The sequence below is a fragment of the Lynx rufus genome, unplaced genomic scaffold (genome assembly GCF_022079265.1).
Source record: "Lynx rufus isolate CCGP_SWC_20201006 ecotype Redwood Valley unplaced genomic scaffold, mLynRuf1.p SCAF_8, whole genome shotgun sequence".
Classification (NCBI taxonomy): domain Eukaryota; kingdom Metazoa; phylum Chordata; class Mammalia; order Carnivora; family Felidae; genus Lynx; species Lynx rufus.
This window is the reverse complement of record NW_025814896.1, coordinates 52,787,673-52,859,761: the sequence shown is the minus strand read 5'-3', so window position 1 is coordinate 52,859,761 and position 72,089 is coordinate 52,787,673. Positions and strand designations below refer to the sequence as shown.

The window sequence follows — 72,089 nt, the reverse complement described above, 5'->3', positions numbered from 1 at the left end:
TTCTTATTGAACTTATGCAAATAAATATGATTGTAATGGAAGAGAGAACACTCATTGAGATTTTGTGAATTTCAGGGGGTTCATGTAGAGTGAAAAGCTAAATGCTTCAATTTGTTCACAGAGGAATACTTTATCTGATTTTTGTATATCATGGATATCTTAAGAGAAACTTTCCTTAATCTGGAAGCGCAAACATATAGAAAACCAGCATTTAACACAAGAGTCACAAAAACTATAATCTTCCTCAGTTCACTTATTTCCATGTTCTTAATTCTTGTCCAGTTCAAATGCAGCTTTTTAGTCCTGGAAATTCTTACCCATTTTAATTTTTAGGATTTTAAAGATGTCAAATACCTCTATTTGTTTTAAAGGTCCTTTTTATAAATCTCCTTGAAGATGTTCTTTGTAAGAACATCAGAACAATAACTATAAATGACAAAAGACTCAAAAATGGACATGGTTAATCTGAGGGTTCATTATTATGTAGTTGACAAGGTAATCCAGTTATTTCTGTGACACATAATATTTCAATAATCAGTATATCATGATGACCTTATTACCAAAACATATTAAAACTGCAGGAATTGCATTTATACATATGAACAGTTATAGCATTTACCCAGCAACAACCTGAGGTTTACTATTATTTGACAGGGCTTTCCAGAGTAGCAACATACCAAATAAAAGAGGCATAATTGTTCAAAAAGGCTTAATTTACAATTTAAATCTTGGGAAGTTTGTTAAAGCCTTAGAAAGTTATAAAAGACAAGCCTGCTGATCACACATAAAATTCCTTTCCAAAGATTTCCTTTCATGAAACTTCTACAACTTTTCTTTGCATTCAGATTTTGTTCCAAGCCATTTCCACACAACCAGTCTCACTTAGGACAAAATTATTTTCTTTTACCTTCAACAAAAAATGTATTTCCATTCCTTGTATCTTTCTTACAGATCTCCTACTTTTCTACATACAGAGTTGTCTTCCTTATTTCTATCAATCTTAATTACATTTAGCAGAATTTTAACCCTTAGAAATCTTAGTCTCCAGTGAAAGCTAAGTAGTAGCCAATTGTAAACATTTACACCAGAAATCTTTAGATGGTAAATTTATGAATCAGTTAAGCACAAAGTATGTTTCCAATAGACACAAATATCCTTAGTTTCTCTGCAAGAAGTTAAAAGCACAAACCTATGTTTAGTATTCAATGCTTTAGCATTTTATCTCATTAGATATCCAATGAATTCAATCCCATTTGTCATGCAAGCCAAACTTTAAAGTTTCAGGTTACCAAAGACTTTGAAAGCTATCTTAATTACCCGTGAAAACTTTGAGACAGAATTAAGCATCATTTCAAGCCATCTTTTTGCTAACAAATTGCAACAGAGATACACTGTGTGGGACACAACGCAGACACCCCTTTGCCCGCTAAAAGATAATCAAGAGTTATTCTATTATCAAAGACAACTTTGGCCAGAGAATCTAAGGATCTTTATTGGGTACCTATTGCTTTAGCAGCAGATTTTGTAATTATTTTAGAAATTAAGGAGTTCTTGATCATAGCCTCATTTACATTTATCCCTAGTCAGAGAAGTAGGGACCTGCCAAAAGCAGTGAATTCTGAATCACAAAAGCCTTCTAGGTCCTGTTTAACTCAACAATATAAATTTAGGGGATTCAACTAATGAGATGTCTTATTTTGTTTGTGAAAAGTTAGAGGCACAGTTAGATTTTCTGCTGGCCCAGAATAAAACATTGTCCCCCCTTCCCAACAGCCTGGAGAATATAGACTGAAGACATTACCTTTCCAGGCCAATGCCAGAGGAAAGGAAAAGAAAAGGAGAAAGAGTTTTACATTCAGTTAAAGTATGAAGTCTTGATCTGTTTGTTGTCTTAATGTGCCTCTGTGTCTGCTACTTCTCTTCCTCAGTTTGGTTTAGAGCCTCCAGCATCTGGACTGGACCAGGTGTCAGATGAAGCCATCTTTAGCTGTGTGATGCATAATCAAAACTTAACACATTTTGCAGCACTGTCAGTGTTCAGGAGCAATCAGTAAGGTCCCTCTCAATGGGGCTTGAGGGCTTTCTTCCTCTGACGACATTTTAGAAAACCCAGTCACCCAGGCTCTACACTGTGACCAGCGGTTTCCTCTGAATTAGGATCCAGAAAGCTTCTTTAACCTGTAGGTGACAGGCTGGAGCATAAGACATTAGAGACTTAGAGTAGTTGCCATACTAGCATAGTGCAAAAAGGAATCAGCAGAAGGTTGTAGACTGATAGAATTTCAGGGAGTTTGTAAGGTTTTTGCTAAGGCTCATATAATTTGTCCAATGAAGTGAGTGCCTTAGTCACTGGAGATAGTAGAAAGTACACTCCAAGTGGAAAATGTATTTTTAATGGGTTTCTTTGTGTTTTTTTAATGTTTATTTATTTTTGAGAGAGAGAGAGAGAGAGAAAGCAAGTGGGCAATGGACAGAGAAAGAGGGAAACACAGAATCAGAAGCAGACTCCAGGCTCTAAACTGTCAGCACAGAGCCCAAGGTCGGGCTCAAACCCACAAACCCGTGAGATCATGACCTGAGCCAAAGTCTGATGCTTAACCAACTTAGCCACCCAGGCACTCCTGTTTTTAACTGTTAGGTCATCAGTCTTATGGCAGTGAAAGAGGACTTCAGCTACCTCTATTTTGACCTTAAAGTTTCTAATTAAGTTCTTTCCAGTGTATCTCTTAACTCAGGCAAATGACCCTGAAGGCAAAGCACACCCTGATGGGGACCAAAACTACCCCCTCAAAGAATAAGGACTGTTCTGATCCAGGAAGATACCTCCTCCTCGGCCGCATGATTGACCCCAAGACAACGATGGACCTGACCTTTACTTCCCACCTGCACATATCCTCCAAACTTTGTCCCACACTTTCATACATAAACCTAGAAGTACTTTCAGCATTTAGAGACAGTCTTTGAGATGCTAGTCTGCTGTCTTCCTGGTGTTGGGCTCACTGAAATAAATTCCTTTCTTGTGTCACCACCACTCCTCCCTCTGCCTTTGGATTTTATCATTGGTAAGTGGCAGAGCCTGGTCTGTTTGGGACCCCTGTCTGTTTGGGAGCCAGGTGCTCTTGCACCCTTCCACCCCAGCTACAGAAGGGAAGAGCATTAACCCATCCAGAAAACACACACAATAACAAGAACATGTTATTCTTGTTGAATGAAATCCAGCTGCAAATATTCAAAGAGTCCAGAAGGAGGTCTGAAGCCTTGGGAAACAAACAGAAAGTTTTTCCAGGATTATGGAATGAACAGGTCAGACATTGCCAGTAGACTGTTTTTGTCATTTGATAGAAGTCTCCACATCAATGTCTATTCATAATTTGAGTCATCTTAAATGTACCATGGTGGGCGGAAGAATGTAAATATCAAAAAAAATAGATTCAGGGAGCCAGGAGGAGCCCATTGGCTCTCTTGAACTTCCCATAGCCCTGTTCATTGAATTTACAATTGTTATTTTCCATCTTAGTTTTTCTTTCAAATATAGCCTTCTATTTTTTATTTTTATTTTTATTTTTTTATTTTACAGAGATAGAGTGGAGGGAAAGAGTTACAGGAGAGAGAGAGAGAGAGAGAGAGAGAGAGAGAGAGAGAGAATCTTAAGCAGGCTCCATGCTTAGCTTGGAGCCCGAAGCGGGGTTCGATCCCATAACCCTGGGATCATGACCTGAGCCAAAATCAACAGTCAGATGCTCAAGTGACTGAGACACCCCTGCCTACCCTAGTTTTTCTGATTCAGGAGCACTGTTGACATATCACAAGGACAGCAGAATGGAAAAAGTCTGACAATGAGGGACCACTTTAGTGGAAGCAGAATGGACTTTATATGAACCATAGTCTCACAAATATGATGCAAGCAAGGCTTAGTATTATTTATTTGACAATGCTTTCTATGTAATTTACATATCAAATATGTCTAATTAGTTTGAAAAATCTTTTGGAATATTCCAGGTCAAAAAGCTTTAGTTTAGAATTTGGGGGAAGTTTGTCAAAATATGAAAAGTTTTAAAGCACTTAACTAAATAAGATCATTATAAACTTAATATTTAAAAGATAAAAAAACTTTTATAATCTTATTAAAAGCAGACCAAAAGTCCAAGAAAGTTCTGTCCTTTTAAGAAAGAGATACACATTTTGGGGCGCCTGGGCGGCGCAGTCGGTTAAGCGTCCGACTTCAGCCAGGTAACGATCTCGCGGTGCATGAGTTCGAGCCCCGCGTCAGGCTCTGGGCTGATGCTCAGAGCCTGGAGCCTGTTTCCGATTCTGTGTCTCCCTCTCTCTGCCCCTCCCCCGTTCATGCTCTGTCTCTCTCTGTCCCAAAAATAAATAAACGTTGAAAAAAAAAAATTTTTTTAAAGAAAGAGATACACATTTTAATTTTGCACCAGCTTAATTTTGCCTTTTAAAACTCGTTTTAAAATAAATCTATTTTAATCTTAGCCAACTTGACCACATATGACAATTTTTTTCAAGATTCCTTTTTCACAAAACTTCTACAACTATTTTTTCTACATTCTGATTTTGCCACATGATTTTCCTCCTTAAACCAGCCTTATTTTAAGGCAAAATTACTTTTTTTAACTCAACAAAAAAATGTACCTCTATTTCTCATCCTTTTTTGTAATTACTGAAAACACATCCTACTTTCCTGGCATATGGAGATGTTTTCCTTATTAATTCTAATAGTTTTAATTACATATATTAGAATTCTTAACCCTTAGAAATCTTCATTTCTAGTGAAAACCAAGGAGCAGGTAATCATGAACTATCTATCATACTAGTATTCTTTAAATTTGCAAATTCATAAATACATCTCAAAATTTTTAGAAGCATATGCATTTTTAACTTTCCACTGGAGCATTAATATATCCACATATCTTTAGTTTTTCTGTAATAAGGAGCCAAACATAGTGTTGCAGAACCCTTCCCTAAGGAATGCGGTGGAGGCCTCCTCAAAACAAAAAAGGCAGCGTGGTCCAATCAACTCCTGTATCCAGATATATGTACCTCTGACACAACTCTATAACTTGGACTGTGTCCAATCAAACTATATGTCACCATATATGGGAGACAAAGAAGTAGAAATTGTATAAAAGGCTACACCCTGCTGCACTTGGGGCTGTTTTTGGATACAAACCCACTGAGCCCATGCCGGCACGAAACATAAAGTTGCCTCCTGGAAAGAAAAGCTTTGGTGTCCCAACTCTCTGTGCAAGAATCCTGCTACAATAGGTAAACCTATGTTTAGTAAATATTTTAGTATTTTGTCTCAGTTGGAATTGATTTAGATATTTAAAGGCTATAACTCATCATTTAACTTAACAAAACTTTAAGGTTTTAAGTTAACAAAAAGACTTGAGAAAGCTATTTTAAAATTTTACCCAAAACTTTTTATTTAATCTACTTGTTCTTGGGGTGCCTGGGTGGCTTAGTCAGTTAAGTGTGTAACTTTGGTTCAGGTCATGATCTTGCAGTTTGTCAGTTCCAGCCCTGCATCAGGCTCTGTGCTGACAGCTCAGAGCCTGGAGCTTGCTGCAGATTCTGTGTCTCCCCCTCTGCTCTCTGCCCCCCTCATGCCCTTGCTCTGTCTCTCTCTGACTTTCAATAATAAATAAAAGTTAAAAAAAATTAATCTACTTGCTCTTAACACTTATGTTCTGATTACCTATAAAAACTTTATTAACATTAGACAAAGTCAGTTATTATCCTAAGCCATTATTTTTTTGTTGACAGATCTTATAAGAGATAACATGAATTTAGTTGGCTAGTATACTTAGGTAGAAAAAAGTTTTATATTTAGTGTTGCTAACTCTAAAGTCATGTCTGTATTAATTAAACCATTAACCTTCAACTAGCTTTTATGACAAATATTTTTCCAGATCACATGAACTTGAAAAACATTTGGGTTAGTTTCTACCTGTCTCAATTTTAGAATACCCAGTCCTTACAAGCATTAGATGGAGCTTTTTTACAAATTAATTTTAGTAATACCATCCAGAGGTAGAAACACATTTACAACACACACACACACACACACACACACGTATATTGTATATATATAACATATGTGTATATATATATTTACAACATATATGTGTGTGTGTGTATATATACAATATACGTATGTGTGTGTGTATATATATATATATATATATAGAGAGAGAGAGAGAGAGAGAGAGATGTGAACATCCAGAGACATGCAGAGACCCTGTAGCTTCTGTTTTAAAATTACCACCATGCCTTAAAAAGAAAAAAGTACCACCATGTAATAAGTACAGAATTGACTAGTTATAAAAGTTGGATGTGAGTTTGTTTTCCTGGTAGATGGAATAAGTTAAGGTTATTTATCTGGATGGCTAAAACTTTCTTTTAATATTTGTGAGGAAGACACTTAACAATTTTATTTGTCCTTGACAAGTCAACTTCTAAATGAACTTCTGCCTAATTTTTTTTTCTTGGTAAGATTATCTCCCTGGAATTTGCATTTTATTTTTTTAAGTTTATTTATTTATTTCAAGGGGAGGGGGAGAAGGAGAGAGGACCGGAGTGGTAGAGAGAGAGGGAGAGAGAAAGAGAATAGCAAGCAGGTTTTGCACCATCAGTGCAGAGACAGGTGGGGTTCAAACTCACCAACGATGAGATCATAACCTGAGCCAAAACCAAGAATCAGACACTTAATCAACTCAGCCACCCAGGTGCCCCTGGAATTTGTGTTTTTGTTGGAGAAATGAATAAAGTACTTTACCAAAGATGGCCAAGGGGACTAAAACAAACTCTGGTCTCTAGCTTAGAGACTCCTCTTCTGGGTTCTTCTTGCCCTGTTTGCCATGCGCCCAAAAACCTGCCACAGATATGGAAGCTGACAACTATAAATTACCCTTCCCACTTGCATTCAGGGCTCAGATCTTTAGAGAAAACGGTCTCCTCTAAGTCCACCAGTGTTAAATAAATCTCCAATCCACCAAGATCTCCGAGTGCTGCTTGGTTTTTCTGCCAGCATTCCAGCCTGGTTCCATAACATTTTAAAGAGATGGACTAGATAAGAAGTTTCTGGAGAAGACCAGGTAGAACACAATAAATTTATATTTCAAAGGCACAGGGGGAAAAAATGTAGGCACCTTCTAGAAAGGCCTTTGTTCCCTTAAGGCCAGATTTTTTTTACAATACTTATAAGCCTTTTGAGATAAAGGGGGGAGTTTGGGAGGTTGGTAAAAACGATTGGTGGTCTGTGAATTGTTTCTGAACCTGTTTCTGAATTGTTTCTCTGGCCTGGTAAAAACTGGATTTGTTAAACAAGGATAGCTGTTTTTCATTTCTCAAAGAATTGGTTTGCAACCTAAATCATACCAAAGGATTGACACACCCATTCATCTATGGGAATGTCTTGTTTTCCTCTGGGTACATTTAGCTTAAGGGAGAAGGCCAAGAAAAATTCCTATCAGGCTCTGAATATCACCCTTCAATTTGGCCAAGTTTCTGATCGTAAATAAAGTTAGATACCCCCAGTATGGAAACCTACTTTTCACTGAGGTTTTGTTTTGTTTTGTTTTGTCCAAAATGGGGGTTTAAAGCAGACAGCATGGTTCTGGTATCAACTATAATTTGGCAAGGTTTTTCATTTTTTTTTATTTTTTAAATATTTATTTATTTATTTATTTACTTTTGGTTTTCCCCTGAGCTCTAAGGGAATATTTGATAGCGGTTTCCTGGAGAATCCTATAGAGTCCCATCAACTCTGGGAGGGACCTGTGTGTGAGCCCTCCCTTGAGGGGCACTCAAACTGAAGAATTTGCCTAAGGTCTTTGAGGACAATCTTTTTGCTAATGCTTCATTTTATTACAAATGAAACATCCATCTTAAGACCATGACTTTGATGGTGGACAGCTAGAAAGGTGAAATGTGGGAAGACCAGGTGTTACTTTAGGTCTCTGGCCTTGGAGCCATTGTAACTAGAAAGCCAACCATGTGGCAGGCTTTTGTTTACAATCTTTCCCCTAGGTCCTTTCAAAATACTCAGCTATATCAGTGAATTCGGTTAGGCCTGTGGCCTCTCATCATATTTTGTGCCTTTTTATTAACCCACTTACAAACAGGGCATCTGAGCAGATTTCCTCACCTCTTTTATTATATGGAATCTGGAACTCCGCAGGAAGAGCACCTCCAAGTGAGCACTAAAGTCTGACAACCACTCATCTTTCTTTTGTTTGCATATTTGAGTAATAGACCAATAAGTATGGGAAGGGAAGACTCTAGGAATGTCTTTTAAAAGATTAGCTGCTATTTTTCGAGCCTTCTCTGGTCCAATGTATGGGCATCTTGGAAGCCAAAAAGTCACAAAAAATGGTGGGCATGGGTCAAGCATTTAAAAGTGAATGCTCACCTCAAGAAGACTCCCATGATAGGGTAAGTTGGTCATAGAATGGGTTACATGGATTCTAAGTCACCTGCCAGGCTCAAGAAAATGAGATATGCTGTATAACATACACAACCCCCAAACCCACAGCACATCCCCTTACAGTATTGGTTCAGCTCCAAGAAATCCAAAGACTTAGCTAATGAGATCCTTAAATTCTAGAGTCATGCATGACACTTCAGGCACACCTGTTTATTTTATGTCTAAGAACTACAGTCCTGGAAGTTGCAGATATCCTGCAAGATGGAAAAAATTTACTAAAAATAACCTAGAATTACAGTGGCCATCATGGGGAACATTCCAGTTAGATAAGATTATTCATTTAAAAGGTCGACTTGTGGGGCGCCTGGGTGGCTTGGTCGGTTAAGCGTCCAACTTCGGCTCAGGTCATGATCTCATGGTCCGTGAGTTCGAGCCCCACGTTGGGCTCTGTGCTGACCACTCAGAGCCTGGAGCCTGTTTCAGATTCTGTGTCTCCCTCTCTCTCTGCCACTCCCCTGTTCATGCTCTGTCTCTCTCTGTCTCAAAAATAAATAAATGTAAAAAAAATTAAAAAAAAAAAGAAAAAAAAAGTGGACTTGAAAATAAGCGTTCCCAAATTAAACAAATAGAATGGGATGCATACTTTAATTGGTATGTAGAAGCCTCCAAAAGTCAAGATTCTAAAATAGCCTCATTGAAAAACTCATTACAGAAGGCCGGTGAAAAATTAAAAACCTAAGAGGTACTGTCACCAAACCAATGTGAGTTTACTCCTTGGTGCTTCATAGATACACCAGGTGCAGTCATTACACAAAGTAAACTTTATTTGCAGAAATTAGGAGATCACAGGGAATAACTTCCAAACCTGTGACTCCATGAGCAAGGGTGAATGGCTTTCTTTTATTTAGGGTTAGAGTTAGGATGAATATTTAGATAAGGAAGGCTTATGACTGTGTGTAGAGGCAGCCAGGCCATACATGTGCTTTAAAACATGGATATACATACATTGTATATTATGTAAATGAGGCTTGTGCTCCTCCTTGGGTGGAGAGTTTAGTATTATAATGAGGTGAAGGTAGTTGTCGGTCATTCTAGAAGACACTTCATGGTCCATTTGTACAGATGTGAATTGAGGGTTAGGCTTAAACTGATATGGGTGGTCTAGGCCACCAGTGCTTTTCTTCCAGACAATCACTATTACCTGACGGGTAGCTTTGGTTTCCATCCTGGGATGTTATGCCTGTAGAGACCTTTGAATTAATAGATAAGCTGGATAGAGGAACTTAAGGGAAAAAATGTGGGATAAAGGTTGGCGGGTACAAGAAGCTTGTCAGGAAAGGTCAGGTCTTGGGGTCTAGTTGCTGACAGTACTTAACACAAAAGATTACAGGACTGATGTGCCTCCTTCTGTCCTTTTTTACCTGAGTACTCATGGTCTACAATTTTTCACTCTGAAGAGAAAATGAAGCAGTTACTTTTTAAACTAAAACTTCCTGAGGTTGTAGGGAGTCCTCCTCGGATATCTTGTACTCCTTGGTCAAAGACTGAACTAAGGGCCATAGTTAAAGAATTTCTTAAACCAGGGGAGGTTCCCCAATGGTTTTTTAAAGAGTTTAAATTCTTTATCAGGATCTATGACCCCAGACTAAAAGATAACTTATCAGCTTGTGCACCTATTAGTAGGAGAGGAAGAATGGATGTTGGAAAAAGAATGATATAATCTCTAGGATGATATCTGAGATCCTCAGTCTCCAACATGGTCTTCTTTGGACCAGAGAAAGCTTGCAAAATAGCAGCTAATCTTTTAAAAACCATTCCTAGAGTCTTCCCTGCCCATACTGATTGGTCTAGTACTCAAACATGCAAACAAAAGAAAGATGAGTGGTTGGCGGACCTTAATGCTCACTTGGAGATGCTCTTCCTGCAGTGTTCCAGACAGAAAAATTCCCACAAAAGCATCCAGACACAACATAGGCCAGGGATTAGGGAAAAATGCCCTGTCTTCTTGGGCTTCTTGGGGCTTAACTCAGGAACTTAAACCAGGCCCTAAACTTTTGGCCCTCTAGGAAGAGATGAAGAGCAGTGTTTTTATCCTTCTGAGTCAGATTAACTAACTAGACCAACGACTAGAGATCTAATTCTTATTAATGTTCAGAATTCTCAGGATATTAGGGGTTTTTATAGGAGAACTGAGAAATTCAGGGAAGTTTTATTTCCCCAACATCCACATCATAGGATGTTATTCAGCCACTGAAAAGAATGAGTTTGGGCTGTTTTTAATCAACAAGGTTAGCAGTATTCACATGGCAATTAAACATAGAGTAATGCATAAAATGGGATCTCATTTAAAAAAGTAAACAATAAGCATACAGAGGTACACATTATATAAAAGTGTTTAAGCATGAAGAAAAGACACATATCAGGTTTTTAATTCATTAAGAGGTATGTATATAATAGAAGAATAAAGCACACACACACACACACACACAACTGTATTTTTAAGGGGCACCTGGGTGGCTCATTCGGTTAAGCATCCGATTTCAGCTCAGGTCATGATCTCAAGGTTCATGGGTTAAAGCCTTGCATCCGGCTCTGTGCTGACAGCCCAGAGCCTGGAGCCTGCTTCACAGTCTGTGTCTCCCTCTCTCTCTCTGCCTCTCCCCACTCACACTCTGTCTCTCCTCTCAGAAAATAAACATTAAAAAAAATTTTTAACTGCATTTTTAAAAAGATGCCTATATAAAACTCTATATCATGTATATGTAAAGAAATACATATGCGTATGTAAATATAAATATGGATAGATACATTATATATATGTAATTATAGATACAGAATACTTACATTTGATTGTACATAAGGATATGGAAATGTATGAAGGTGGTGTTATTTTGAGTGATTACCATTTCTTCCTTATGTCATAATATACTACAAATTTTTGAGACAACTACAAACATATATTATTTACTTGCTCAGAAAAACAATCTATTTTTCTCCTAAAAAAAAGTATTTTTTACTTTGAATGCCTTGAGATTGTATACAGACTCTGCACTTCACAACAGGCCCTACTATATCCATTCCCCTCCCCAAATAAATTTACCACCCTGTGCTTGAAGAACCCAAGTTTATTCTTGCTATATACTTTTGTTTATTTTTATCTATGTGATTTCCCAAATTCAGAGAAAGATGTGATCAATTCTACCATGAAACAGAAAATTTCTTAATTTTCACTTTGTAGAATTTAATGCAATGATTTTTAATATTATAAATATTCATGACTGATGTAATTTGTATTAAATATCTCTAGACATTAAATAAGATTGAAATAATGTTTAAAGCACACCATGCTCTTGGATAGAAAGACTCAATTTTGAAATCTGTCTGTCAATTCTCCATAAATTAACCAAAAGTTTGATGCAGTTTTACAATTTTAAATATTATCGCAATTTCTTTTGGGGGGATTCCTTTTCCTTTACATTTCCTTTTTTTTCTGAGAATTTGACCAAAAAAATATTAATAACCCTGTAAGAATAGGTTGGGAAATGCTAAAAAATAAAAGTGATAAGAAAGAGCTAGGTCTAATGAAATAAAATATATCATGATAATATATAAAAAAGTTTCTTCTACAATAAAGAAGAAATATACCTTTAGAATAAAAGAGAAAATTCCAAATTCATGTTGAAATTTAGATAATGATAAAGGTAGCATTTAAACCAGTGGAGAAAAGATACATTTTTCAATAACTATATTCAAATCAGGGGCTCACCCTTGAACCAAATAAAGCTAACATCCTACCACAGTCTTCTTATTAAAGTGAACCAATTCCTAATGATTCCTAATGAGTAAATGACTTAAACATTTTTAAAAAATCAAGGAATTGAAGAGTTAATCTATTTAGAATCTCAGAATAAAGAAGATCTTGCAAAGCATGGCACACAAAACCCAGAAGCCATAAAGGAAAATATTGACAAATTTAAATATGTAAATATTTATATATTTTACTTTCAGGAGAGAAATGTCACAGCTAAAAGACAAATGACAAACTGGGGAAACAATATTGAAATTTATGTGCAGGATATTTGCTCTTTCTTGGATATAAAAGGCTTCTATTCAAATGAGGTATGTTTCTCCTCACAGATTGATAAATATCACAAAGTTAGAGAACACCAAGTGCCAGAAGGGATATGGGGAAGGAGACACATGCTCATCCTAGTCCTGTTTTGGGAGGAAATTTGTGTCTATCAAAAATTTAAATGTACATTCCCCTGCCCTACAATTTGCAGTGCAGATCTGATCATGAAAATTTTCAAAACATATATCCAAAAAAGGCCTCTATAGCCTAGGGGACTGCTTAAATAAACTATGCATCTGTGCAATGGAATAAAGAGTATTTGTGCAAAATAATGGATGGGAATAAATATTTGTAAGCACTCATATCAAAAGATATATGAGCTGTATTAAGTTTTTAAAAGGCAAGGTACTAAGCAGTGTTTTTAAGATGATCTTTTCTGGATAAACCAAATAAACAGAGAAATGATAGATCATATAGAGATGATAGATGATAGAGAGATAGATGTAGACAGACTTACAGACAGACATGCATAACTTTTTAATGGACAGATGCACTAGAAACCATTGACAATTGTTTACCTTCTGAGAAAAGAGCTGAGAGTAGAAACAGAAGGGAGAAAGGCTACTTTCCATCCTATATTGCCTTTGTGCTTTTAAATTTTTTCTTCCTTTTTTTTTTTTTGAACTGCAGGGAAAAGTTTATTAGAGTATGAAATTAGAAAAGAAGTAGGACACCTGGGTGGCTCAGTGGGTCCAGTGTCCCACTTAGGCTCAGATCATGATCTCACAATTCGCGAGTTTGATCCCCACATCCAACTCACTGCTGTCAGTCTGTCAGTGCAGAGCCTGCTTCAGATCCTCTGTCCCCATTCTCTGCCCTTACCCCCTGCTTGCACTCTCCCAAAAATAAATATTAAAAAACAAAAAGTAAGAATGGTAGGAAATCTCTCCTTACAGAGAGGGAACATTCAAAAGTGAATGCCCATTTTTTTTCTTGCTTTCAATTTTCAATTAATGTTAACAAATTTACCAATGTGCCAGTCACTGTTCCAGTGACTGACACAGAGTCAGCAAGTCACAATCCAGCTCTTGAGAAGCTAATCGTCCTATTGGTGAGAGAGAGATAGATGTTCATTAGGAGACTTACTGACAGCATGCTTCATAGATGAAATCACAAAGTGTCATGGGGCCATGGAGGAGGGAGAGATGACCCCATATCCTCCATTTGCCCAGTAAATAACACGTTTAAATCTACTTGTCCTGTGAGAGTTGCTAAAAGTAGCTCCTTTCACTCCATTAGGTGATAAATTATACAGTCACCTGAGGAACTAAACAGACTAAATCAGGAAACACAGGTTAAGGAAGACAACCAAAGAAAGGAAAGTTTCAGCTGGGTCTTAAAGAATGTCTATAGCTTTCTAGGGCTGGCATACAAAATACCATAGACTGAGTGACTCAAACAAGAGAAATTTATTGTCCCACAGTTCTAGAGCTTAGAAATTCAAGATCAAGGTGTCACCAGGTTTGGTTTCTCCTGAGGCCTCTCTCCTTGGCTTGCATGGTTTTTCCTCTGTGTGTGCCTCCACCCTAATCTCCTCTTCTTTAAGGACACAAGTCAGATGGAGTAGAGTCCACCCTAATGACTTCATTTTAACTAAAGGCCCCATTTCCAAATACAGTCACATTCTGAAGTACTGAAAGTTAGGACTTCAACATGTGAATTTGGGGGGCACAATTCAACCCATAACAAGATCCTGGCCAGAAACTAAGTTGGGGGTGGTCCGGACAGATGCAACAGTATCTTGCTAAAGATTGCAATAGAAGCATTGTTTTCTCTTCACCTTTAACAAATGTGTCTGAATTTATTTCTATACTCTCTTTCGAGCTGACTGGTTCTCAGCTGTGCACACCAAGAGCTGAAGGCCAGGCAGTTCTAAGCCACCCAGGAGAGACATTGAGCTCATTTTCCTGCCTGGTTAGGAGAGAGTCCTAACTATAGCATTCCTGGGAAATGTCTCCATGTTGCGACTGTGAGTGTCTAACCAGCCAAGGCTGTTTTGGTTCCAGTTCAACTCTGGAGCCATATCCAGGTGCTTTTGCCCAACCCAGCCTCTGAACTTGGCAATCATGAGTCCCCCTTGAAGGGAAATGAACCTTTTCTAAAATCCCAAGTTTCCTTTAGAACACCTCTAGGATCCACCTCTGCTAACTCCCTCTCTTATACACTGTCCTATAACCTCCTCTCCAAACTAGAACAAATAATAGGTACTGGGGAAGTGCAGATGGGACATAGCCCTGATCTCAGAAGTTTAGTAATTACAGAAGAATCTATTTAGGAAATCCAAGTTGGGGTAACAAGTTTCCTGGGAATGCAACTCCATCTCTCAGAAAAGTTTACTTTTCTCCTCTAGAAAGTGTTTTGGTTTGTTTTGTTTTGTTTTCAAATACAAACTTACTAAAATTATAGTCCTCTCCCTTTCTGAGAGATGAGTTTTACTCAACTATGTTTTTCCTCTTTACCAGTAAGGAAAAATAAAGTCAGCAGGCAGCCCCTGCAGCCCACTCCCTATAGCCTGTGTATCTGTTCACAGGCTCACTTCCACATGCCCTCTACTTCTTCATGATCAGGTAAACAATTTTTTAATCCTTTTGTGGTCGCACACAGTTGAGTTTATTTTCACCAATGATGGAATCGTGTGAAGTCCCGCACGTGTAACCGAGTAGTGAGTCTGGCTTTCCTTGAAAATACTTCTATTGTGGAGAGAAAGAAATGATCCCTGCAGGTATCCAAATGGTAAGTCAATACTCCCAACAGGTGTATCCACTGAAAAGGGGCCAACAGGTAAGGCAGCTGGGATCTGTGACTGGTTCACTCCCCCATGGACACCACAGGTCTTTAACAGCATTAGCCAGAGTACATTGTTGAACCTTGGACTCTAGAACAAGTCTATAAAACTAATGCCTTTGTAGCATTACTCCAAGGCTGAACAAATTCCAGTAAGTAATTATTTGACTGCAGAACAGTTTCTGAGATGCTATTGCTATTGGCGTGCCTGTCCCCTACCAACTATTTTCCAACAGCAGCCAGGGTAAATAAAAACCTGTCTGGTGTAAATCAGAGCCCTGAGTTTAAGCAAGGGAGTCAAGCCCTTCAAAAGGCCATCTTAATTTAGAATAAAACCCATACTCACTTTAGGTCTCAAAGCCTACTTTAGCTGATCCCACCTACCTTTCTGATCTTGCTCCTGGTCAGCACACTTGGAGGCTCAGGCCTTCTATTGGCTCCAAGGGCAGATAAAGCCCTGAGTCTTAGAACCCACAGTTCTGTCTTTCTGGCATTCCCCTGTCAAGGTTTTTCACTGACTTGACCCCTTCAGGCCTGAATTCCAACTCAGAGAGCATCTGTTAGACTCTTGGCTTCTTGGCCATGACCTCTTTGCTTTCCATCACTAACTCTCCTTATTTCTTCATAGCATACCACCTGCTACAATTTTATTCATCATGTTTCTATTATGTGTCTCCCTACACCAGATGAGAAGCTTCATCCCACCACACCAACACTCAGGAAGTGCCTGGCACATGGAAGGTGCTCCGTAACTATCTGCTGGACGATGGATGGATGCATGCATGGACAAATAAAGATCATCTATCTACCTATAGAGTTCAGACAAAAAACTCCATAGTACCCCCCCTCTCTCTCTGCCCCTCCCCTACTCACACTCTCTCTCTCAAAAATAAACATTAAAAAAAAGTTATGTTTACTACTCTAATTTCATAATCTAAAGTCATTCTTTCAAAATGTGGAGAATTGGGGTTGCCTGGGTGCATCATTTGGTTAAGCATTTGACTCTTAATTTTGGCTCAGTCATGATTGTAGGGTCATTAGATCGAGCCCCAAGTTGGGCTCTGAGCTGGGTGTGGAGCCTGCTTGAGATTCTCTTTCCCTCTCCTTCTGCCCCACCCCCACTTGCTTGCTCACTCGTGTGCAGGTATGTGCATGTGCACATTCTCTCTCTCTCTCTCTCTTTCTCTCTCTCTCTCCCTCAAAAAAAATAAAAATAAAAATAAAAACAAAAGTATGGGGAATCCAATAGATCTAATATATCTGTTTCTGTCTATTCAAAGTGAGTATTCTGGCACTGAACTACACTAATCTCCTTTAGAGCTGCAACCTCTCTTTCCTCTGTGGAAAGAACGGTATTGTGGTTAAGAGGCTTCCAACCTTGGCTGACAGGAAATCCCTGACCAACAATGTGACTTTGGGAGGTTATTTAAGCTCTCTAGGACTTAGATTCCTTGTGGGTTCAGCTTTGTCTTTGACCAGCAAAGATGAGGATGGCAGAAAGGATTACTCAAGACTCCATTCAAGACAAGAGAGGTGAGAGGGAGGCTAAGGGAAGTTTCCCCAAGCTTCTCTCAAGCTCCCATATTCATTAAGCATACATTTAGGGAAACAATAAGTCAGTGGTCTATGTGCAAATAAGAACATATTGAAAACGTGCAGAAAAACAAGTTAAAACAAGATAAAATATTCCATGCGATAACATGGTCTAAGGAATTTATGAGCATAGGCAGGACCTAAACCCTCAATATACATTAACTAGAGAAGTGAAGCATGGCCACTGTTTTCAGCAAGGCCAGAAAGCAGTGTTCTGCTTTGCAATGTGTTCCCTATAATCTCCTAACCCAGGACATAGCTCTTTGATTTCCCACATATCCCCCTTTTTTTGGTTGAAGAATATTCTTGTTCATGGGAGCTGAGGAGGGCAATAAGTTGTTGTTGATGACATCTTAAGGAGGCCACTACAGTGTAGATCATTCAAAGGGCTATGAGAAATTTAAAAAAAGATTAACAAGCAGAGAGCTCCAAAAATCCAAATACATAAATCGAGGCCATGGAACCAGTTGGTTGGGTTCAACCATTCCACATTTTCAGATAACTCCTGTTCAACTTGTATCTGTGCTTTCTGTTGAATATCTAATAGTTGTTGGTGCAGCTGGGAAGACAGAGCATTCATCTCAGACTGTAAATTGGTGGAAAAAGATCCTTGTAGGTGTTTTTTTTTACTAAATCCCAGGAGTATAAGACGTATTATATTATAAGGAAGTGACACAAATTTTGTCGTGTTGCTGGTCACATTGTATATTTTGATCAACAAGTGTCTGTTGGTGGTCCCCCATCCGCTCGAGTGCTGTTCTTGCAGCTTGCAGTTTATGCATGATACTGTTATCAATCTGTGTTTGAGTAATCATTGCTTTGGTGATATTAGTCATTAGTGATTGACTACTTTAGCAGTATGGATAGACTGTCAGGGAGACCACTGCAACAGAGGCTGTGGCTAAGATGACAACCAATGAGATAAGGAAGGCAATGAGCCATCCAACAAATCTTTTAGGTCTCCACTTAGAAATGGCTTGGGCTAATTCAATGAAGCCATTGGAAACTTCCCGGGGCCTTGTTAAATTTACTGGCAGCCAAATTTGAGGATGTCTTATTAAGATACACATATGTGAGACAAGAAGTTTGGTATTATAATGGCTGATACAGGCTGTGTACCAAGCCAGAGGAGGTATTTCAAAAACATAATATGGGTTGGCAAATGTTATATTAACAAGCTTAGTGGAAATTATGAAAACATAGGGATGAGATATACAGATCATGATGCTGTCTGAGACATTCTGTGTGAAATTCATATAATAGGTACTGTTATTATTAGCATAATGCCTATGGGAGAGATTATATTAAAAAAGGGGGGGAGGCTGAGACACCATAAGTTGTCTTATACATTGGGCTATGTGAAACTTTGTTTTCAATTCTTAATATTGGCCTTAAAGTCTGCCATCAGTCCAAAGGATGGAAGATTTGCTAGGTTCTGAAAACCTAATAGGTTTGCCTGCTGAGGTTAAGTGTCCTTTAGGACCCCAGTTAATGAGAGTAAGATTTTGAAAAAATTCGTTTTTATTGGCAAGGGAGGTCTGGCAGGGGATGCCAGATAACTGAAGAACTACTAGGGGACCATATCTTGTTTATCTGGCAATGATCAATGGGGGGTGGGCAGGTGGATGAGAATCATTGGTGGAGGTGTACGTAGCAAAAGAAGCTACTGAAATGAATGTCAAATTTGTTTTATTTTATTTATTTATTTTTTATATATATATGAAATTTATTGACAAATTGGTTTCCATACAACACCCAGTGCTCATCCCAAAAGGTGCCCTCCTCAATACCTATCACCCACTCTCCCCTCCCTCCCACCCTCCATCAACCCTCAGTTTGCTCTCAGTTTTTAACAGTCTCTTATGCTTTGGCTCTCTCCCACTCTAACCTCTTTTTTTTTTTTTCCTTCCCCTCCCCCATGGGTTCCTGTTAAGTTTCTCAGGATCCACATAAGAGTGAAACCATATGGTATCTGTCTTTCTCTATATGGCTTATTTCACTTAGCATTACACTCTCCAGTTCCATCCACGTTGCTACAAAAGACCATATTTCATTTTTTCTCATTGCCACGTAGTATTCCATTGTGTATATATACCACAATTTCTTTATCCATTCATCAGTTGATGGACATTTAGGCTCTTTGCATAATTTGGCTATTGTTGAGAGTGCTGCTATGAACATTGGGGTACAAGTGCCCCTATGCATCAGTACTCCTGTATCCCTTGGATAAATTCCTAGCAGTGCTATTGCTGGGTCATAGGGTAGGTCTATTTTTAATTTTCTGAGGAACCTCCACACTGCTTTCCAGAGCGGCTGCACCAATTTGCATTCCCACCAACACTGCAAGAGGGTTCCCGTTTCTCCACATCCTCTCCAGCATCTAGAGTCTCCTGATTTGTTCATTTTGGCCACTCTGACTGGCGTGAGGTGATACCTGAGTGTGGTTTTGATTTGTATTTCCCTGATAAGGAGCGACGCTGAACATCTTTTCATGTGCCTGTTGGCCATCTGGATGTCTTCTTTAGAGAAGTGTCTATTCATGTTTTCTGCCCATTTCTTCACTGGGTTATTTGTTTTTCGGGTGTGGAGTTTGGTGAGCTCTTTATAGATTTTAGATACTAGCCCTTTGTCCGATATGTCATTTGCAAATATCTTTTCCCATTCCGTTGGTTGCCTTTTAGTTTTGTTGGTTGTTTCCTTTGCTGTGCAGAAGCTTTTTATCTTCATAAGGTCCCAGTAATTCACTTTTGCTTTTAATTCCCTTGCCTTTGGGGATGTGTCGAGTAAGAGATTGCTACGGCTGAGGTCAGAGAGGTCTTTTCCTGCCTTCCCCTCTAAGGTTTTGATGGTTTCCTGTCTCACATTTAGGTCCTTTATCCACTTTGAGTTTATTTTTGTAAATGGTGTGAGAAAGTGGTCTAGTTTCAACCTTCTGCATGTTGCTGTCCAGTTCTCCCAGCACCATTTGTTAAAGAGGCTGTCTTTTTTCCATTGGATGTTCTTTCCTGCTTTGTCAAAGATGAGTTGGCCATACGTTTGTGGGTCTAGTTCTGGGGTTTCTATTCTATTCCATTGGTCTGTGTGTCTGTTTTTGTGCCAATACCATGCTGTCTTGATGATGACAGCTTTGTAGTAGAGGCTAAAGTCTGGGATTGTGATGCCTCCTGCTTTGTCTTCTTCTTCAAAATTCCTTTGGCTATTCAGGGCCTTTTGTGGTTCCATATGAATTTTAGGATTGCTTGCTCTAGCTTTGAGAAGAATGCTGTTGCAATTTTGATTGGGATTGCATTGAATGTGTAGATAGCTTTGGGTAGTATTGACATTTTGACAATATTTATTTTTCCAATCCATGAGCAGGGAATGTTTTTCCATTTCTTTAAATCTTCTTCAATTACCTTCATAAGCTTTCTATAGTTTTCAGCATACAGATCCTTTACATCTTTGGTTAGATTTATTCCTAGGTATTTTATGCTTCTTGGTGCAATTGTGAATGGGATCAGTTTCTTTATTTGTCTTTCTGTTGCTTCATTGTTAGTGTATAAGAATGCAACTGATTTCTGTACCTTGATTTTGTATCCTGCAACTTTGCTGAATTCATGTATCAGTTCTAGCAGACTTGTGGTGGAGTCTATCGGATTTTCCATGTATAATATCATGTCATCTGCAAAAAGTGAAAGCTTGACTTCATCTTTGCCAATTTGGATGCCTTTGATTTCCTTTTGTTGTCTGATTGCTGATGCTAGAACTTCCAGCACTATGTTAAACAACAGCGGTGAGAGTGGGCATCCCTGTCGTGTTCCTGATCTCAGGGAAAAAGCTCTCAGTTTTTCCCCATTGAGGATGATGTTAGCTGTGGGCTTTTCATAAATGGCTTTTATGATCTTTAAGTATGTTCCTTCTATCCCGACTTTCTCAAGGGTTTTTATTAAGAAACGGTGCTGGATTTTGTCAAAGGCCTTTTCTGCATCGATTGACAGGATCATATGGTTCTTCTCTTTTTTTTTTTTGTTAATGTGATGTATCACGTTGATTGATTTGCGAATGTTGAACCAGCCCTGCATCCCAGGAATGAATCCCACTTGATCATGGTGAATAATTCTTTTTATATGCTGTTGAATTCGATTTGCTAGTATCTTATTGAGAATTTTTGCATCCATATTCATCAGGGATATTGGCCTGTAGTTCTCTTTTTTTACTGGGTCTCTGTCTGGTTTAGGAATCAAAGTAATACTGGCTTCATAGAATGAGTCTGGAAGTTTTCCTTCCCTTTCTATTTCTTGGAATAGCTTGAGAAGGATAGGTGTTATCTCTGCGTTAAACGTCTGGTAGAACTCCCCTGGGAAGCCATCTGGTCCTGGACTCTTATTTGTTGGGAGATTTTTGATAATTGATTCAATTTCTTCGCTGGTTATGGGTCTGTTCAAGCTTTCTATTTCCTCCTGATTGAGTTTTGGAAGAGTGTGGGTGTTCAGGAATTTGTCCATTTCTTCCAGGTTGTCCAATTTGTTGGCATATAATTTTTCATAGTATTCCCTGATAATTGTTTGTATCTCTGAGGGATTGGTTGTAATAATTCCATTTTCATTCATGATTTTATCTATTTGGGTCATCTCCCTTTTCTTTTTGAGAAGCCTGGCTAGCGGTTTGTCAATTTTGTTTATTTTTTCAAAAAACCAACTCTTGGTTTCGTTGATCTGCTCTACAGTTTTTTTAGATTCTATATTGTTTATTTCTGCTCTGATCTTTATTATTTCTCTTCTTCGGCTGGGTTTAGGCTGCCTTTGCTGTTCTGCTTCTAGTTCCTTTAGGTGTGCTGTTAGATTTTGTATTTGGGATTTTTCTTGTTTCTTGAGATAGGCCTGGATTGCAATGTATTTTCCTCTCAGGACTGCCTTTGCTGCGTCCCAAAGCGTTTGGATTGTTGTATTTTCATTTTTGTTTGTTTCCATATATTTTTTGATTTCTTCTCTAATTGCCTGGTTGACCCACTCATTCGTTAGTAGGGTGTTCTTTAACCTCCATGCTTTTGGAGGTTTTCCAGACTTTTTCCTGTGGTTGATTTCAAGCTTCATAGCATTGTGGTCTGAAAGTATGCATGGTATAATTTCAATTCTTGTAAACTTATGAAGGGCTGTTTTGTGACCCAGTATATGATCTATCTTGGAGAATGTTCCATGTGCACTCGAGAAGAAAGTATATTCTGTTGCTTTGGGATGCAGAGTTCTAAATATATCTGTCAAGTCCATCTGATCCAGTGTCTCATTCAGGGCCCTTGTTTCTTTATTGACCGTGTGTCTAGATGATCTATCCATTTCTGTAAGTGGGGTGTTAAAGTCCCCTGCAATTACCACATTCTTATCAATAAGGTTGCTTCTGTTTATGAGTAATTGTTTTATATATTTGGGGGCTCCGGTATTCGGCGCATAGACATTTATAATTGTTAGCTCTTCCTGATGGATAGACCCTGTAACTATTATATAATGTCCTTCTTCATCTCTTGTTACAGCCTTTAATTTAAAGTCTAGTTTGTCTGATATAAGTATGGCTACTCCAGCTTTCTTCTGGCTTCCAGTAGCATGATAAATAGTTCTCCATCCCCTCACTCTGAATCTAAAGGTGTCCTCAGGTCTAAAATGAGTCTCTTGTAGACAGCAAATAGATGGGTCTTGTTTTTTTATCCATTCTGATACCCTATGTCTTTTGGTTGGCGCATTTAATCCATTTACATTCAGTGTTATTATAGAAAGATACAGGTTTAGAGTCATTGTGATGTCTGTATGTTTTATGCTTGTAGTGATGTCTCTGGTACTTTGTCTCACAGGGTCCCCCTTAGGATCTCTTGTAGGGCTGGTTTAGTGGTGACAAATTCCTTCAGTTTTTGTTTGTTTGGGAAGACCTTTATCTCTCCTTCTATTCTAAATGACAGACTTGCTGGATAAAGGATTCTTGGCTGCATATTTTTGCTGTCTAGCACCCTGAAAATCTCGTGCCAATTCTTTCTGGCCTGCCAAGTTTCAAAAGAGAGATCAGTCACGAGTCTTATAGGTCTCCCTTTATATGTGAGGGCACGTTTACCCCTTGCTGCTTTCAGAATTTTCTCTTTATCCTTGTATTTTGCCAGTTTCACTATGATATGGCGTGCAGAAGATCGATTCAAGTTACGTCTGAAGGGAGTTCTCTGTGCCTCTTGGATTTCAATGCCTTTTTCCTTCCCCAGTTCAGGGAAGTTCTCAGCTATTATTTCTTCAAGTACCCCTTCAGCACCTTTCCCTCTCTCTTCCTCCTCTGGGATACCAATTATGCGTATATTATTTCTTTTTAGTGTATCACTTAGTTCTCTAATTTTCCCCTCATACTCCTGGATTTTTTTATCTCTCTTTTTCTCAGCTTCCTCTTTTTCCATAACTTTATCTTCTAGTTCACCTATTCTCTCCTCTGCCTCTTCCATCCGAGCCGTGGTGGTTTGCATTTTGTTTTCCATTTCCTTTAAAGCGTTTTTCAGCTCCTCGTGACTGTTCCTTAGTCCCTTGATCTCTGTAGCAAGAGATTCTCTGCTGTCCTGTATACTGTTTTTCAAGCCCAGCGATTAATTTTATGACTATTATTCTAAATTCACTTTCTGTTATATTATTTAAATCCTTTTTGATCAGCTCATTAGCTGTTGTTATTTCCTGGAGATTCTTCTGAGGGGAATTCTTCCGCTTGGTCATTTTGGATAGTCCCTGGTGTGGTGAGGACCTGCAGGGCACTTCCCCTGTGCTGTGGTGTATGACTGGAGTTGGTGGGCGGGGCCACAGTCAGTCCTGATGTCTGCCCCCAGCCCACCGCTGGGGCCACAGTCAGACTGGTGTGTGCCTTCTCTTCCCCTCTCCTAGGGGCGGGATTCACTGTGGGGTGGCGTGGCCCATCTGGGCTACTTGCACAATGCCAGGCTTGTGATGCTGGGGATCTGGCGTATTAGCTGGGGTGGGTAGGCAAGGTGCATGGTGGCAGGGGGGGCAGGCTTAGCTCGCTTCTCCTTAGGTGATCCACTTCAGGAGGGGCCCTGTGGCAGCCAGAGGGAGTCAGATCCGCTGCCAGAGGTTTGGCTCCGCAGAAGCACAGAGTTGGGTGTTTGCGAGGAGCGAGCAATTTCCCTGGCAGGAACCGGTTCCCTTTGGGATTTTGGCTGGGGGATGGGCAGGGGAGATGGCGCTGGCGAGCGCCTTTGTTCCCCACCAAACTGAGCTCTGTCGACCGGGGGGCTCCGCAGCTCTCCCTCCCTTTGTCCTCCAGCCTTCCCGCTTTCCGAGCAGAGCTGTTAACTTATGACCTCCCAGACGCTAAGTTGCGCTTGCTGTTGGAACACAGTCCGTCAGGCCCCTCCGCTTTTGCAAGCCAGACTCAGGGACTCTGCTTGGCCGGCGAGCCGCCCCTCCGCCCCGGCCCCCTCCCGCCAGTCCGTGGAGCACACACCGCCTCACCGCCCTTCCTACCCTCTTCCGTGGGCCTCTCGTCTGCGCTGGGGTCTGGCGACTCCGTTCTGGTAATCCTCTGGCGGTTTTCTGGGTTATTTAGGCAGGTGTAGGTGGAATCTAAGTGATCAGCTGGACGCGCGGTGAGCCCAGCGTCCTCCTACGCCACCATCTTCCTCTGGAGACTCAAATTTGTTTTATAGTGTTTGTTTAGGCATGTAGTGAAGATATATCTGTGCTGTGATTTTTAAACATTCAGAAGTGTTCATAGTGTTACACAAATAGGAGGGAAAGGTGACACAAAAGGAACAGAAGTATTCAGCTTTAAGCAATCTCTCCATTCAGTAAGAGGGCCTTTTGGCGGAAGCCAGATGTCTCCAGTCCAAAAAGAATCATTAATGGTTAGTGGTGGGACGCAGAGCCACGACTAACCAGTAATGTAACCAACTTAAAGAAAGGGGGGGAGTCTATGATATTAGCCCAATGAAATGATGAAAAAGCAATAGAGGTCTGGATAAAGAGAAACATTAAGAAAAACATTACCTTAGCCAAGTTTTGAGAAACCACAGCTAAATATGCTAAAAACCTGTTTTCTGGGGTTGGTGGTGCTCCAACATGGTGCATGACTTCAGTGGCATTTTGATTAAGCTTCTTAAGTTGTCCCCAGGTGACATCATTTGCCTTGGTCGTTCATAGGCATGGTCTCCTCTATTGTCCTTGTAAGGATAAATTAGCCATTGGAGAAAGAGAGGTGAAGGGCTGATCCTTCCAACTCATGATACGGTTATAATCAAATGGGCAGGCACCCTGTGTGGTCCTGATGGGAGAAGAACATGTGCATATTGCCTTCCCCGTGTTATCAGTTCATAAGGTTCTTTCCAAGAATTATTGCCTTGTATGTCTTTGAATAAAACCTTGGTTCATGGAGTCGAGCCAGGAGATGGTTTAAAATGCTGTTTGGCAGCTGTGAGTCCTTGGAAAACACAATTTTAAAAAATTAGAGTGTATAAGGCTTTACGTAGTGAATTCCAAGGGGAGGAATTATGTGGGTTTCCCCTTTTTTGTTTATGAAGCATTTCTTTTAAACTGGCATGTGTACATTCTATAATAGCTTGTCCAGTAAGGTCATTTAGTTGTTAGCAAAATTTAGCTCCTTCAACACTGAGAAGTTTTAAATAAGTCATCAAAGACCTGAAAAACACAAAACATAAGCTTTGGTTTTCCTGGCAGACAAAAAAAAGGAAAAAAGAAAACACCTTGTTTACATTTTCTTATTAAGAGCAGATCACAGTCCAAGAAAACTTTGTAATTTGAATAGAGGGGAAAGCAGAATTCCAATTTTATACCAGTGTACTTTTAAAATTCATTCATTCCAACCTTGGTCCATCCTGACCACACATAAAATTTATTTTCAAAGATTTCCTTTCATGAACCTTCTATAACTTTCCTTGCATTCAGATTTTGCCCCACGTCATTTCTCTCCAAACAACCAGTCTCATTTAGGACAAAATTACATTCTTTTACCTTTAGTAAAAAATGTATTTCTTTCCTTATATCTTTCTTACATACCTCGTACTTTCCTACATACAGAGTTGCTTTCCTTATTTCCATCAGTCTTAAGTACACTTAGCAGAATTTTAACTGTTAGAAACCTTAGCCTCCAATGAAAACTTAGTAACCAATTGAGAACCGTTACAACAATTTTTAGTTGGTAAATTTATCAAGTAAGCACAAAGAAGGTTTTCCATAGTAAAATCTTTAAAAAGCATGAAGCATGTTTACCAGACCCAAATAGACTTGGTTGTTCTGCAATAAGCACAAACCTACATCTACTAATCAGTGCCTTAGCTTTTTATCTTATTAGATATCCAAAGAATTCAATCCCATTTATGGTGCAAATAAAACTTTATTTTTTTTCAACGTTTATTTATTTTTGGGACAGAGAGAGACAGAGCATGAACGGGGGAGGGGCAGAGAGAGAGGGAGACACAGAATCGGAAACAGGCTCCAGGCTCTGAGCCATCAGCCCAGAGACTGACGCGGGGCTCAAACTCACGGAGTGCGAGATCGTGACCTGGCTGAAGTCGGACGCTTAACCAACTGCACCACCCAGGCGCCCCGCAAATAAAACTGTAAAGTTTCAGGTTACCAAAGACTTTGAAAGCTATCTCAATTACCCATGAAAAATTTGAGACAGAATTAACTATTATTCTAAGTCATCCTTTCACTAACAAATTACAACAGAGATAACATGAGATTATTTGGCCTTTAGCAAACCAAGATAGAATAAAAAGTTTTTTATTTAATGCTGATAAACAGGTCTGTATCAAACCAACAAACTTAGATTAGCTTAAACATCCAATACATTCTGTATCCACTAAAAAGTTAATTTGTTAGGGGCACCTGGGTGGCTCAGTTGGTTAAGCATCTGACTTCGGCCTAGGTCATGATCTCATCAGTTCCAAGTTTGAGCCCTGTATTGGGCTATGTGCTGACAGCTCAGAGCCTGAAGCCTGCTTCAGATTATGTGCCTCTCTCTCTTTGCTCTTCCCCCACTCACACTCTGTCTCTTTCTCTCAAAAATAAAATAACACATTAAAAGATAATTTGTTGTTCCCATTGTAACTTTTTACCTGGGACACCAGTGGGGGAATCTGAAGTAGGTGGTCCAAGGGGGTGCTCTTTGCTTCATGACATTGAGGATAAGAGGAGGAACATATGGTGCCTGAGGCACTGAGGAGCCAGTATGCAGGGAGCACCCCAGGTGGTACAGAAACAGGACAGGGGGAGGGGAAGGCAGAAGATGTGAGGTGCTAATAGAAGGCAGAGAAAGAGGACTCCTGGTTCTAAACGTTGTCAGCTCAGACAGAGGAGCAGGCACCAGGTTTTTGTTTTGTTTGTTTTCCACCAACTAGTGGAATTAGGCAGTCCATGTCAGGCTCGAGAAGACAGGGGATTTCCTGAAACAAAGGGAGTTTCAGCAGCTGCTTGGGAATATTCTTTAAAGTTGCCATCTTGAGGTAGACTAACCACAGTTGGCTCCAATTATCATAGCCATTAACCTGGGAAATGAATGAGGGACAGGCCCTCACCTTTATTAAAAACAGTAGGAGAAAGTCAGCATCCCCTTCATTATGGATGGCCTGTGTTTCCTCCAGCAACTGTGTTCTATTAGGAGGTGGCATATTTAGATAATTATTATCCAATATATCAGGAGGGAGTTTACTGGTCTTGTTCCTGACCAAACACACTCTGCAAGAGGCCCATGGGTCCAGGTCCTGATTTAGAGCCATGAAGGCCTAGACCTAGGGTACCTCTGTCCATTTGCCCTGTTTAATAAGGTCATGTAGTGTTACAGGAGATCATTTCCTTCCCAAATTTTTCAGTCTGAATTGTTTCCAGTGGGTTAAAAAGGCATCCCAAGGGAGAGTCCTTGGAGACCAAAGACAAGCTTCCATATTCCTCCTCGAGAGAGGCCTTGCTGAGAAGGCCAAGAAGAAACTGCCGTTTCAACCCATGGAAAACACTGGAAAAGCTTTGCAAAGGGGAATTACCCAATTTTGTAATGTAGGTAGTTGGTAGGGGACATTGATAGAAAACAATAAAGACAGAAATCCATCATGATCTAAGTGACATTCCAACACATATAGAAAAGTGAGGTGAGAGCCCCCTAGATATACATTAACTAGGTAAGGAAAGCATGGTCTGCTGTTTTCAGCAAGGCCAGAAAGCAGTGTTCTGCTTTGCAATGTGTTCCCTATGGTTTCCTAACCCAGGACATAGCTATTTGATTCCCCAAAATTCCTTATCTGTAATATAGGAAAAAAATGATACTATCTCTCTGGCATGGCTATGGTAAGAACTTTAAAATTATAGTAACACAAGTAAAGCACTTAGAAATTGAGCCCAATATATTTGAGCCTTTAATAAGTGTTAGCTGCTTATTGTTTGACTTAATTCATTTGGGGGCCCATGGTTTCCTTGCATGGTAATTTCCATAAGAGGGCAAATATTAACATGTAAGCCTTGAAAATATCAGAGAAAGAAAAAATGCAGTTTAAACTGTGAGTAGCAGTGCTTGCTTCGGCAGCACATATACTAAACTGTGAGTAGCATAAACTCATAAGCAAATGTAGCTATCACTTTGTGAAATAAATTAAAACAAACAGATTTTGAAAATGTGCAAGATAACCATGTGTAAGGACATTTTATGATAATAGAATTGTGTAAGGCACCCAGGTAGTTCAATTAAACAAAACAAAAAATGTTTACTTTGCAATTACCAATAAATGGAATCCTAAACAAATTTTAAAGATCCATTGCATTTTTAACCTTTGACTTATATTCTATCAGAGCATTATGAACATCATAAACCAGGAATGGCAAAAGGTTTCATCTTTTAGCCAACTATTATCAATTGGAACTCTTTGAAAAATGTTAAGAAGGATTCTGAGGACACATTTCGGTTCATTGGAAAGAGTTTCCTGATCAATTATTAGCACACACTACAGATATACAGGGATAGTGATGCTGCACATGCCATAGAATTACTCTTCCTTGTAATTCCAAATTTGTAATTCCAAAATAGTTTACCAGTGCCAGAAAATAGACAGCCATATAGCAAACAGTTTGGAACCAAAGGTCTGTCTGTGTCATCAGTGAGATCTGCTGGAGATAATGACCAGGGCTTTCATTGGCTACTTCGTTCACCTCCTCTTTCCATTGTTAAGCAGTTAGATGTAGCCTGATGCTCGACTTACCTTAGCGGGTCCTATATCAAGGGAACTGAGGGACAGGATCAGTGTACATCCTGTCCTTGTTTGTGGCACACATCTGAGGCTTCAGAATCACAAAGAATCCTGCAAGAAAAGCCTAAAATAAGCAGAGTCATCGAGTGTCAACAAATAGAAAGCAACAATCAAGGTCTCATAAAACCACTTGCCTGGAATCTTGTGAGTATTACCCAAAAGTCCTTATATGGAATCACCAGATTAGTTTCCTTCAAGGAGAACATAAGGCAAGGTCAGGAAGATGGAATGAAAGCTGATTACTTTCTACAGCTCATAAAGGAGAAATCTGTTTTTCAAAGATCTGAAGGAGAAAAAAGATACTTTTCTGCCCCTAGTCCCAAATTTCCCAAGGCCTCTGTCCATTGGTCCTATGGTGGCCTTACTGGATTAAAGTATAACTCTTTCCTCAGAATTAACTTAAATTCTCTCTGAGCACACTATTGCCAGGTCTTTCCCCTCCCTGCAGGTGGGAGACACTGCTGGTCTACCTCCACAGAGTAAGGCTCCCAATCTGTGTCTGTCAAATAACAGAGACCATCCTAAAACAGGGTTCAGACGAACCAAGACACTTAGGTCTCAGGTTCTCTGCCAAGGGTGTCATGACTGAGCCAGATTTCCCTGCCTGTTCAATGGACATTGTTTTGAAAAAGTTGAAGGGCACAGTGGGAGCAGATTCAGGAGTCCAGGCAAGCAGCCTACAGGGATGACCATAGGCCTTCTTTGCCTTTCTGTGGCTACAGAAAGAATTCTCTCCTCCTAACTTACTATCTTCAGAAAAGGTTCAGGCTAGGCAACCATAGACATTTAGTTCTGGGAGTGGAAGGACAATGCGCAGGCTCTCTGGAGCCTCAGGCCAGGGAGCTGTGACATTGAGTTGTGACATTCCAAAGCCACAGGAGAAACAGGAGCCTGAGGTAGTGCAGGGCATCTTGCATAACCCACATCTTGCATAAGTGAGGCTCAGAGGTTCTCTGAAAGCTTCACCCTTTACCTCAGTAACAGGTTGTCCCATTACTGAAACCCCCACCCCTTCCCGAGATGCCAGAACTTGGGTGGTGGAGACAGTCCCTGTGTGGCCAGCATGATCAAGTGAGTGAACTGCATCAGGTCAATTCTGTGACATTCCAGAGCTGAAGTTCTCCCCTCAGGTGGGCACTAGTAATGTTAACTACTACCCCCAGTAACCTCCTGAAAGCTGCTCTACAGGGCAGTGTGGGCTCCTGGGCCCTTCACCTTGCCTTGGGGCCCAACAAAGTTGTGTCAGAATGCAGTAAATAGGCGGATGGGGAAGCAAGATACATCCCTGGCCCAAAGGGACACATTCACATTCCACCAAGACAGGGGCCTGGAACTAGGGGCCTGCAGGGGGGCACTCATGGGCTAGTGTCCTGGGCAAGTCCTATCTCATGCATGCCTCCACTGGCTTAGCTGTGATTGAGGTTGGACCCAGAGGGCTTGAAATCAGGAGGAAACTCCCACCTTCACAGTGCACAGGAGAGCTGACCACATGCCAATTCCATTTTCCCACAACGAAATACACAGGCTGGGGCTTTGTCTGTAAGTAGTAGCAATGACGATATGCTGTTGGGGTTAAGGTCGCACAGAAGGCAAGCTGTGATTCAGGAAGAAAAAGATGTGTCTTCCTATTTGATGGGTAGATAAGCACATTTAAAGTCAGTTAATGACAATAACAAAAACCAGGATCCCACTCTGTGCCAGTTATCAGACCAGCACTGTGGAGGTCCTGAGATAAATGGAATGTGGTTCCTGAGATCGAGAAGCTGTTTATAGATTTCCAGGGCACCACTATTTTCCTGTGTCATGGAAATTGTTTTCACCAAACTTATTATGTTTAGATGATCTTTTAAGAAAGAATTTGGTTTTTAAATAAATGTTATTTAATTTTTCAATCAATGTAAGAAGTTTTAAAAGTTTAAAACCCAGGGGAGTCCTTTCTGCTGGTGTACAGAATAATAGTTTCTTCCCTTAAGCCAAAAATAATAGATTAATGAACTGGTTCCAATAACAACACAAACAAAATTGCTTGAAAATCCCGCCAATGCAAAGAAATTCTATTACATACAACAAGCATACTTTTGGGCCAGGAATGTATCTTGCTTCCCCATCCACCTAAATGTGAAGCTGAGCATGAGGAAGAAAAAATGACATTTAAAGGTACCCAGGGGAAAAAAGGCTTGGTGTAGCAGGGCACCGACCACTGCTGGGTGTGGTGGGGAAAATGCCCACCTCCTCGCCTGTGAAGGTCAGAAGCAGGGACCTGAGGGAACTGAAGATAAACAGCCCTGTTGTGAACTTGGATTCTTTAAAATATTCTGAAAAAAAAAGTGTTCTGAAGAAAACTTGTCTCTCTGTACCAGGAGACAGTGAGGAAGCTTGACTATGTTTTCATGGGTTATGGATGGAAAAAAGTGTCCCCTAAAGATTTGTAAGCTTGAGTCTGTGCTACAGATCAAATTCTACAACCCACTGGGCCCAGCAACCCCAAAACAATAAATTAACATAAAAATAAGTCACAAATTAGAAATAGCTCTGGTCCACCTCACAGGGGCACATCCAAACCTCGGACAGACAAGCCCGCAACCAGACCACATAGGACTCTGACATGTGTCCCCACAGAAAACAAACTGACAACTCCAAAATTAAAACCTCATTTATAAAGAACCAGCAGAAAGGGCAAACAGCATATGAAGACTTCTTAGAACTTTAGGTAATATGACTATGAAGCCATCAATATTTTAAAGTTTATATTAGGCATAGCCAGAGACAGAATTGTATGTTTAGAGAAGCAAATACCCTGAACAAGCCGATAGTTATAGAACGTCCTTTTAAAAAACTATACAAAATATTTTTCAAATATATCTTGTATTTGATGTGGTACTGGAACCCATGTGAGGCTGGAACCCACCAACCTTGAGATCACAACCTGAGCCAAAATCAAGGGTCAGATGCTCAACCAACTGAACAACCCAGGTGCCCCTACATGAATTTTTGTTTAAATAGTGTGAAGAACACCTATAAACATTCTCCTAGATTCAACAAGGAATAAGATTTTGCTGCACCTATTCCCCACCATTTTCCTCTATTTACAAATAAATGTATAATATTTTAAAGGAACATCAGAATGTAAACTGAGGTCACTGTGACACTTCACCTCCTACATACTGCAGTTGATATTTCCTAAAAGTAAGGACATTCTCTTCTCTTATTAGAACACCACTAGGCAGGCAATCTATGTTCAGACTTCCCCAACTTGCCCAATAATGTCCTGTAAAGCTGCTTTTTTTCCTGTTAAGAACTCAGTAAACATCCTTGCGTTGCCTTTTGTTATGTCTCTTTTGTCTCTTATAAATCTGGATCAGTACCCCTGGCCCAAACCATTTTGTTCTCTTTTGTTGTCTATTTCCCTGATATTGATTCTTTTGAAAAATTCAAGCCAGTTATTTCACAGAACAGCCCACATTCTGGTTGCATCCAATTAGTTCTTGAAGATGAAATTCAGGTCAGACATTGTTACTAGAAAATGCCCCAGGTGATGCCTCTGATATCTGGCTGCATCGCAGCTGGCACACAATCCAGGTCATTCTGCTATCAGGAATGCTAATTTACACTTGGTGGAGGTCATCACCTCCCCATCTCTTCATTAGAAAGTACATTTTCCCCTCTATAATCTGCTGTGAGTGGATACTTTGTGTGAATATCCTATTTCTCTCAACACTGTATCTAATGGTGGTTAGCATCCCCTGGTGCTGTTTTTATATCTACCGTTCCTTTTACATTTATTAGCTGTATTCATCCACAAAGAAGATCAGCTGAAATGCTTTAAAAGCAGTCACAGAGCCCAGCAGAGCAAACAAAAATGTTGTCTGGAGGATCCTACCTTCAAAATAGAACTAAAGAAGGTCCACATATCAAGTGTTCCTGACCATAAATTGTGCTGAGAAGCCAGAGCAAATGTGCTGAAGTATGAATATGCAGGACTGACCTGCTGAATGAAGAGGCACGAGCTCAGGGGCAACAGGTAGCTCTCTCAACATCTGACCTCCCAGTCTGGGGCCATGAAAACCCTGGAGTCATTTTGATTGAAGATGCAATTTCAGTATACCCACATAAACGAAGTACAGCCACAAGATTTATTATTTAGAGAGTCCAGAAGGGAGGTGATGCAATGAGCCCAGGGAAGGGCTGTCTTCAGTCCCAGGTCACCAGCAAGCAGGAGATCAAGAGCGGGGTAGCAAGCATCTCTTACAAGGTGATCAGGATGGTCGTCACTGACTTTTCGTGGGCCTAACCCTAAGTGGTTATTTTAGAAGATGCCCTGGTAAAAGTCAAGCAGGAACTTATGGTGGGCATCCTAAAATGAATTTCAGACCCTGGGTGTGAGCAAGTTGTCATACTGTGAAATCCCTGGGCAGCAACTCAAAATAGCTGTTTTCACATCACAAGTGACCCCTCAATGCCTAGACTTTAGTCTTTAGGGAAACTCATGGGCACTGTCCAGACAGCAGAGATAATGAAAGCTGCTGACATGGATTGGTCACCCAGCACGTGAAACATATGAGCAAAGCATAAATGCCAAACAACAATATAATTCAACGAACAACAGTTCGAAATCCTGTCAAATCTTTCCCCTCATTTGTTGCAGTCCAGCCAAGAAAATAAATCAAAGCCCTTGGATAAGATAGTTGTACCTGTTGGGCTGTCTGAACTTGTCCAGAATTATTAATACATATGCATCAGGGGGTGGCCTTTATAGGACACACACCTCCTTGCTGGGCCAATAAGTAATCTAAAGCCACATGGTTATCTAAAACCATCTGTATTAAGAAATCACTAAGAAATGCACTAACAAACAAGACTATTAGAGGGCTTAACAGGGAGATTATGGAGCCCTGAGCAGTGACTATGGGGAAGGGTGGTGTGGGAAGGTGACCCTGCAGCTTTGTTCTTGAAGTGGGGAGTGCTATGCCAGGTGCACCTCCAGCCAGGGAAGGGTCCTCTCAACAGAAATTAAAATCACTAACTCCTAGTAGGATGCATGATATGGACCAATCTAACAGGTGTGATGACAGCAAGCAATTGAGTGATGTGTTAAAAGGGCCCCACAAAGTGGTAAGACTGGACACATACCTTGGCTTCCCAAAACTTAAAGGCACAGCAGAGAGCAGCCTGCCTCACAGTCAAGTAGCAAGCAAGGGGGCCTGGGATAAACATAGCTAACTATGCCAAATGGGGATCAACAGCAGGGGATTCTGATAAATAAATTCTGTTCAGTTCACAACCAAGTCCCGAGGAGTATTCACCATCAACTGCCATGTGTTCCTGGATGTCATCTCTGCTACAGGAGAAGGTCACAGAGATAGCATTCAGGATGAGGCTGTGTCCTGGGGTGTCATGGGCTAGGGTTCTATCATGTCCAGAATCCTCAAGTCCCATACTGTTGGTGTGGTCATGTCTCAGATTTCATGCCATTGTGGACATGGGCATTGCCATCTCCAGCATAGCCACAGTCAAAGGGAGCCATGCTATAGTAGAGTGGCTCTCCCAGGGAGCCACTTAGGAGGGGGACTGAGGGGCCAAGAGGTCTAACAGGGTCTCATGGATTTAAAACGCCCTGATTAAGGTTTGCTTGCCCTGCCAGGAGAATTTATCACAAATTCTCAATAAATTTTTGGGGGTCCTCAGAGATGCACCTCACAAATGATTGGGTGGTGCTCTCCTCCAAGGCATGAGTCTCCATCATTGAACAGAACAGCTGGAGGCACATGTATAGCCGTGGTTTTAAGAAAATTTAGTGATATGCGCTTGGCAGTTTGATGTTTGGCCTTGTCTTGCCAGAGATTGGTGTGAACTGCATACACCTATCAGCCAATTAGCATTGAAATTAGGGCAGTGTAATGGCCTGTTCCCAGAGGTGAGGATGCTGATGATCATTTGGGCAGGGCTGGTGGCCTTTAAGCATTTGTGCCATTGGTCCCATTTAAGAGAGAGGGCTTGAATTGCCGGCTAGTATCCACATGTGGCGTCCTTTCAGGTGTAGCCCCTCCAGAACTGACTTCCAACACTAGCCTTCCCCTGACTCTGGGTGCAATTGCAGGCGAGTGGCCAGGCAGTTTCAGCAACTCTCTAGTGTTGCCTCTCTGGGATCCAGGCGAAGCCCCATGACCCAGATGGCATGGCACACGAGACACAGAGTAAGACCAGCAGCAGCAAACATCTGTATGCTATAATTTCATGCCTGTGCACTGACTGCTCCTCGTAGTGATTTACTATGGGACCATTGCGGGTCAGCTGCTTGCTGGTAACCTCCTCCAAAGTGGAATAGGACAAAGTGTTGTGACTGTCACAACACACCATCATCTAACACTCTGGTGTCAGGCATCCTGAGCTCCTTATCGGCTTTTAGGGTCTCACTTCTTGTGGGGAGGTGTGGTTAGGAAAAATGAGCTATCCACTGAAGCCACTAAACTTTGGAATTTCAGCTGGAATTTGCATATCAAGTGGGTAAGTGTGGCCCAGCAGCAGTAGAGGGGGTCTTTGTTTTTCTAATGGGCCAGGACTACCTACAACCAGGGGATCATCACTAACCACCTGTCCCCCATTGGGTCACCAGTGAATATTGGAAAGCAAGATGTTTGACGTTTGAAATCGGGAAGGGGACTCAAAAATGTCGGAAAACATGTAAATAATATCTCCCATAAGGTGAAGGCATTAGATTCGTGTGATAAGAATCAGGCAGCAGGGCCAGACAAGCCCATTGGTGTGAGGAGAGTGGTGGCCATATGGCCAAGAGTTTAAAGTGTCCCTGCAGCAACGAAGTTCATTTAGGAGTCCGTGTGTTGCCCTGTCACTTAAGGAGCAAAGACTTTAAAAGACCACTGTGACATTCAATAATGCTAGAGGATGGTGGTGGTATGGGATGTGAAATTTCCATTGGATGTCCTGCAGGAGGGCCCAGGGCAGTAAAATGAGATCCTTGAACTGAGTCAGTGGTATCAAGAGGGCTGAATGGGGGCAGGACATACTTAGAAAAGAAATATTATCTGCTCTATGAAAGTGTTCCTTGTGGGTGTAGCAAGCAGTAGTCTGGTAAAAGTATCCACACAGGTAATAGTGAAGTGGGTAGTGCCCACTAACAGAGGAAGTGGTCCTATGAAATCAAACTGCCAGTGGCTGAAAAGGCAGTCCCCTCCCTGAACTGAAGCATGACCTGAAAATTTCCAGTGTTTGGCTTGAGAGTATAGTTTGCAATTCAGAACAATGCATTTTGCAAGGGCTGTCAACTGCCCTACAGTGGTCCCAGACCAGTGTGGCAGCAGCTCCCCTGCGACCTGAAGAGACACGGGAAGAGTAAGTAGTGAGGGAGAGGTAACTAAGAAAGGCCAAAATGGTGGAGGTGAGACCTAGAGAATGACGGGGGCGTGGGGGTGGGAGCTTTGGTTTTATGATGGAAAGTGGAGCCTGTAGAGTTGTTGGTAGAGTCAAAAGTTGAAAGCCCCAAATGGTTGGTGACCTGTATTAGGGGAGAGGCATCCACCTTGTGGTTAAGTACAGCCTCTGGTATGGTCATTTGTATGTGCTGAAATGGTAGTCATCTTAACTGTGACTGGTTCAGAAAATGGAAATAAGTCCAGTATGGGTACAGCACAGGCATGGTGGAGAGGAAGATGATAGTAGATGAAAAGGGATTTCCATCAGGGACCAGATTCTCTCTTCCTTGAAGCTGTCTTTGGAATCACTGGTAGAATCATATTTCTCTACATTTGGAAAAAATGCCATTTTTTAAATATCTCATACTTCTACCCAAACCTAGAACAATTTCTAAAAGAACTCAGGCAAAACATACATCCCATTTAGGAAGAAGAGGTAGCACCAACAGGTATGGCAGGCAACACCTGCCAAAGTTGGCTTCACTGGCCTGTCAGGATTTTCTACCATTAGAGTCACTTCTTAAAGTTATGACTATGTCTCCATGGCCCTATTAAAGCCATCCTGCCAGACTGGTAACCTGTTAATTTTGTTTTTAAATAGCATCTACGAATCTACAAATGCTAAAGAAAATATGTGTAGTGGCTCTGGGTGTGCATGACACAGACTACATATCTCTGAAGCATCAAGTTTACTTGAACATTCCGGGTGGAGACAAAATATTGTTAGATGAAACATTAATAGATATATCACAAGGAAGAATAGAAAACTCATTTTAATTTTTTATAAGAATTTATTTTCTAAAGTGATTTTAGGTTCACAGAAAAATCGAGAGGATGGTATAGAGATTCTTCGTATATCCCCTCCCAATGTATGCCTAGCTTCCCCATCATGGATATTTCCCACCAAAGACTGAATTCCAGTTCAAGATTACAATGTAGGAAGATCCTGAACTCAACCTCCTCTCACAAACTCACTAAGTCTATAGCCACATATGGAACAATTTCCTGAATAAAAAACCTAAAGGCTGACTGAGCAACAGCTATGGATTGGGCAAATGGGAAGACCACATTGAAGTAGGTAGAGAGACTGGGACAAAATCTCACCAAAAATCCTACCTTTGGTGCTGCACCTCACAGCTGGGAGGAAAATCAAAACCCACAGTTTCTCCCTGAAGAGCCCACATCGAGCACCCCAACTTTTAAGGCATACACCTGAGAAATGGGTCTCTAAAACATCTAACTTTGAAAAACAAGGAAGGTCATGTCCCAAGACCCATAAGACTATATATAGCAAACTGAGAAACAGCTCTTAAGGGGCTCATGTGCTCAGACTCCCCCACCCCAGGGCTCAACACAGAGGCAGCTGACCACTCCCAGACTTAAAGTGAAGGAGGCTCACCTGTTTAATGACACCAAATAGCAAGTGATGGTGAGGATTGTGCACTGTTGATGGGAAGGTAAATTGGTGCAGCCATTATGAAAACAGTATGGAAATTTCTCACAATATTAAAAATCCATCTACTATATGATCCAACAATTCTACTTTTGTGTATTTAATGAAGAACATGAAAACACTAATTAAAAAAAATACATGCACCCCCATGTTCACTGCAGCATTATTTACAATAGCCAAGATATGGAAACAACCTAAGTGTTCCTCAATGAATAAATTGACAAGGGATTTGTGGTGTACATATACAATGGAATATTATTCAGCCATTAAAAAGGGGGGGGTGCCTGGGCAGCTCAGTAGGTTTAACGTCTGACTTTGGCTCAGGTCAAGATCTAATGGTTCATGAGTTCGAGTCCCACATCGGGCTCACTGCTGTCAGTGTGGAGCCTGCTTCAGATCCTATGTCCCCCCTCTCTGCCCTTCCCCCTCTCACACACATGTGCCCACACATATGTGTTGTCTCTCTCTCTCCCTCTGTGTCAAAAATAATAAACATTAAAAACAAAACATAAACAAAAAAAGAATAAGGGGCACCTGTCTGGCTCAGTTGGTAGAGCATGTGACTCTTGATCACAAGGTTAGGAGTTCAAGCCCCACATTGGGTGTAGAGATTACTTAAAAAAATAATGAGGGGCGCCTGGGTGGCGCAGTCGGTTAAGCGTCCGACTTCAGCCAGGTCACAATCTCGCGGTCCGTGAGTTCGAGCCCCGCGTCAGGCTCTGGGCTGATGGCTCAGAGCCTGGAGCCTGTTTCCGATTCTGTGTCTCCTTCTCTCTCTTCCCCTCCCCCGTTCATGCTCTGTCTCTCTCTGTCCCAAAAATAAATAAATGTTGAAAAAAATAAATAAATAAATAAATAATGAAATATTGCCATTTGCAACCATATGGATGGACCTCAAAGGCATTATTCTAACTGAAATAAATCTGACAGAGAAAGACAAATACTGTATGATCTCTCTTCTATGTGAAATCCAGAAAAAAATATACATGTATTTTTTAAAGTAAGCTCATAGGTACAGAAAACAGATTGGTGGTTGTCAGAGGTGAGGAGAAAGTGTTATGAGAAATGAATGAACTGTTTTGGTTACATAAAATAAATTTTTAAAAAATATCCTCCCCCCAAAAAGAAATAAAATAAAACAGCTATTTTAAAAATACTCCATATCTTCAAAAAGGTAGAGGAAAGTGTGATCATGGTGGCAGAGATATGTAAGATATATAAAAGACCCAATTAAACTTTCAGAGATGAAAAAAAGAAACAACATCAAATATGGACAACACTATGAACAGGATAAGCAACAGACTGGACAGTGCTAAAGAAAAGATTAGTAAACTTGGAGGTGCAACAAAATAGAAATTATTCAAAATGAAACACAGAAGATCAGGGGAAAAATAGAATGAAGCATCATTAAACTATGGGACATTGTGGGGGTGCCTGAGTGGCTCAGTCGGTTAAGCATATGACTTCGGCTCAGGTCATGATCTCACAGCTCATGAGTTCAAGCCCTGCCTCAGGCTCTGTGCTGACAGCACAGAGCCTGGAGCCTTTTTCAGATTCTGTGTCTCCCTACCTCTCTGCCCTTCCCCCACTCACACTCTGTCTCTCCTTCAAAAATAAATAAACATTTAAAAATAAAAATTAAAAAACTGTGGGACATTGTGCAGTCTAACAAATGTGTAGTGTGAGTCTCAAAATGGGAGGAGAAAGATGAGGAATGGAATAAACTTGAAGTAATGACCAAAATTTTCATAATTGAATGAAAAGTATAAACTCACAGATCCAAGAAGCCCAAATAAATCTCAAGCAAAAGAAACATGAGATAAAACACATGAATGCACAATAAAATGAAATTGTTGAGGGCCAGAAACAAAAAGAACATATTAAGAGCCATCCAAGAAACAAGATGCAGTACAGAGAAACAGAGATGAGCCAGAGTACATGGAACAACATCCTGAAAGTACTGAAAGACAAAAACGTGCACCTACAATTCCAGACCCAGCAAAAAGCTTCCAAAAATGAAGTCAAAATAAAAACACTTGTTGACATAGAAAAGCTGAGAGAATTACCAGCAGACCAGTCGAAGAAATGGAGAAACAGAAAAGGAAGTTCTTCTGGTAAACGATAACCGGTCAGAAATGTAGGTCTATACAAAGAATGAGGAGCACTAGAAATGGTAAATATGTGGGTAAATATAAAAGGCATTTCTCATAATTTAAAAAATATTTAAAATAAAGATGTCTGTTGAAAGCAAAAGATAACAACAAGGTATTGTAGAGTCTATAATGTACGTGGAGGTAAATATGAATGGCAACCAAGCACAAAGGCTGAGTGGAAACAAAAGGAAGTATGTGCTATTACCATCTTTATACTATATATGAATTAGTATAATGTTACATAGGGTAGAATGTGATGAATTAAAACATGTATACTGTGAACTCCAGAGCAATCATTTAAAAACAAAAACAACTATATATCACTAATAAGCAGATAAAGAAGATAAAATAAAATTATAAAAAGTATTCTAATTAATCCAAAAGAGGGTAAGACAAGAAAAACAGCAAAGAACAGATGAGACAAATAGAAAACACATAGAAAAGTGGTACATTTAAACTCAACCATATGAATAATCACAGCAAATGAAAATGATCTAAACACACAATTTAAAGGCATAAATAGTCAAAGGCAAGCATTAACCTAACACCAAAACCAGATGAAGACATTTCAATTAAAGAATAACAACTACAGTCTACACAACAATATTCCTTGCAAACATGGATTCAAAAATTCTACCAAATCCAACCCAACAATTGACAAAAATGGTAATATGTCATGACCAAGTAGGGTTTATCCCAAGGATGCAAAGTTGGTTTAACATTTGAAAATCAAACAATGTAGTTCACAATTTTTATAGACTTAAAAAGAAAAATTTGTGTAATGGTCTCAGGAAATGCAGAATAATAATTTGACAAAATTCTATATCCATTTATGCTAAAACTCTCATCAAACTAGGAATAGAAGGGAACTTCATTTTACTAATAAAGGGCATTACAGAAAACCTATAGCTAATGTCATACTTGAAGATGAAAGATGGAATGCTTTACTCCCAAAATTGGGAACAAGACCAGGAGGTTTGTTTTTAACCACTTCTGTTCAACATTTTACTGGAAGTCATAGCTAATGCAATAAGGCAATGGGAAGAAAGGAAGTAATATTGTTTTTCTGAAGGAACCAATAAGTAACCTTGTAGAACTAATTAAGTGAATTTAGCAGGATTGCAGAATACAGATCAATACACAAAAATCAATTGTATTTCTATATACCAAGAACAATCAGAAATTGAATTTTTTAAAATACCACTCATGAATAACACTAAAAAATTTTTTTGAAAAATCCTCCACCAGAGTGTCACATTTGTTACTATTGATGAACCTGCATCAGTACATCATAATCATCCCAAATTCATAGTTTACATTAGGTTTCTCTCTTGGTGCCGTCTGATCTATGGGTTTGGACAAATGTATAATGACATGTGTCCATCATTATAGTATTATACAGAGTATCTAAAGACAGTCTCTGCTGCACTTATTCTTCCCTCCCTCCCTCCAACCCCTGGCAACCACTGATCTTTTTGCTGTCTCCATGGTTTTACCTTTTCCAGAATGGCAGGTGGTTGTAATCATACAGTAATAAAGTCTTTTCAGATTGACTTCTTTCACTTAGTAGTATGCACTTAAGTTTCTGCCATGTCTTTTCATGGCTTAATAGCTCACATCTTTTTAGTTCTGAACAATATTCCACTGCAACTCATTTAATCATTAAGAGAAAAGAAAGTTCTCCAAAATTGTTTCATTTGCTTCAGTATGCTTTAGGGTACACTTCCACCTGTCTCTTCTCCTCCACCCCCAATATTCATCTCCTCTGACTTTAGGGACATTAATTCCTGGAAAAGTACTGTAATTGCTGCTTTAGAAGTGGAGAGCAGTGTCCTAAAAAGGTGGTTGTCACACTTGTTCTAGGCATCCCAGAGCCCTTTCTTCAAAACAAAATGTATCTGGAAACCCAAAATAGAAGATAGGTAAATGCAAACCTGCCCCATCCAAATGGAAGAACAAGACCCAGAGCCCATCTGCTGGAAAACCACAAGCTCCCAAGCCTCCCCTGCAGTCACAGAGGCATCCCAAGTGATCCAGAAGCATCTATTGCTGCCTGAAAATAGCTAGGAGAGAGATGGAGGAGGGACAGACCAGTTGGAATGACAGACCTGGATGTGGTGTGCCATGCCTGCATGAAGACCCCCAAGGTGGAGGACAGGTGAAGGGAAATGCCACAGTCAAGCTCTGTCAAGAGCGCAATTGCATATTCTGCTTGATCACTTTAAATTTTAGGATTGAAGGAAGAGATCTCAGGAAGCAAAAACCTCTTTGTGAATGGAGTGGTCATGATTTTATCTGACTTTCAGCTAAAGAAAATGTTAAATTAGATATGCAGTTAAGTCAGAGGCAACTTGGAGTTATAGCCTGATCCCCTCATGCTACAGATGAGAAAGCAAAACTGAGAATTAAGATTAAAACAGTAGATCACAGAATATCAAGGGCATATGTGTAAATGTTTTCCACTTACAAAGGCTTCTTCAACCTAGTTAATAAGATTCCACTAAATATTTTAAATTACATTTATTCTTTTTAAGTTCTTTGGTTGTCTGACAATAACAAAATAGGAAGAAATCCTAATTACTTCATTAAATCTCACAAATCTAGCAAAATTAAGCTTTGAATTGACTCTTAAATTCTCTTAAACATTTCTCGTAAACAAAGTAAAATTGTCTAAACTTTCAGCCTAAAATCCCAAGTCTAAACATTAAAATAATAACATATTAACTTCTTTTTTTTATTTTTTTTAACATTTTATTTATTTGTGAGAGAGAGAGAGAGTGCAAGCAGAGAGACAGGAAGACACAGAACCCAAAGCACGCTCAAGGCTCTGAGCTGTCAGCACAGAGCCCAACACGGGGCTCGAACTCACAAACTGTGAGATCATGACCCGAGCCAAAGCTGGACACTTAACCGACTGAGCCACCCAGGCACCCCAATAACATTTTAACTTCTAATTGCAAGGCTTATCTGTTGGATATTCCAGTATGTCAAAGTTTCTTCTACATAATAAGTACTTACTAAGTGTGCCAAGATTATTCTTAAACTTAAAACTAGTAATGCTGTGGTTTGATTTAGTGTGCTACATTTCTATAATAGATGTAGGATTTCAAGAAACTGAAATAAGTTATCTGCAAAGGGAACAGCTGTGGCATCCCAAGTCAGTGGGGGTTACTCCCCCAAGCAAACTGAGGTTACCTTCTCAGCTGGCAAATGTTGCTCTTCAGCCAGAGATTTGGGGCAGGGTGTGATACCTGGAGCTGTAGACCCGCAGGGAGACTTTCGTGTAATGCAGACCTGACACACTGAGATCCCTTTCTGCCCCACCCACTCTATGACTCTGGTCAGATCTAGAGCTGTCTAGGTCATACGTGATTTCACCGACCCAATTAGCCCAAGTGCTGATTCTGTTCTTGCCCTCTCTTGTTGCTCAAACTTGACAAGGGCCTGTGAACCCAGTGGCCTTCTGCCCTGGTCCCCTCTTGTCACTCAAGCCTCAGACAAGCCATCTCTGATGAGCTCCTTGAAACCCATGCAGTCTAGCTGATTTCCCAGTGTGCTTTCCTCTGAAATATGTTCCTGTCTTCACCATCCTGATGCTCTAAAACAAAGCTATTGAAAATGCTTTCTGGCTCCACCATGACTTCTCTTACTTAAGTTAACATTAAGCATAGTAATGAATGCCCACCATGTCTCTCCTTTCTTTCTTTCTTTTTTTTACATTTATTTTACTTTTGAGATAGAGAGAGAGAGAGCACAAGTGGGTAGGGGAAGAGAGAGAGGGAGACACAGAATCTGAAGCAGGCTCCAGGCTCTGAACTGTCAGCACAGAGCCCGATGGGGGCTCAAACTCACAGACCGAGAGGTTATGAACTGAGCCAAAGTCAGACCCTTAACTGACTGAGGCACCCAAGTGCCCTTCTCCTAACTTTCTCAGAGAATATTTTCATGACAGGAATGACTGTTCTAAGCTGACACAAGCACACTTTTCTTTTATGCATCTGTCTCATAAGTCTATGTAGAAAGATGTCCCTGGAGGAAATGAAAGATCTTCAGCTGGTGGGAAAATACATACAACCAGAAACCAAGGAAGTGAATGGAATCCTTGTGACCAAGATGATGAGTGAAAATTGGGACAACATCTGGAATTTCCAAGCAAGACCTGATGATCTCCTCATTGCATCCTATGCCAAGGCAGGTAGGTTTGCGAAACTGGAAGTGGGGAGGCCAGCTATAGAGGAGCAGGGGCCTCCTGATTTTAAAAAATGCAGATTTTCTCCAGGCCTGGCCCCAGGAAAAATGAAACCAGACTTGTTTCTGGGCTCCAATCCCCTAGGATCCAAGGTTCTCCTGTTTTCTTAGGTCTCTGATGGAGAAAGAGATTGCCAGAATCCCAAATCTTCAAAGGACTGAATGAATTATTTAAAAGCAGAGTCTGAGAAATTGCACAGAAGTTATCACAGTCATCTTGCCAACCCAGCCACTCCTGGTTCCCATCCACAAGGAAGTCCTGGAGTGACAGCACCACTTGCCCATAAAAAACATCTCTTAGTGGGGGACACTGATGTGGAAATGAGGGCTTTCACCCCAATATGAAATGTTCTGATAGTACTGGGTCCAAACCCCAAGCACAGTGGGAAGAATCTGGAGGAGGGGAGATGATACTTACCAGGACCTCATAAAATGAAGAGGAGGTTGTGACAAAAGTGAAAGTCTGAAAAGGCAAGTGTTCCCAGGCTTGTACAGGGTTGGGAGAATCCTAACTGGGGAAGCTCCAGGAATGATTGATGATCCCCCTGCATTACCTGTGCTTATAATGTCAAGTGACTGAGTGAGGCATGGAAGTTGAAGCTGTAGCCAGTTTGGGAAAGTCCCAGTGACCATTTGACTCACCAAGAGGGACTCTAGGTATTCACAACCAGAAAGAACTCAGGAAATAGTCTGGTCACTACAGTTCTTCAAACCTTCATTAGACTGTTCCTGTCCTCTCTGGCTGGGAATTCCCTCCGTAACCTCACTCTGTTCTCATGATTCAGCATTACTTAAACTAGAGAAGGGTCTTCCTGTCATCAGGGTTCAGTTGTTTCAAGAATCTCCTTCTCTGTCTGATTTGCACAGGACATTTCTCCTGCCCAGAACTGAATTTGAATTTGCATTGCACCTCAGAGCAGAAATGTTTTTCAGCTCACCTTTGAAATTATGCAGTCAGTCCCAAAGCCCCTCATAAGACAGTCCCCAAGTCTCCAGCCTTATTCCCTCACCTTCCCTACCACCTCCTACCCACTGTGAGCCTGCTTTTACTTCCCAGTGAGGAAATGTGACTCTTTATCCTACTCCTGAGGCTCCCTGCCTGGGATGCCCTGGCTTCTTAATGTGAATGCACATTCAGTCCTGCTTGACTCTACACTCCAAAGCCATCTCAGCTGAGCCTTACTGACCTCTTCCACAGCAAGTTGGATCTCCTCCTCTGTAGACCAGTCCTCTAGCCCTTTGCACATCCTTTCTGGCTTTTACTATATACTGTTCATCTTCTAGTTATCTGCGTATATGTCATATGTATCAGTAAGGAGCAGGTTTTGCTAAAAGCCAGAAAGACACAAATACTTCTGATGTAAAGAGGAAAATGGGTATTTGATGGACAATGAGCACAGTCTACCTCTTTGCCTATCTATATGTCTATGTCCATTCCTCTTCTGTGTCTGTTTGGATTCAATTTGGCCAGAAGTGTCAAAAACCCAAAATAACACAAAAGAAAAAGCAGTCTGGAGAATTAGTAGTCAGTTATGAAATGGTGGCTGCCTTGATCATCAAAGACCTGGACTTTTTCTAACTTTCTGCTGCACCATCTCCAGGTGTAGCTTTTGGTTTTATTGTCCAATCTGACTCCTGGAGCTCTAGCTATCACATGCACATTCCAAAAAGCAGCAAGAAGGTAGGAAGGGAGGAGTAAGTTCATGTCCCTTCCCTTTAAAGACAACTTCCCAAAATGACATTGCCACATCATGCAAGAAAAATATTACCTTTGAGGCAAGTAGCTATATGCCCAGCTAAAAATTAAGGATCTATTAATTTGAGAAAGAAAGGAAGAATGGATATAATCTAGGCAAAAAGCAGTCACTGTCCTATCTTATCTCCTCCAAAAAGATTGTAAATGTCATAGGACAGGGAGGGTGGCTAATTCATCTCTGTATGTCCCTACATTCACTTGATTCAGTATTCATTCACTCAGACTACATTTACCAGTTGCAAAGCCCTATGCAAGGCACTGGGAATTAAAGAGAATAAGGTAAGTAAGCTGATTCTGTTTAACACTCAGCAAATGTAAATTTTGCTGAATACATAAATAATCAAGGAAATGAATTGAACTGTGCAGTGAGTGGATGGAATTGACAATCAGTATTGCCTCTAGGCACCACCTGGACACAGGAGATTGTGGACATGATCCAAAATGACGGAGATGTGCAGAAGTGCCAACGGGCCAACACCTTTGACCGGCATCCTTTCATTGAGTGGACTCTACCTCCACCCTTCAACTCAGGTAAGTGCCCAAATAAGGCCTATGATGTTGTAGCTAAGACCCATGACTACTGTGTTAGGTGAGTTTGCATCTGAGAATAGAATTATTTCTACAATCAACCTTGTGGAAAATATTTCAAGGTTACTGGGGAAAAGGTTACAATCAAAGTACTCACTTCAATTGGGAAATAATACTCTTAAATTCTTCTTCTAAAATATATGATTGGGGAGGAGCCAAGATGGCAGAACAGCATGGAAGTTTTATTTTGCACCTCATGTCCATGAAATACAGCCAGATCAACACTAAACCATCCTGAACACCTAGAAAACTTATTTGAGAATTAACACAACAATCTGCACAACCTGAACCAGAGAACTCAGCAGGTATATGGTGTGGAGAGGTGAACTGGGGAGAGAGAAGCCATGTAGAGCAGGGAGCTGTTTTTGCTTGAGGAGAGAGGACAGAAATGGGGGGAGAGTACAGGAAAGGCACCCCCCCCCAAGCAGCTGGAGAGAAAGTGGAAAAGTGGAAACAGCTGCAGGAACTGAACTAAAAAGGGAGAAAGGAGAAAGGAGAGGGTTTAAATTCCATTGAGACTCTATAAACAGGGGGAGTGCAGGGTCTGAAACTCTGCAGCTCAATACCTGGCAGTGCTTTGGTGGGAAGGGCAAATTCCCAGGAGCAGAGTGAGGTCTGGGGATCCTCATGAGGAAAAGTGGTTCCCCTGCTGGAAATCATTTGGTAGAGGCTGTGTGGCCACCTGGTCCCAGCAGACCCTAGAGAACAACCACATTTGCTGCTGCTGGAACAAGGTCATTAAGGGTGAAGCCTGGTGCCAGATGTGTGTTGTGACTTTCCATAATCCCTGAAATGCTGCTGCTACATGATCATGTGAACTTTTTCTGGGGAAGGCTGACACCCAGCCCCAGTCTCTGGGCACTGGCAGCAGCTCAGTCCCACAAAGCTGCCATTGCAGCAGCTCGGTCCCTCATTCCTGGGTGCAGCCAGCACCCGGCCATTGCTTGGTGAGACCCTCCTCCAGAGGGTCAAAGCTGCAGTCCCTCAGAAGCAAGGGGTCAGGAAACACAGCCACATCTGAGATAGAACTCAGGAGAGAGGTGCCAGATGGCAACCTGATGGCGTGGTCACAGACAGTGTAAAAGCAGCCAGAGACAAAGGATGGGTGCACAATTGCTGATTGGGGAGAACAGAGTACTGATACTAGAGACTAGGTAACTGGGTGGCATCATTTTCACCCCTCCCGTGCATGCGTGTACACATCTACAAGTGCCACAACAATCCACCCCAGTAAGCTAAGCAGCACCACCTACTGGAGAATGGAGCCATTACACTAAGCCTAGCACAATTGGGCCAATCTCGCTCTTCAGGAACACCACAACTCTCTCTGCCTGCTTAGTTTACGGACTATAAAGTGCTTCATAGTTTGACATCTAGGAGAAAATGATGTAATTTCAGTCGTATTTCGGTCGTTCACTGGTCCATCTATTCAATTTTCTTTTTTTTTCCTTTTTCCTTTCTTTTCTTTTTCTTGTAAACAGAAAGAGAAAAAAATTATTTTTATTTTCCATTTTTATTAAAAATATTTTTCTTTAACTTTTTCTACTATATATTTTTATTTTTGTAAAATTTTTCAAATTCTATTCCATCATTTCATTTTATTTCATTCTACTCATTTTTTCAAATTTTCAAATGTTTTTCTTTTTTTTCCCCCCTCTCTTTTCTCTAATCTATCAAGCTTCTTTCAACAACCAGACCAAAACACACCTAGGGCCTAACATCATTTATTTGATTTGTGTGTCTGTGTGTGTGTGTGTGTGTGTGTGTGTTGTTCTTAATTTTTTTAACTAAAAAAATTTTTACCTTATTAATTCCTTTTCTTCCTTCAAAACGATGAAACAAGGGAATTCACCCCAAAAGAAAGAGCAGGAAGAAATGACAGCCAGGAACTTAATCAACACAGATACAAGCAAGATGTCTGAACCAGAATTTAGAATCATGATAACAAGAATACTAGCTGGGGTCAAAAATAGATTAGAATCCCTTTCTGTGGAGATAAAAGAAGTAGAAGCTAGTCAAGATGAAATAAAATGCTATAACTGAGCTGCAATGTCGAATGGATGCCACGGTGGCAAGAATGGGTAAGGCAGAACAGTGAATCAGTGATATAGAGGACAAACATGGAGAATAATGAAGCAGAAAAAAAGAGGGAGACTAAGGCAAAAGGTCACGATTTAAGAATTAGAGAAATCAGTGACTCATTAAAAAGGAAAAACATCAGAATCATAGTCCCAGAAGATGAAGAGACAGAAAAAGGGGTAGAAGGGTTATGTGAGCAAATCATAGCAAAAAAAACTTTTCAAAAAAAAAGAAAAACTTTCCTAACCCGGGAAAGACACAGACATCAAAATCCAGGAAGCACAGAGGACTCCCATAAGATTCAAAAAGAATGAAATCCATTTGCAACTAAATGGATGGAACTAGAGGGTATAATGCTAAGCAAAATTAGTCAGTCAGAGAAAGATAAAGATCATATGACTTCACTAATGTGAGGACTTTAAGATACAAAACAGATAAACATAAGGGAAGGGAAGCAAAAATAATATAAAAACAGGGAGGGGGACAAAACATAAGAGACTCTTAAATGTGGAGAACAAACAGAGGGTTACCAGATGGGAGGGGGATTGGGCTAAATGGGTAAAGGGCATTAAAGAATCTACTCCTGAGATCATTGATGCACTATATGCTAACTAACTTGGATGTAAATTTTTAAAAAGAAATTAAAAAAATAGAAATTTTGTTAACAGAAAATCTAAAAATAAAATAAAATAAAATAAAATATGCAATTGGGTAACATCAGACAGCTTACTTCCTACTGGTGATTGGGAATTCAAGAGTGATCATTAATGTATAACACAGAGAAGGCAGGGTGAGGACTCCTAGCATCCAGTGATTAAGAACCATTTTCCTCTGTGATTGTGCTCCTTTGGCATAGAGGATTATCTTCAAATATATTTCATCTATAACCAGTCAACCACAGAATCCAACAAAATTATATATAGCATCATTATCATTAACAAACAATTACACTTCACACCAAAGATACTAAGAAACAGCACACATACACAGATATCAAATGTAGGATTTAAGAAACAAAACAGATGAACATAGGGGAAGGGAAAAAAAGAAAGGGAAACAAACCATATGAGACTCAACCATAGAGAACAAACTGAGGGTTGGTGGAGGTGAGGTGGGTGGGAGATGGGCTAAATGGGTGATGGATATTAAAGAGGGCACTTGCTGTGTTGAGCACTGGGTGTTATATGTAAGTGATAAATCACTAAATTCCACTCCCGAAACCATTATACTCTATATGTTAACTAACTAGAATGTAAGTAAAAGTTTGAAAAAAAAAACACAAAATTAAACTTAAAAATTAAAAAAAAAAAAAAGGAAACAACACACAGTCACAGACAGCACCCTTGAAGAGCTTGAAATCAGTTAAGAATAAAGGACATGTTTTTATAAAGTAAATAGTGGCAAATACTAGCTTTTGTAATAGATGACAACCCAATGATGAAAAGCCATAGACTTTGGAATCAAATAATCCAGCTTCAAATGTTTATCTGGGTGACATTGAGCAAATTATTAACTCTCAAGCCCAAGTTATTTTTTTATTTTTAAAATAATACCTATTGAAAACCCATTATTGATTGGGTCAACTATTCTAGCACCATTAGTTGAAAAAATATATCTTTTTTTCCCATTGAATAACCTTGGCCTCTTTTCCAAAATCAACTAACCATATATGTATAGGTATATTCTAGATTTTCTATTCTGTTCCTCTCCATTTTGTGTCTATCTCTATGCCAACACTACACCTTCTGCTTGCTGTAGCTTTATAAGCTTTGAAATTAGGTATTATAAATTCAGATTTCTTCTTTTTCAAAGTTGCTTTAGCTATTTTAGGATCTTTGTAAATTCTAGAATCAGGCTGTTAGTTTCTAGGAAAAAAATATATTCCAATATTTGGTTGGGATTGCATTGAATCTATTGATCTGTTTGGGAAGAAGTATTATCCTAACAAAATCAGGATTTCTGATCTGGGAATGTGGTTCATCTCAATTATTTAGGCTTTGTTTAGTTTCCCTTGCTGGTGTCTGGTACCTTCTATCACTTATGTCTGGCACATCTTCAATCAAATTTAACCCTAAAAATGTTTATTTAATGCTATTATAAATGGCATTTTTCTATTTTAATCTTTATTTGTTGCTGGTATACTGAAATATAATTGCTATTTGTATTGGACCTTGTATCCTGCATCCTAGCTTATTGACTCTAGTAACTTTTTTGTATATTCTATTGGGTTTTCTACATGAACCATCATGTGTTCTGTGAATAATGAATATTTTTCTTCTTCCTTTCCAGTCTGGATATCTGTTATTTTCTTGTCCTTGCTTTATTGCATTCCCTGGAGCCTCCAGTGCAATGTCAAACAGAAATCATGAAAACAAACATCCTTGTCTTCTTCCTGATCTTAAGGGAAAAGCATCCAGGTCTTACCATCAAGTATGATGCTAGCTAAAGCTTTTTTGTAGATATTCTTTATCAGGGCAAAGAAGCTCCCTTCAATTCTTTATTTTCTCAGAGTCTTTAATCATAAATCACTGTTGAATTTTGTCAGTGTTCTTTGAGCTGGGGATTTAATCCATTCATTTTCAGCCATTCTCTGTTTATGACTATACATTTTTCTCGATTGCTATTTTAAATATATTTGGTTTTGATATGTAGTGTTTTCTTTACATTTCATTTTACCACATTTTTCAGAATTCCTGTAATTTTACACCAGAGACATTTAGTAGATGTTTTTAATTTCCAGATGGAAGGGTGTTTTTTTTGGGGGGGGGTGCTTTGTATTTAATTACTAGTTTTATTGCACTTGTGATCAAAGAGTGTTGTTTGTAGTATTCCACCTTTTTGAAAATTATTCATTTGTACTATATTATCAATTTTTATGAATATTCTGTGTGCACTTGAGAAAATACATTCTCTATTATCCAGATCTAATATATTCTGTATGTTGCTTAAATCTTATATATGCTTTTTCTTTTTGTCCACTTGACTTGTCATGTACTAAGAATTAAACATCCTATTATTAGTGTATTTCTATTTTTCCTTACATCTACTGTGGTTTCTGTTTTATATAAGTGGTTATTCTGTTATTTGGTACATAAATATTCATGATTTTTCTATTATATTATTATAATGGAGACTTTAGCATTATAAAGTTCTTTTAAGTTTTATTTATTTATGCTGAGACAGAGAGAGAGCACACACAAGTACATGCACAAGGAAGGGCAGAGAGAGAGGGACAGAGAGAATCCCAAGGAGGCTCTGCACTGTTAACACAGAGCTTGATGCAGGGCTCAATCCCATGAACCATGAGATCATGACCTAAGCCAAAATTAAGAGTCAGACCCTTAACTGACCAAGCCACCCAGGCACCTCTAGAGTTCCTTTCTTCTCTTATATAATGCTTTTGGGGTTGAATACTACTTTATCTGATAATATCATAATCCTCGCTTTTTTGTAGTTTCCATTTGCATTTTGTATATCTATCTACCCTTTTATTTTTACTCTTTCTTGTGTTTTAGGTGTGTCTTCTATGCTGCATATGATTGGGTTTTCTCTTATGAGCCAATTTGAACCTATTTTTATTCACTTAAGTAACCTCTATATCCAACATGGGGCTCAAACTCACAACCCCAAGATCAAGAGTCATGTGCTGTTCCAACTGAGCCAGCCAAGCACCCCTTGAATCATCTATTTATAATAGATGATTTAATCCCACTCACATTTATTGATATGACTGATATGTTTGTTCACAATTATGTCATATATCATATGTCATATGTCAAACTAACATGAGTTTACTCCTTAGTGAGTCACAGATAAAAACTACACCAGGTAGAGCTGTCACACAAAGGAAACTTTATTTGCGGCAAATAAGGAGATAATGGGGAATAATTTCCAAAGCCATGACTCTCACAACAAGGGTAAATGGGTTCATTTTATTTAGGGTTAGGATAAATATTCAGAAAGGGGAGTTTTGTCATGTATGTTAAGGGGGAGGCATAACGTCATGCATGCGCCTTAAGGAAACATGCCTATACATACATTGCATGTTATGTTAATGAGGCCTGTGCTCCTCCTTGGGAGGAGATTTTAATATTATAATGAAGTAAAGGTAACTGTTGGTCACTCCACAGGTCACTCCATGGTCCATCTGCACAGATGTGAGTTGAATGTTGAGCTCAAACTGGTCTGGGTGGTCTGGGCCAGTTGGAGCTCATCATCAGGGCAGTCGTTATTGCTTGAGGGATAGTTTTGGTTTCCACCACAGGATGCCATGACCATTGGGTCTTTTGCCCGAGTTAAGAGATAAGCTGAAAAGAAGAGCTTGACGGAAAATGTGAGACAAATGGTGGTGGTTACAAGCAGGTGGGTAAGATCAGGTCTTGGTGTCTAGCTAGTGACAATATTGTCATGTGCAATAAGAAATATTTAGTTTCTTTCCCTTTTGTTATATCCTTTTTGTTTTTCTTTTTTTTTTTAAATGTGTGGGAGTTTTTATTTTTTTAAGTTTTTTATTTTAATTCCAATTATAGTAAACATACAGTGCTATATTAGTTCAGGTATACAATACAGTGATTCAACAATTCTATATGTTACTCTGTGCTCATCACAATAAGTGTGTTTATAATCTCTTTCACCTATTTGACCCATCTCCTCATCTAGTTCCCCTCTGGTAACCATCCGTTTGTTCTCCATAGTTAAGAGTCTTTTCTTGATTTGTCTCTCTCTTTTTTTTTTTAATTTTTCTTCTGTTCATCTGTTTTGTTTCCTAAATTCCACATATGAGTGAAATTATATGGTATTTGTCTTTCTCTGACTGACTTATTTCACTTAGCATAATACACTCTAGCTCCATCCATGTCATTACCTCATTGCAAATGGCAAGAGTTCATTATTTTCTATGGCTCAGTAATACTGCATCTTCTTTGTCCATTCATCTATTGATGGACACTTGGCTTCTTCCATATTTTGGCTATTGTAAATAATGATGTAATAAATATAGGGGTCAATATATCCTTTCGAATTAATGTTTTTATATTCTTTGGGTAAATGCCCAGTACTGTGATTACTATATTGTAGAGTAGTTCTGTTTTTAATTTTTTGAGGAAGCTCTATAGTGTTTTCCACAGTGATTGTACCAGTTTGTATTCCCACCAACAGTGCAAAAGGGTTCCTTTTTCTCCACATCCTCACCAACACTTGTTATTTCTTGTGTTTTTGATTTTAGCTATTCTGACAGGTGTGAGGTGATATCTCATATTTTTTTAAATATATACATATATTTTTTAAGTTTATTTATTTTAGAGAGAGAGAGAGAAAGAGACAAGGAGGGCATGAAAAGGGGGCAGAGAGAGATTGAGAGACACAGAATACAAAGCAGGCTCCAGGCTCTGAACTATGAAGGTTTCAAGCCCATGAACTGCAAGATCATGACCTGAGCCAAAGTCCAACACTCAATCGACTGAGCCGCTCAGGCACCCATTATTGTAGTTTTGATTTGCATTTCCCTGATGATGAGTGATGTTGAACATCTTTTCATGTGTCTGTTGGCCATCTGTAAGTCTTCCTGGAAAAATGTCTATTCATGGCTTCTGCCCACTTTAGTGGCAAAACTGCCCACTTTAGTGGCAAGTGCCCTTGGTTTTTGTGGCATTGAATTATATATGTTCTTTATATATTTTAGATACTAACCCTTTATCAGATATATAATTTGCAAATATCTTCTCCCATTAAGTAAGGTGTCTTTTTAGTTTTGCTAATTGTTTCCTTTTCTGAGCAGAAGATTTTTATTTTGATGTGGTTCCAATAGTTTATTTTTGCTTTTATTTCCTTTGTTTCAGGAGTAATGTCTAGAAAAATGTTGCTATGGCCAATGTCAGAGAAATTACTGCCTGTGCTCTCTTCTAGGATGTTTATGGTTTCAGGTCTCACATTTAGGTCTTTCACCCATTTTTTAAGTTTTATTTATTTTTGAAAAAGAGAACACAAACAGGGGAAGAACAGAGAGAGAGGAGGACAGAGGATCTGAAGGAGCTGACAGCAGCGAGCCTGATGTGGAGCTCAAACTCACAAACTGCAAGATCATAAACTAAGCTGAAGTCAAATGCTCAACTGACTGAGTCACCCAGGTGCCTTTTTCATCCAGTTTGAAGTGATATTTGTGTATGGTGTAAGAAAGTGATCCAGCTTCATTCTTCTGCATGTAGCTGTCCAAATTTCCCAACACTACTTGTTGAAGTATGAGTCTTTTTCCCATTGGATATTCTTTCCTGCTTGTTGAAGATTAACTGATCATATAATTTTGGGTTTGTTTCTGGGCTTTCTATCCTGGTCTATCGCTCTATGTGTCTATGTTTGTGTCAGTACCATAGTGTTTTGATTGCTACAACTTTGTAGTATAACTTGAAGTCCAGAACTGTGATACCTCCAGTTTTGTTTTTCTTCTTCAAGATTGTTCTATTTGGGGTCTTTTGTGGTTTTATACAAATTTTAGGATTATTTGTTGAGAATAAGTGCTGTTGGTATTTTGATAGGGATTGCATTAAATGTGTAGATTACTTTGGGTAGTATGAACATTTTAACAATATTTGTTCTTCCAATCCATGAGCATGGAATGTCTTTCCATTTTTTGTGTGTCATCTTCAATTTATGTCATCAATGTTTTATAGTTTTCAGAGTACAGATCTTTCACTTCCTTGGATAACTGTATTCCTAGGTATATTATTATTTTTGATGTAATTATAAATGGAGTCACTTTCTCAATTCCTCTTTCTGGTGCTTAGTTATTATTGTATACAAATGCAATAGATTTCTGTACATTAATTTTGTATCCTGTGACTCTGATGAATTTATTTATCAGTTCTAATAGTTTCTTGGTGGAGTTTTTAGGGGTTTTTTATATATAGTATCATGTCATCTGCAAATAGTCAAAGGTTTACTTCTTCCTTACCAATTTGGATGGCTTTGTGTGGGAGTTTTTCATTTTTTTTTTCTTTAGGAAATTCTTAAGTTTTTTCTAGCAATTGGTTGCTTATATATTATTATCACCTTTTATAAGTACTTAATCCTCTTTTTTCTTACTTAAGCTTTTACTACCTGATCTGCCAGTTTCAAAGGAATTTTTTATTCCCCCTGTTACTTATACAACCACCAGTAATCCTACTCTAAATTTTAAGTTGCATTCTTTCTACTTTATTACAGCCTATAAGGTTTACATATTGTTCTTCCACCTATCCCTTCATCCCTTTTAAGTTTTAGTTCTAGTATTAAATAATGTGAAATTCTCACTATCAATCCTTGTACTAATGTTTTCCTTTTGGTTAAATCAAACTTACCCTAGTGAATTGTTCAGGAAAATACATATATATTGTATTCTGTGTGTGTTCTTGAATGTTTTAAACTGTTTTCTATAGTGTTGATACTTGAAGCACAGCTTGCCTGGATATATCTTTCATTCACACTTTCTTTCCTTAAGTTTCTTGAAAATGTTCTACTGTTTACTTGCTTTGTGTGATGTTTTTGATAAGTCTGATGCCAGTTTAATTCTCTTGACTTTATGAATCATTTCATCTTTTACCTGGAGTAAGAATTTTTTTCTTTATCTTAAAATATAATAATTTTAGTTTGGTATGTTTCAGAGTTGATCAATAATAATCAACTTTTTATGATATGCATGGTTAAGAAAGTTTTGCAAAGTGTTATATTTTGGCTAGCATGGTTAAGAATACATTGTTTGGCTTGCCACAAAGGTAAAATGATGTCTACCACCACCAGGCAGTCAACAGAGGTTTTGCAATTGTTTTGATGGAGGCAAGTTTCTCCAGAGAAGCAGATAGCTCTTTCAGAAAAGTAGAATCTATGAGGTCTTCAGGTTCCATCAAGTGGAGGCATTTTTACAAATGGAGGCCTCTGTGCTGACAGTTACCACAGTCATTTCCTTCCTGGGGCAGAGGTGATCTCAAGGTGGGAATCCCAAGGTCAAGTAAGGTTGAAGTACATTGTCTCTCATCTTTCCCTTGGGTTGTGGCATTGCTGTCTGTAAGGCAGTCACAACTATAATGGCAGCAAGAGCTCTTGGGCTGGGGCAGTGTCATCTGAGGCATTGCTGTGCTTGGGGATGGTGAGGCCAGGAGAGGGTGGTTTGCCAGGTGAAGATCCATGAAGGGTAGAAGTGGCTGCTGGTGTTAAATACCAAGTACAGGGGCGCCTGGGTGGCGCAGTCGGTTGAGCGTCCGACTTCAGCCAGGTCACGATCTCGCGGTCCGTGAGTTCGAGCCCCGCGTCAGGCTCTGGGCTGATGGCTCAGAGCCTGGAGCCTGTTTCCAATTCTGTGTCTCCCTCTCTCTCTGCCCCTCCCCCGTTCATGCTCTGTCTCTCTCTGTCCCAAAAATAAATAAACATTGAAAAAAAAATAAATAAATACCAAGTACATGTCCTAGAGGCCTGGCTCGGGGTGGGACTACAAGTGTGGACTCTACTACTAGATGGGCAGACCTCATTGGGCTCCATTAGATCATCAGGGTGCACTTTGCAAAGGAGCATGCAATATCCATGACTGAACTTTATGGGGACCACATCCATAATGCATATAGATTCTGGATACATTGATAGGCTCACAGTAGGGATATTTTGTGGATGGCAGATGTACAATCCAGAGATAACCCCATGAAAACTATGATAGGGTGGTTAGAGCACAAACCTGCCAGCCAAGATGGGTCTGATTTGGTTATGACAGTAGGGCCATTTGGCCTGGGGTAAATATAATTTGAGGCATGGTGTAAGGATGGAATGACTCTTTAAGCATCACTTCCATTGGCACCATTTAATGTAGAAGAGATGAACTCTGGGTCAGAATTTGTGCCTGCTGAATTGGCCCCTGCCACATAGAACCTGCAACACTTGGTGCTCAGCCATCGTTCAGTACAGTTGTATACCTGGCTAATTTTGTTCCAGCTCATCTCCTGAGATAGAGTTAGGCTGGAGGGATCTACCAACAACCCTATTATCCAAGGTAGCCACAGTAAAAGAGAGCATTTGCATTTGACTAGCTTGTGGGGTGTCCTTCAGGGAAAGCAATCTGGATAGCAACAAAAGGAGGACCATGTTTGCTTAGGAGCAAGAGGTCATTTACCTCTTCATCTAAGGTGGGGTAGAGACCTGCCCTGCATCCACTGAGAGCCACCATTGGATTCTATGGTTCTTTTGGGGCTTCATTTCTTAATGTGACTGGCATCCACTGGGCAGAATACCTTTTTCTTCTCTCTGAGATCCACAATCCCACTAGTTGACCCTGAAGCCATAATTTCAATCTCCCACAAAACTTCCTATGAAATTGCTTTAATTAACCTGCCTTAAACCAGAATATTGAGCAAGGCCAGTGTCCTTACCTTTGTGGCTAATACTGGACCATCATCCATGCCAAAGAAATTGGTATAATCATGATCTCTAAGCAATTTGGTAGGGTTTGTTCCATTGAGCTCTCTATTAGAAGAGGGTCATATTGTACAATCCACCCCTGATGAGGTTGCCAGCATATGGAAGACAGTGAGACAATGGAAAGACCACAATGGTGAGGGAAGCATTCATCCAGTGAACAGAAGTGAATGACATCCTCCTTGATGTCAGAGGAGTCAGGGTTCCCTGTCAGTACCAGAAGGGGGGTTTTGGAGAAGATGTATTTGGTGTGGGGGTAGGAAGAGCTGAGAGCCAGGAATCAAGCAGTATTAGAGCCACTAGGAAAATTTCTGTCCACTTGGGGCCTCCCTTCTGTTTAAAATTTGAGAAGCATGTCTCTGAAGGCCATTGTTCCTCTCCATACGTCCACCTGCTTGGGGCCAGTGAGCTAGGCAGAAATTCCACAAGATTCCATGTTCCAGAGCCCATTATTGAACTGCTTGGGAGGTGGAAGGCTATCTTGATCTGAGTCTGTAATGTCTGGTGGGTGTAAGGGGACAAGCACATATCTGGTTAAGGATATTGGGCAATAGGAAGCAGTGTTTCTGGAGAGAACAGCCTGTAGGCATCCTGAGAAGGTATTGATGATGGTGTTTACAAACCCACTAGCTCCAGCAGAGGGCAGCAGCAGTCTGATACAACAAATTTGCCATCACAAGTTGTCACACTGACCTGGTAATCTTCCAGAGTTTTGTTTGGGGACAAAGAAGCAATCAATTATCTACCACCAGTTTGGATAGAGCAAGGGTGAAAAGGATTCCACGCCTGTTTCCCCAATCAGTGAGTGTTGTTGCTCCCCTGTGGCCTGAAATAGGGGTCTGCTCTTCTGGTGGGCATGGCATCTCTGGAGGAATAGTTATATGGAGGTTATGTCTGGAATGTTATTGGAATGTTGGAACAAGGAGTCTGCAATGTTATTAGAATGTGCTTCTGGTGTTTGTTGGCATTTGTACGCAGACATGAGTGACTATAATTGGCATAAGTGAATTGGCTGTCCCTCTCCAAATGGAGACACCCAGAGACATTGAATTATCCTTTTGCCATTATCCAGACCAGACTGAGAACCCACTGGCTAAGAGCTCAGGAGTCAGTAAAAATATATGCCCTTGGGAGTCTCACTTTGTGGTCTGTTGTGAAACCAAGCACACTGCCACCAACCCTGCCATCTGGGCCAAGCCAGGAGCGGCCTTCTTGACTAGGGATGACCACTGCAGCCTGCTGGTGGGCAGCACTGTGTATGATGGCAGCACTGCTGTATGTGAAGAACACTCACTCCCTTTCCATGCCAGACAACTGGTCCCAGGGAGCTTCTCAAAATGCTATAGGGGCCAACATTGGGGGTGCCACCAGTTGCCTTCATTAATAGTAAGCAAGAGGCTGAGCTTTGAGGAGCCACACCCTCCTGTAATCTGGAAAGGCCCTTGACATCAGATTGAGCTTTTTTAAAGGTACCATTTTCACTTTAACAATGAGGTCTCAGGACCATGCTGAACCTTTGCTGGGTTGAATTGCTAACCCAATGAAGGATGGGGACTTTTTGCAAATCAGGGTGGGCTACGAATGCCTTTTTTCCCAAAAGGGCCCAGTGGACTGCCAAAATTTCATGCTCAAGTGGCATGTGCTAAGCTGCTGTCGGGCAGATCTTTGATCCATGTCCCATGGACAGTCAGATAAAGCCATGCTTAGTCCCAAGACTCCACAAGGCCTAATCAAATATCTCCACTGATTCAACTCAAAAGCCTGAGCCCAGAGAGACTAAGGACAGGACCTGCTGTATGGCTTGCTGGGCCAGATGCAAGACAGTTTGGTGAGGTTCTCCCAAATGGAAAGAAGCTGGATTGCATCTAACAGCACAAATAGGTTTTAGTAAAATGGTAAATGTAGAATGTGTTGCCCCCCAAAAGTGAAGACACCTGATATGTGTTTTGTCTGCTATAATGTAACAGCAGGCTTAATTATAAGGAGTTGATGTTTTATAGTGAGAGAAACTTCACAGTCCTCAGCTGCCACATTATGTCTAGAAACTTGAAAGAAGTGGCTGGTCCTTGGATCTTATGCAAGGTAATGGCCCATCCTCTCTGCTATAAATACATTACTAAGTGTAAGTCTCCTGGATGGCATCCTCAAAAGGTTCCAAAGGGAGAATGTCACTTATATAATATCAAAGGCTACAGTGGGTTAATTGGAGTGAATTTAAATCTTGTCTGCATTGGTTATATGCAAAAGCAGGGTGCTTAAATGTTTAAATAACCCATGGGCACCCAAGTAAAGTTCAAAATGCCCTTGAAACGGAAAGCAAATTGAAGTTGTGAGTCTTCCATTATCAGGATCAAGTGAAACACGTTGGCTAGATCTAGGACATCAAAGTAAGGACCGCATGCTTTTTGGATGTCATCTACCATGTCTATAATACTGGGAATGGGAAACTTAATGATAGAAACCTGTGCATTTAAGTTTTGATAGTCAATTGTGTTTTTTTAAGTATTTCTTTTTTTTAAGTTTATTAATTTTGAGAGAGAAGGGGAGAGGTGAACGGGGGTCGGGGGGACAGAGATAGAGGGAGAAAGAGATTCCCAAGCGGGCTCCACACAGTCAGCACAGAGCCCAACGTGGGGCTCAGTCTTATGAACTATGAGATAATGACATGAGCTGAAACCAAGAGTCAGACACTTAACTGATTGAGCCACCCAGGCACCCCCCCCTCCTCCAATAATAGTCAATAGTTAATCTCCATTAACTGGTAGCCAGTTTTCACACTGACCAGACCAGGCTATTAAAGTCTGAGATGGGGGGCCTACTGACCCCAATTCAAGTGTATCTCTAATGACAGACCTTAGGTCCTGTGTACTCAGTCAATAATGTGGTGTATTTAGTTTTTTTTCCTGGAGGAGGCAATTGGGCAGGTTACTGTCTGGCACCTTTTATGAGAAATCCAGGAATTTGGGTTTATTCTACTAGGCATGTCATGAAGTAAGTGCATGCAAACCTATAATAGGGAAAAAGAGAGCCAGGGAGGCCACCACCACTGGCAACTGGTTTGGAAAGCCATAGCCAGCTTTCCTTGTACTCCCTTTGTGGTTTTATTGGCTTTGACTTGTAGGCTGTAGGAGATTATTTGAGAAATTTAGGATTACCTGGGATTACTATGACTTGGGCTATGGTGTTTAACAAAGAAAAGAATGTCAGGTTACTGCCTTAGTCCCTGTGGACTACTGAGTCATGAATAGGCAATTATCCCCAGGAGGTGACAAGTTCCATGAGCCATTCAGTTCTAGGGTAATGCTCTGGGGGTTTGTCAGGCCCACAGGTCAGTGATGTTGTTTGGGGCAGAGGGAGCTTTGAAACCCCCTAAAGTCATCTGGGCCATTGAGATTGGGATCTTTTTCAAAATGAACATGAGTTTTTGAGAGGAGCTTGCACCATAACTGTCCAGATATGAGATCTGGACCCCCAGCTGGCAGAGTGTCTCCCTCATGAAGGAAGAACTGTCAAGTCTATTCCCAGCATGGCCTCCAGAATATTATGGGAGGTCCTCTTAAAATGAAGTTTGGTCCTGTCATTTGGTGGAGGCTCCCTGCAAGAAGAATTCTCTGAATTCATAATCAATTGGGACTTCCTCAGATTGGAGATGAAATCCAAGTCATCTGGATAGGTTGCTATATTCAAAGGAGTGATATACCCACAGGACCATATCAATCATACAGGAAAGGAGTTGGGCCTCATTGAATATCTTCCACTGGCTTTGAATCTTTGCAGTAATAACTATGATAAAAGGGTAGACTTCACAACAAACTTTGAAAATCCAAGTAAGCAGAGAGTGGGATTTGCCCTCTATATCTTTGGGGCTTGTGCCTTTGGGTTTGGATTCTCCCTTGTTATTAGAAATCCCAGTTAGGACATGGAGACAATCTGTGGCTGCAGTTTTTGCTTTAATTCTGGCTGAATTAGTCCTGGGGTAGTCTCTTGTGGGTTGGGGATTGGGTCATCTGTGTCTGTCCAGAATTTGGACTTTTAAAAAGTTATCCATTTGGGGCTTCTTGTAAATACTGACTAGTTGACTCATGTCTGTGAGTTGAGTAATAATAGCTCAGAGTCAGTATTAAACACTCTCAACAGCCAGTCAGCCCCTTTTCCTTCCTTCTGCTCTACAGTCCTTTCAGATAGTTTTAATCTTGAGGTGTGTAAAGCTTCAAATTTCAGTTTCTAATTCTCTATTACCCACCACTGATTTGACTTTCTGAATCCTCACTGGAAAAATCTGTGGTAGACGTCCCCAGTGGCCAATACCTGCTGCTTCCCTCTCCAGGATGTCCAAATTGACTTCACTGGGTTTAGTGTTAGTCTCCATCAGACCAGCAGTGGCAGAATCATTAGGGCTGGCCCCAGATCCCTAGAGTATAGAACCAGTCCCTTGGTCTGTTGGTACACCACAACACTGAGCAGTGCCCACAGCACCTCTATGAGTGTTTTCCATTTAGTACAGAGCTTGCTAATTTCCTCAGACAGTTTTAGTTGATGCAGACACCAGGTGCTCAAGTCATTTGTACTTGGCTATTAGATTTTGTGCCCCTATACACCAGGAGTGGGAACCCTGATACCTCATAGGGTCAGGGGACAAACTGCCACAGCAGCAAGGTATGCAGTGACAGAGGGACCGTGGGACCCAGCCACTCTTGCCTTTTTGAGGGGTCATTACCTCCCCAGTGAGGACATCCCTATCATCCAAGTTATAACTTACAGTCCTAGTACATCCCATAAGCACCGCCAATCAGAGACAAGGAGTGTCCCTCTCCTCTTAGGGGCACTGCACATTTATGTGGCCCTATATGTGAGCCGGGTGTGCAACTCACATATTCCCTTCTGTTAACTAAGGGCAACAGGATATTGCTAAAATCTTAGCTAGTTGCCCCTAACAGTCAGCATCTGGGTCTGTACTACAAGCTGAGAAACATGCTCAAAGTCTAACAGCCACTGAGGGTAACCCTTGGGCATTAATAAGTGGGAAATACATCCATGGCCCCTCAAACCAGCTCTGATTAGCAATACTCTCAAGGTTTGGGAGAATTATCATTGCTTTTTTTGTAACTTGCACTTTTGGGATGGAAACTTGGGGCAGCTCTCTGAAAAGGCAGTATGCAGTAGGGCAAAGCAGTGCAACCAAACTCCAGTAGGCAGTGGATTCCTCCCCCATGGAATTATGCACATGATAAAGCCCGTCAGTAAGCCATTGAAACTAAAATGCATTTCTTATTATCAAAAGCAAGCTGATTTAGTCTATCCTACTTGTGAACCTAATTGTGACTTTGTTAAATTAACATTTGGTGGTCTGGTGAGCCTCAGTTCAGGGAAAGACCATAAGGAATTGAAATAGCACTGTCCACTACTCCTTGGTCCTGGAGGAAGTACAGGGCATGCCTTGAGTGACCAAATGAGAGGTCAAGGCAGGATGCTGGTACAGAGATGGGACCTGGGGCACATGCCCTTATTAAGGTCCATAAGTGGAAAGCTTTGGGGCTTCTGGGCTAAGTTCAGAACAGTCAATCCAAACCAAAAGGATCAGGGTTTTGGTAGGCTCTACAGGGGTCTTGTCTAAAGGGGTGCTCCCAGGGAAGGCCTTGGGAGGTAACAGACACTGTTGATCTCAGGGCCATTGGGTAGTCTCTGCAGACTGTTATGCAGCTGGGGCATGAACTGGCATGCTCAAGGCCCCTGTAGGCTGCTTGGCCACCCAGAATGGATTACGAGACAATATTATGGAATAGTTTAGCTAAAATCTCAACAAATTCAAGACTTCTTTTCAAGAAAGTTTGTTCATATTATAAGTTTCAATATTAGTTCTATTCCACCATTTTCATTTTCTTTTCAGGAACTGCAGTTTATACCAACGTTAGAGCTGCCAGACTTGTCTTCCAGATCAGACACTTTCTGACCCTTTTTACTTGTTTATTTACCTCATTGTCCATCTCTTGGTTACCTTCTTGCTTTTCTTCAACATCCTTTTTTAAATTTCCTTTCAAACCTATCCTTCATTGTCAACCTTATGATTTAATCTTCCCTTCTTATGTTATTGTGCTTTTTCTTTTCTCAGTTCCATAAAATCTTTTCTCATTTATCCCCTTTTCTTTTTTTATATATTTTATTTTATTTATTTTTATAAATATATTTTGTCTATTTCATTTCCTAATTTTTATATTTCTGAGTTGTTTGTTCCTTTTCCCAAACGCTTGTTTTGCATATTTAATCAAGATCGGAGTATTGTATCACAATTTTGTTTAGGATTGTAGTTGGTTTTGGGGAGAGAATTTTCATCAGGTTAAAGGCTTCGGGTTTGCCTTTTCGGTTTTTTATAGCAGTTTTGTATTCACGAGATCTGCTTTTTTATGTTTGTATTCATTTTATTGTCATAATTTCTAGTTTGAAAGCACCCTCTTCTGTCCATTCTGCCCTCTACTGTGCAGTTGTGTTCATGGACAGCATTGGTGGTTGGTGGGGAGGAAGAATTGGCATGCTGTTTCTTTCATTTCTGCAGGATCTTTATTTTTCTTTCTCTTACTTCCTTATTTCCCATCACTGCCAGGTCTCCAGGGGGTGCCTCCTCCTTCTGATTCTCCACTAGAAGCTGTGCTTCTCCAACCAAGGCTGCCTCTCTGCCTCAGTGACAAGCCCCCTCCCTGAGACTGGTACTGTGTGTGGCCAAATCCTAGCCTATATTTGGTATTTTAACACTCAGGATTGGACATTCTGTTTCCAAGGAAAATTTGGTTGTGATTTATCTAATTGTTCCTTGCCTCTCTGGTGCTTTTCACGAAGTGTCTTGAGCCCCACCTCCCCCCACTCCATTGGCTTTCCACACCAAAGACTAACTGATTTCCAGCCCTGGCTGTCATAGTTACTAACTTGGAGAAATTACTGAAATTACTTGACTACTGTAAGGCTCAATTTTTCATCTGAAAATACATCCTAGCACAGAGACCAGTGTGGTGTTTGGATAGTGGCTGTTGCAGTTCTTGGCCTGGAAAGTAAAGGTTGGAAGAAAGAGCAATGGAATTGCTTGTGTTGTAGAGCTGGCCAGTAATTCACCTACATCAAGAGGGACACCAGCTCTTCTCCAGCTGCTTTAATCTACTCTCCATTGCAGTAATAGAAAACCCCAAAGGACAAAATATCCAAGTGCTTGTTGGGGTCATAGTTATCACCATCCTCAAACCTCCCAAAACATCTTCATCTTCCCACACAAGTACAACCAATCCATCAAATAAGAATAGTAATGTTGCCTCCCTTGGTGGTTTCCAGTATCTCATCAGTGATTTCCTCTACCTGAATGGATGGTAGAGGTGTCCCCAGGAGGGAAGCATTTAGACATGTAAAACCATAATTTTAGTCAAAGACAACTGTTTGGTAAATCTCATTCTAGATATTTAACAAACAATAATATTGAATTCAGGGGGCTGATGTGAAAAATGTTCAAGTAAATGGTGTGGCCTTCTTTCCCAGGTCTAGATCTGGCCGAAAAAATGCCTTCTCCTAGAACTATGAAGACTCACCTTCCTGTTCAGTTGCTGCCACCTTCCTTCTGGAAAGAAAATTCAAAGGTAGGAAAATCCAACTCTTCAAGCCCAGTTTTGTTCATATGGGCAAACACTATCTCTGTCTAAGTGGAAACAATCAAAGATGTTGAAAGATAAATAACCAATGAAGGTATACAGCAGATGGTGTCCTTGCCTCCACATTCCCACATACTCCATCCTGGATCCAACTTTCTTTCAAAATATTATTTCTGGGTACATACTAGGAAGTTTTCATACAAAATCATTCTGATTAGCTGCCAGGGAAGCCACATCCAAAGACAGCAAGTTGTGAAACAAAGCACATATTTCCTGAAGGCTTTTATCTTAGTTTGAATCATCTAAGAAGCAAAAGCCAAGGCATAAAAGTGATTTATTTAGGGACAACTTGTGAAGGGAAAGGTAGAGCAATACAAAGAAAGATGAACAACCATAAGACCATGATACTACATTGACCACCCTTACAGAATATCTTGTGGAGCAAGCCCCCAGGAACTATTATAACACTATGTCCTCCGTTTTCAAAAATTCTCATTTATTTTGACCTTCCAAATTCAGGATCAATGTGTAATGTACAGCAAAATGCTAGTGTTTCTTTTTGATATATGCTTCATCAGTGAGTCTTAAAGTCAATGAAATATGGAATATAAGCAAAATACGGACTTATAAATTTGCAGTGAAAAGTGTAGCCATCCAGCAGAATCAAAATGTTTGTATCAACTAGACCAGAACATCTTCTCCTTGCAGGCAAGCTACTTTAGAAACCCAGACTGAACCCTTACCAAGAAAACCATAAGGGTCAAGTCTATTTAGTCAAGACAGTTTCCCCTATGTGTGGTGCTCAGATACACAGGGCAAGTGATTGCTTTTGACTCTTTTTTTTTTTTTTCTGGGCTTCCATGAGTCACCAGCTCTTCATCTTGCCCATCCCCCATCTCCAAACAAGGTACAATACAATTGAATAAGATTCCACATTCCAATATGCTATCCCATTCATTACCTGCTTCTCTGAGATTACACCCAGGTCATTTTGATTTGTGAAAACTTCCTGCTTTGTTCCCACAGGTAGATAACTCATGTGACTCTTGATGCTCAACAAGCAATATTATTTCCAAATGGTATTATAGATTCAATGTGAGAAGACACAATAGCTTTTTGTTAGTCATCATACTAGCACCTTCTTTTTATAAAAATCAGGCCTTCCAAAAATGTAAAAATCTCAATGATGGCACCTCCTTTTATCTGTTTAGAATTGTGGATTATTTGAGCAGGAAGTGACATTAGAGAGTTTAGGCCAAGATTTTCATTTTATGATGCAGTGGTAAGCTAAATAGCCATCCCCCAAAGATATCCATGTCCTAATCAACAGAACCTGTGAATGCTACCTTATATGGTAAAATGAGATTTGCAGATTTGATTAAGTTGGGGATCTTGAGATGAGAAGATTATCCTAGATTAATAGGTGGGCCCTAAATATCATCAAAAGGATTCTTAGAAGAGGGAGACAAGAAGATCAAAGTAAAAAGTAGGAGATGTGAAAAGTGAAGCCAGGGATTGGGTCAAGAGCCAAGGAATGCAAGTGGCCTTTGGGGGCTAGCAACAGCAAGTGAAGGGATTCTCCCTTACTGCCACCAAAGGGACCAGCCCTGCCAACAGCTTGACCTGAGCCCAGTGAAATCTAGCCTCTAGAACCATAAGAGAATAAATCTCTTATTGTTTAAGCCAGTACATTTGTTACAGCAGCCATGAGGGATTCACACAGATAAGTCAGCAGGCTCTCAGAAAATGTCCTGGACATTAGGTCATATCCAGTCATCAGACTCCTGCCACAAGCACACTGGATATGTTCCCCATCTAGCACAGACTGCCCCTTCACAATTACTCAAGTTTACAAAAAGGCAGTAACCAACACCAGCATTAAGAAATGTATTTACATTATAAGATGGTGCAGCTGTGTCACACTTTTTGGTTCCCTACATGCTTTCACAAATATCAGAGAAAAATCAAGCAGTAGGAAAAGAGGCAGAGAAACATGTTGGGTCTGTGCTCCTCTAAGACAGTAGTGGGGGAAAGGCAGCTGGGAAAGCAAGAGCCTGGGGAGATTGGCTGAGAGAGAAATACCACTGGGTGAATGGTTGTGTTGGACACAGAAATTCTGTTCAGTAAGTGACACATGGGAAAATGCTTGTGACACCATTAATGTGCTCCTCCTCTCCGGCTCTGCTGAGAATGCACACAGCAGCACAGGTGGGCATTAGAGCCTGGACAGTGAGTGGGAAAAAGGGAACCACAGGACACAAAGCAAAGAGGTGAGATCTCCCCGGCCAGACCACACCCCTGCTTTTCCAATGAAAAGAATCATCACAAGCAGCTCCAAAGGGAGACTTAGCACTGCCGTCAAAAGTCCTGCAATCTTACCACAAATGAAAAGTAGGAGTGATATCATTAATCTATAAAGCTGCAGTTCATCATGTGCAGATGAGACCAAATGGCTGACTGCATTAGCTACCCCCATAAAATAACCTAGAGTCCTCACTTAGTGCAAGCCAAGGAGGACCTACCTTACACACTGGAAAAAAACACAGGGGCCTCTTTAGCCTCCAGGAATATAATAGTTAGGGTGACCATAGTATTTATCAGGCAAACCAGGGTACTTTTAAGAAAAGGAGGGATGCTCCTAATCATTATCTGAAACCACAGATATATGTTGGAACTCTGGACAAACCGGAAAATGTGGTCATCCCGATCACAGAAAAGGCACACACGTTCAGATACTCAAATGGGATAGTCTAAGATTCTTCTAATACTAAGGTCCTCTGCATTGAGCAATAATATTTCTGTGTTTTGTTTTCTCTTTGTCTCAATCACTTGCTGGCTGATTTCAGATTATCTATGTGGCTAGAAATGCAAAAGACACTGTGGTGTCCTACTACCATTTCTCAAGAATGTCTGCACTACTACCTAACCCTGGTACATGGGAGGAGTTTGTTGAGACATTCAAAGCTGGTAAAGGTAAGTGAAAGGAAATTGTGGGTGCATGTGTCCTTATTCATTCATGTTTCCTTGTTCACTACTGACTTCAGAAAGGATGGGTTTTCAGTGAATGATTGTAGTCATCAAGGTCATGGGAGGGTGTGATGGCACATTCAAACTGGATCATTTGGGGAGAATTTAACCAAGAGACTATTTAGAAAGCTACGGGCAGAGTTTAAAGAAACAAACAGGTGATAATACAGTGTTCTTGGGTGAGTACGAGCAGGGAGCCATTGCCCCCTGGAAAAAGGACAGGGCCCCTTAACAGGAGCTGAAGCCTTCATTAAGGGAAACAGACCACAACAGTGAGCCAACAGGAAGAGCATCAGGGAAATAAACATACCTTCCCTACTCTCCTTTACCCCCCAAAGCCTCTGAGTACCTTTTCCTGGCAAAGCCCAGGTGGAAGTCTGAGCACAAAGGAGGCATTGACGCAGTCCCTAGAGGTCAACCTCACAGGGTGGAGGAGGGTGCAGAGTGGATTTGGCAGGGCCAACAGAAGACACCCAGTGCACCTCTCTTCCTCTCATTCACCATTACAGAGAGTAAAGGTGCCCAAATATCTGGTAATTATAGATTTTCCAGAATGAAAATCAGCCTACTAGGATACAATGTTTATTGTGTAACACTAATCTAGGCATCATGTAGTGATGATGAGAAAGAAAGATTATGACTCCTGGCAACTACACAGTATCTAATGTGCTATTAAGTTCCAGAGAAGAAATATAAAACCAAGGAATCCAGAATACTTCTTATCATCTCCCTAAATATTAAAAAAAACTGTCTTCTGCAAATAAGAATTCTGTCCAGGGTCTTTGTCTTCTTTGCTTTTTTCCCTTTTATTTGAGACATCCATGCTCATTTTATAAGTTTCAAGTTGATATTGATGCCCCCCCCCCACTTCTCTCTTGTTCCCTCCAGTGCTATGGGGCTCCTGGTATGACCATGTGAAGGGATGGTGGGATGCAAAAGACCAACACCATATTCTCTACATCTTCTATGAGGACATGAAGGAGGTGAGAGGCAGTGCAGTCTACCATATTCTCCAGGGCAGCAAACCACAGTCGTGATCCTGTTTGTGGGCTTGCCCACAGGAGAGCCTTCAGTGCAAGTCCTTTCTCTCCATGACACTCTTCTCGACTCAGTTTTACCCTTGAAAGTTCTAACTACTTTTCTGCTCTTCTCAATTTTTTTTTTTTTTGCTTCAGTTCACAGTTTCTGGAAGATCCTTCCTCCTCAGGAAATATCACATGTCTTTATAGTTGAATTAATTCTGACACTCATGAACCATGTCTTCACCTAAAAGTGGGTATCATCTCATTTTGTATCTCATGAAATTATTATAAGGACTTATAAGATCACATATGCAAAGTGCCTAGTTGTGTTCAGTGAACGTGCAGGGAGAGTTTCCTTCACCCTCTTCCACATCACAAACTTCCCAGGCCCACATCACAAACTGAAGTTTAATCATTGGCAGGATTGGTCTCACATATTGGGACAGAGGACGGATTTTTCCATTTCAAATCATTGTGTATGAGAGGCATGACAAAATCACTCTCAGGACCCCAGGGTTAGTGTCCTAGAATTAAACTACTTCTTGTGCCAATGGTGAGAAATCTAATCAAAAGCTATAGCTCCTTTTCTGCAACTCTTTGATCAAAGAACCAGTGCACAAGAACTCACATTTCTGTATCAACTTGAGATTCCTTTGTATTCATCCCCTTACTGACCTTCTATTAAATTCACAGACTTTTTGTCATCTTTTATAGCTCAAATACTAAATTTGGTCATACCATGACTCACCTGCAACATTTTTTCTCCTTTATACAACTTTTCCTCATCTCTACCAGGAAACATAATTGCTGCTTTCAACAAATCTCATGGATCTCTTTCTCTCAATCTTTCTCTCCCTGTGTGTGTCTGTGTGTGTGTGTGTGTGGACAGCATGTTTTCTGGGCCAGTTCTTACAGTTAGTTATGTCTACATTCATCTCCCTATTGCAGCGTGAGCCTCCTGAGGGCAGGAACAGCTCTCATTTTTGTGTCTTGGCAGCACCTTTGCACATAGTCGTCACCTGAGGGATGTTTATTGAATATATTTGAACTGATCCCTTACCTCATTTCTCCCCAAACACTGTTTGTCCACACAGAATGTCATCCTTAATGGAAAACTAAAATTATTTGCTTTGTATAACTATTCTACATACAGGACCCAAAGCGGGAAATTCAGAAGATTTTGAAGTTCTTGGAGAAAGAAATACCAGAGGAAATTCTGAATAAAATCATCTATCACACCTCCTTTGATGTAATGAAGCACAACCCAATGGCCAACTACACCACTTTTCCTGTCAGCTTCCTGGACCACTCTATCTCCCCTTTTATGAGGAAAGGTACGTTAAGACTCATATTCTCAGATGCCAGATTGGACTCTGTGGTCCCCATGCTCTGCTTAGATTTTCCAGTAATGTTTCTTGCCCCATTATGCATTCTTGTCAGTGACACTACATAATTTTTCAGAGGCAAACTTCCTTTTTTTTTCCCACTCTTATCCTGGTTCCAAGGGTGTGTGCTCACTCCACCCTGTACTCTTGTGTGGTAATCACTGAGACTTTGCTCCATTTCAGGGATGCCCGGGGACTGGAAGAGCCATTTCACTGTGATCCAGAATGAAGAATTTGACAAGGACTACCAGAAGAAGATGGCAGAGAGCACCCTGACCTTCCGCACAGAGATCTGAGGGCAACAGGGGAGCCCATCAGTCAAGGACCTCCTTCCTAGATTTTAGACACTTGAGCCTCATAATCAAGAATACTTAAACTTTAATCCTGAGCTTTCCTACACTCTCAGAAATTCTATGCCACTGTGATATACTTCATCCAAATGCAACCAAATCTTGGGTAGAAATTTAAAATTAAATTACATGATCATTCACATAGACACCCACCACATAATGGTGTGCTTATCTGCAAACCCCTGATATAACCCAATCACTATCTCACAATAGCCTGGCTTTCTGGATGCAAAATTCATTAAAAGAGAGAAATAGAGAAGAGTAGAACTTCAACATAAGATAAAGTGAGTGAGGAGCAGAGAAGGAGAAGGTGAACACTATGGAGAATGT

At 40.3% G+C, this 72,089-nt stretch overlaps 1 protein-coding gene across 1 annotated transcript; it reads left to right on the top strand.

Annotated features, from left to right (window-relative positions):
• The first annotated feature begins 44,273 nt into the window (after positions 1-44,273).
• Positions 44,274-71,705, top strand: LOC124504036 (sulfotransferase 1C1-like). The gene is made up of 7 exons (XM_047069306.1): positions 44,274-44,445; positions 46,657-46,785; positions 65,866-65,963; positions 68,822-68,948; positions 69,891-69,985; positions 71,178-71,358; positions 71,593-71,705. The coding sequence occupies exons 1-7, from the start codon at positions 44,274-44,276 to the stop codon at positions 71,703-71,705; spliced, it is 915 nt and encodes a 304-aa protein (XP_046925262.1).
• Positions 71,706-72,089: the final 384 nt, after the last annotated feature.

What these genes read in the sequence shown, in the direction of transcription:
- LOC124504036 (XM_047069306.1), top strand. Translation starts at nt 44,274, where the DNA reads ATGTCCCTGGAGGAAATGAAAGATCTTCAGCTGGTGGGAAAATACATA. An exon ending in TCTGGAAAGAAAATTCAAAG is followed by an intron (nt 65,964 to 68,821) that starts GTAGGAAAATCC and finishes GGCTGATTTCAG; the next exon opens with ATTATCTATGTGGCTAGAAA. An exon ending in CTCCCCTTTTATGAGGAAAG is followed by an intron (nt 71,359 to 71,592) that starts GTACGTTAAGAC and finishes GCTCCATTTCAG; the next exon opens with GGATGCCCGGGGACTGGAAG.